The sequence below is a fragment of the Nicotiana tabacum genome, chromosome 18, assembly GCF_000715075.1.
Source record: "Nicotiana tabacum cultivar K326 chromosome 18, ASM71507v2, whole genome shotgun sequence".
Lineage (NCBI taxonomy): Eukaryota > Viridiplantae > Streptophyta > Magnoliopsida > Solanales > Solanaceae > Nicotiana > Nicotiana tabacum.
Genome location: NC_134097.1, coordinates 111,737,062 through 111,809,150, shown reverse-complemented (window position 1 = coordinate 111,809,150; position 72,089 = coordinate 111,737,062). Strand labels below are relative to the sequence as shown.

The window sequence follows — 72,089 nt, the reverse complement described above, 5'->3', positions numbered from 1 at the left end:
ACCAAATGTACACAGAAGTCCAAAAATATCATACGAACTCACTCGCGCGATCAAAACACCAAAATAACACCTAGAACTATGAATCAGACACCCAAACAATTGAAATCTCCAAAGAAACTTAAAAACTTTCATTTTAACAATTGGACGTCCGAATCATGTTAAATCAACTCCATTTTGCACCAAATTTTACAGACAAATCATGAATACAGTAGCAACAAAGTCAAACTTCGGTCAAACTTGAAATTCTTTAAACCTTTAAACTTCTTATTTTTAACAAATTGCGATAAATCAAGCTAGAGACTTTCGAATTTTATTCTGAGCTTATGCCCAAGTCCCAGATCATGATACGGACCCACCGAGACCAAAAAAACATAGATCCGGGTCTGTTTGCTCGAAACATTGACCGAAGTCAACTCAAATGAGTTTTAAAACACGATTTCATATTTTGATCAATTTTTTACATAAAAACCTTCCGACAAAAGACACGAACTGTGCACGTAAATCGAGAAAGGCTAAACGGAGCTAATCGAGGTTTCGAAACACAGAATTTAGGATTTAAACTATAAATGACTAATCGGGTCATCACAAATATTTAAAAAGTATACCTTTTTTATTTATAGATAATAGAATTATTCTTAATTGGAAGTGTTAATAATTGGTCTCATTTATTTGGAACACATAAAAAATTATTGCATCAACATAAACTAGGGTAAAATCTTATTGGCACCTAATTTTTTATATTAAATTAAATAATTTAACTTTAACAGTTAATTATTATAATAAAAAAAGTATCACAAATCATGATAAGTAAGAAATATATATTCGATAGACGCCAATTTGTACTTATTGATAATAACAACAACAACAATATATTCATCATAATTTCATAGATGGGATATGGAGAGAGTATTGTGTGTGTTGATACCTAATTTTTCTCTCATATATTTTAAAATGTATTGCATTTACAAACATGCACAAATATTTTTATAATTTTTCTATAATTTTTAAAGGTTTTAAATTAATTTATTTCTATATTTTTAATTATATAAATATTCAATAATTACTCCTCATGTTACTTTACAATGATTTAGTCATCTAAATTCATTATGTTATGCTCATGTGAGTGTTCAAATATTTTTAATTGTATTTTACAATTACATTTGCATTTTTAATACTATAATTGCATATTTTGCAAAATAGCCCCTACATATGCATAACTATATCTATACAGAAAATAACTTTTTATATTTTTATTATATTAAGTAATTATTTTAAATCATCTTCATGCATAAAAATAATTTTTATCATTTAATTAGCTAATTTTATTAAATTATTTTATTAATTAATTGGGTATTTAACAAATAGCCCCTTAATTATATTCAAATTCGGACCCCCCCCCCCGGCCCAACTTAAATTAACCTAAGCCCAAATCACCCCAGCCCAAAAGCTAAAGACCTCTACTCGACCCAAAACCCTTCTATTCTTGGCCGTTGATCTCTGAGATCAACGCTCCCCATTCTCCCTTTCCCTTTTTAACCCAAATGCCCCTAACCCTAGCCATTATCCAAAGATAGCCGCCCTTGAATCCCCTTATTCTCCGGTTCTCTCTGAAACCAACCCTAACCCTAGCGTCGTCACCTAAATCTACCCTAAACCCTTCAATTATTACCTATTCAATGGGGTTCCTTGGTGATTTGAGGCCCCTATCGACCTCTTACCTCATCTGGTTTGCTCGATTTTGTGGTTTCATGAAGGGATATCGAAGAGACCCAACCCAGATTTTGTTCGAAACCATTTAAGAATTCACCTATGGCCATCTCCGTTTGTGAGTACTATTATCTTGTGTTTATGGCTCGAATCTCTGGTTCCAAACCAGATTTTCTTTTATCTCTATCACTTTCTCAAAACTCTCATCTCTTACACTTTGAATCTATTCAAATCCTTGTAGATTTGAAACGTTTTCAAGTTTATACGGTAGTTCTCTTTAAAATTTTCTGTTCTCTTTATCATCGATTGATTTTAATGTTCCTCTAAATCAGGGTTTTGATTCTGAAGATCTGAAGTGGTTTAGAGTTCCTATAGCATTTTTCTTCAAAGGTTTTCTATTTTTCTTACTATTAATCGATCCTAATGTTCCTAATAGCTAGGGTTTTCAACTCGTCTTTTTCTGCGAAACGTTTTCTAAAACTCCTATGTGTTTGATTAACCTTTTTTTTCAATAATTTCTTTCATAACAGTGTTCCAATCTTAGTTCATTTGATCGTTTCATTACTTGATTCAATATCTGCCCATTATTTTTTAATAATTGAATGATTAACCAAACCATCTAAGGTTTGAAAGTGTTTCGTTTTACTGAGATGATTATTTATTGTAATTTTGTTTGCTTTCCTTATTTTGGAACTCATAATTGACGCTACTTGCCTTAAATATTCATATTAAGCTTAATTTGTGGGGTGACTACCTTACCAACCTTAAATCAGTCTCTATTTACTTGTGTTACCTTATTTGTATGATTAATTGCCTTGTTGCTTGCTGGATTTTCAGTGTTCTGACTCTAATTGGCTATTAGACTTACCATTTGCCTTATTTAGACCTCAATTCCGAGTCATTTTGGATACAGTCCCACGATTTTTTGCTTATTGATTGGCCCTGTCATGCCTAATTGATCGACTGATTATTTTCTTGCCTTATTTGCAAGCCTTTGAACTGCTTTACCTTATTGACTGTACTCTACTGAATGCTATATAAGCTTCATACCTTTTTCTTTAACACACACACACACACGAACATAGTTCAAAAACACACAGACACACACAAAAACTTTGCTCTCAAAGCCTCTCTGCTACTCGTGTTCATTGCATTGCTAGCCGGCTGAAAGCCAAGGCTAGAACACTGAGTTCTCTACATCTCTCATCTTCAGTTTACCATCTATAACTGGTATGCCTCCACTTTACTATCATTCAAACCCCTGTATGATTTAACTTGTGTACTTCTTATTCTCAGCATGTCTACTTTCATGTTATTAAATCAGTATGTTCTTTGTTATCAGCCTGCTTATTTTTATCTAGACCTATTTGCTTCATGCTAATACTCTTAATCATCATGCCTACTTACATAAGATTAGACTAAGAGGGTTTCTATTTTCAGCATGTCAGCATGTCTGCTTCTATTAACTAGACCTATGTGTTTTCCTGCTTTCAACATGTCTACATGTCTGCCTCTATGCCCTTAGACCTATGTTTACTTAACCTGTTCTAAGTGCTCATCCTTAACAAACTTCTGATTAAGTCATGGTCTCTATGCCCTCAACTCTACTTATTTTTCTGTGTGATTGTCTGATCCTAGCATGCTGTCCTATGGTTAATACATGCCTGTATGTTAACCTAGTAATAGCTAAGGTATCAAGACCATGAGAAACCTTGTTAAACTAATTGATTCTATTTGTTGTTAATTGATGAAGTTCAGGGCTAAGCTCCTTCTGTTAAATCTGGGCATTATGGGCCTTTGCTTTGTGATTATGTTTTTGCTGAGACCCCTTTGTTTCAGAATGCTTCTAACTTTTTGTTTACTCCAGAACTGTTTTCACTCCTCAACTGTTTTACTTCTGGATTGTTTTACTTCTGAACTGTTTTCTTAAAACTATTTCTAAACTTTCAAGCACTACCTTCCACTCATACTCTTAGAATATCTAGGACCTTGCCCCTCCAGTGTGAGCACTACTTAGAAGTCCATGAGACTCCTCTGAACTCTGACACACTGGGGCTGGCCCTTCCACACTACACAAAGACTATTTCTCTTTAAAGAGAGTCTGACTGTGAGCATTACCCGGGGTCCCTGAGGCCCTTGGGAACTTTGACACACCAGAATACTCTCTTGGATACTATGAGTTGTTGGGGTACTGCATATTTGGTTGAAGGCCTGGTTTTCCAGGTTTACTGTTTGGGCCTGTTCAAGCTCCCTATAGTTTTAGCAGTTTCACTTATGTAATTGATTATTTATGTTTGGTTTGTAATAATAATATTCTTGTAAAATAGATATTGGGGATATTAGTAAAATTGGGAGGGGTTCTTATATATATATATATTGTTGGGAAAGGGTAGATACCATGCCTATAGGGTTTAAAATCAGTCATGCATTCTAGATACCATGCCTATAGGTTGCTACAATGTTTGTTTGCTTATTTACATTTAGATGCCATGCCTATAGGGTTTAAAATTAGTCCTGTATTATAGATACCATGCCTATAGATTACTGCGATATTTGTTTGCTTATGTACTTTCAGATACTACGCAAAGAATTTAAAATCAGCTCTGCATTCTAGATACCATGCCTACGGGTTACTGCGATGTTCATTTATTTAGACACCATGCTTGTAAGTTTAAAATCAGTCTCTGCATGCCAATAAGGCTTAAATCAGTTTCTGCATGCAAATAAGGTTTAAATATGTTTCTGCATTTAGATACCATGTCTATAAGTTTTAAATCAGTTTCAACACCTAGACAACATGCCTATAAGGTTTAAATCAGTTTCCCGCACTTAGATACCATGTCTATAAATTTAAAATCGGTTTCTACACCTAGACAACATGCCTACAGGACCTAATGAACCAAACTGCCTGCTTAAAATCGTTTACTAGTTTATTGCAGCTCTGATTAACGATTAGACATCATGTTCATAGAACATCTTCGATCCATGCCTAGGCAAGCCTGTAGAGATATTAAAATCTAGAAATTATAAACTATGCTTTGTTTGTGAACTGCCCAGATTCAGCTAGTCCTAAAATTAGTAGGCAACTAATTAAGTACCTTGCTGCCTTATTTTAATAAAACACTGTGTATGTTCTGATTTGTGCTCACCTAGATATCCTGTTATAGGAATTTTTTTAAAAGTGTCCGAGATACTGCTGTTTGAGACGTGCAATTGCCTACTTATTTGTGGAGGTAAATGTTAGCCTTTAACTGTTCCTTTATCTGTTGTGTCCTATTTATTTTGCTTGTCGCTTAGATTTTCTCCTTTTAAGTGCTATAGGAGAGTCTATACCCACCTTAATTAGAAGTCCTAAAAACCTCTAGGACCATAAGTAAAGGGACGGGTAGTGCACGCATAGGATACATACTTGATGTTTCTAGAACGCTTTAAGTAATAACAAAGGGGAGGGTAATTGGATAGTAAAGGATATGATGATCTGTGCCCTAATGCTATGTGTAGCACCCCAACTTGGCGACAATTACCAAGCGTTGCACAGAAGTGATCCTATAGGCTAAAAAACCTAGGACCTCCTTACCCTTTTTTTTAAACAAAATGTCTGTTTGTCTAAATTATTTTGTTTGCTTAAGACTAATTCACATAATTTGAGTTTAGCCGGGACCCAGCATTGTGGACCTCGAGGGGTGCCTAACACCTTCCCCTCAAGGTTTTTTTGAGTCCTTACCCAATCTCTGGTATTGCAAACCGGTTTTATGAGTTACTTGCTTTAGGTGCCCTAACGCACCTTAAACCCGTTTGGTGGCGACTCTTCAAAATTCAAATACCCAATTCCCAATAGGACACAAGTTGTTCCCAATGAATGTCGAAACCCGGACTCCACGAGAAAAAAAGGGGTGCGACAGTATGGCGACTCTGCTGGGGATATATTAGGCTATTAAATGTAACGAACTTGTTTTTGTTAATTAGTCCTAAACATGCTTTATTCTGTTAATACATGTGCACCCCTTCTCCCTTATTTGGATTTAATCACCCATTTTTCAAGCACTTATGATTTCCTTTATTTTCTGAAACTGACTTGTCTCCTTGTTTTCTTTTTTTAACTGTCTTTTAGTCATTTAAATACTGCATTTATCATTTTTAACGTGCAAATACGTGACAACATGCTATCTATTGCTGCATAAATCATGCTCAACATCATATTCCACTCGTGCGCAATCAATCCTATAGCAACGCTTGATGAGTGTTTGCGCTTTTCCTATATATCGGCCTTTAAATTTGGTAAGGCATATTTGCAATAAAACTAGTTGATCAGCGGTGCAATCAACGGTTCTGTGCCTTTCCCCCTCAAGTTGTCCTCTTGAGGGTACCAGTCTAGACCTCTATAGAAACCTTACTCTGATTAATTGTACATGCATCATGGTCAAAATTAGTCGGGTTAATATGTTGTCTACATTATAACCCTTTAAGACAAGTCTCGTCCAAAGTCCATCAGGTTTTTCATAATCCCAACGGATGCAACCACAATTGTGTGCATTAATTTTGGAGAAATAAGTGCCAATATACTAATCATTATTGTATAAATAGACGAACCTGGAGGGGGAAAGGGCCTAAACATATTTTGTTTTGCAGAAATAAGGCACGAAGTCCCCAGGTTCGGAATGGTCGGTAACATACCATCACTATTGCTAGATTGGTGGAGGTATCTTCCATCAAGTGATCAAAATCATGTGAAAAGGGTCTTAGGAAATTTGTCTTCTTTGTTGGACCTACAGCCAAACAAAATATTGATCGAGGCTGCCACCATATTCTGGGACAAAGAAAGGGATGTGTTCTGCTTTGGTAACATAGAAATGACCCCTCTCTTGGAAGAAATATGGGGATTCACTGGGCTGCCTTGGGATAACCCTGGTTTATTAGTACCTGAAAATCTCACCATTAGGGGGTTTTTGAAGATGATGGGGTTAAAGAAGAATGATGACTTGGAGTGCCTCAAAACTCCTACATACCCTTCGACTTCCTCTATGAACGATACGGTCACAACAGGTTTTACCGTATTTTCGATGATGAATTTTCCATCAGCTCCTTGGGTTGGATTCACCGCAAGGTCTTTGTGTTCATCATGTGTTTGTTGGGTATGCTAGTGTTCCCGATCCAAGGGGACAGAATCCACACCAGACTGGCCATGGTGGCCAAAACTTTGATGGACGGGATCGAGGGGCATACATATACCATTGTCCCTATGATCATTGCAGATATGTACCGGGCCTCGCTGTCAGAAGGGGTTCAGATACTTCGAGGGTTGCAATTTGCTTCTGCAAGTTTAGCTGTTAGAACATCTCCAAAAGGGTCAATACCATCAGGAATTTCTGCGAAGGCCTTGGAATGATCATATAGCCTTCCATCATCCTAAGAAAATGACCTATATCCCATACATGGTTGCTCAACTAGAGGATGTTGTAGGATGGGTGCAGTTTTTCAACAATTTAACCGAGGAACATGTTCAATGGATGTTCGAGTGGTTCCTTACCGACAAGTTCATCATCAGATCCAGGGGTGTTTCACACTTGGTATTGATTGGGTTAAGGGGCATATACCTTTATGCTCCCCTCAGGGTTATGAGACAGGCAGACAGGAGGCAGTTCATACCACGAGTTGCTAAAATGAGTCTCTACAGGGCAGATTTTCAGGATGACGATGTCCCATACAAATGTGAAGCTCAGCACATGTGGCATTTGAAAATTATCGTGGAAAAGGATACCATCGAGCCAGATCGATATCATGCTGGTCATGTGTACTTTTACCCGTCGTGGTTAGAGGATAACATAGCAGGAAAATTTGAGCCAAGGTTTGGTCCAGGAAATAGGGTTATAAATGAAGTTGTTGAAGCACATGTGAAATATAACAAACTGCGCAAAAGAATTCGCGAGCCTAAAGCCGAGCATATTGAGCAACATAAGGAAGATATGGAAATGATCAATGAGTGGAAAGAGAGGGTTGTTAAATACAGGGAAAGGCTGGAATATCTGGAGTATAGTCTGATGGAATGGGAAGAAAGAATGAGGCAGAGAGTCATCGATTGCCAGAACACTGAGGGAAACGAAGGAGGACATTGGCAATGGCATTCTTACTACTCAACCTGTGCGAACTGGGGGAACAGATCGACAAGAGCATCCAGCCTATAGAGGGTCCTTCTGGGACCAAATGGATTAGGTTTACTTGCTTTTCAAATGTAATAAGTCCAGGTGCCATTAGTGACATTATCTTATTTATTGTCGTTTTGGATCGTCTATCTTTACTTAATGAAATGAGGCAATTATTGGCACTGAATTTCTCCAAATCTATTTGTCACTAAGCCTACGTCAGGCACAACGAGGCTCCCAAATTAGGACGTGAATTTACATTCCTATAATATGTGTTTAAATACTGCAAATTTTTCGGAACCCTCACTAACTTGTTTACCTTTTATTTTTCTTTATTTTTATTATTATTCCCATCCCCTAGGGTTGGTTCGCACATACTGGAATCATCAGCATATCACACCAGATCCAGAGGCCCTCCACCTCCTCCTCCTCCTCCAAGTAATACGAAAAGCATAGGAAAAGCTAAGATGGATGATTTGAGTAGTATTCGAAAAGAAAATTCTAAGAATGCAAAAACTTTAGACGGTCGGAGTACTCCGACACAAAATGACTTGGTTTTGCAATTGGAACAAAAGATACTGGAGTTACAAGGAGAAATTGAGCAGGTCCGCAACTTAGTAAACCTCTCCCTCACTCTGAACACCCCAGATGTTCACCAACAAAATACCAATAACCCAGCATCTTCCCAAAATACACCAAACTAGCATCCACAAAATCCTCCTGCACCCCATCAATATGCAACTCCATCTCAAAACCCCAATCCTTTACCGATACCAACCCCTCCACAACACCATCATCAACCAACCTAGTACCAACAAACCACTGCCTATCACACTCCTCAAAACACACCACAACCCATTCCTGATCCTCAAAACTCAACTAACGACCACGACTACACCTAAATCCCTAGCACTTACCGTGCCTCACTCCACTCAACCAATCTCCTATACACTAGAATTCGCTGAGAAGGATCTGCTCATCAAGAACGTGGTCGAGGATCTCAAGAAATTGACAAGTCGAGTTTAGGGTGTTGAAGGAGGTAAAGGGATAAAAGGTCTAAATTATGAGGATCTATGCATACAACCAGACGTGGAACTGCCAGAGGGTTACAAACCTCCCAAGTTCGAAATGTTTGACAGAATAGGTGATCCCAAGGTTCATTTGAGAACTTACTGTGACAAGCTCGTGGGGGTCGGAAAAGATGAAAGGATCCGAATGAAGCTCTTCATGAGAAGCCTTACTGGAGATGCTCTATTCTGGTACATAAGCTAGAACCCTAAGAAGCAGGCCAACTGGGTGAGCATGGCATCAGAATTTATGGACCGTTTTTGGTTCAATACGGAGAATGCACCAGATGTCTTCTATATCCAGAACCTAAAGAAGAAGCCAACCGAGACTTTCTGCGAGTATGCTACTAGGTGGAGGTTGGAAGCAGCCAAGGTCAGACCAGTACTAGAAGAAGAATAAATGAACGAGTTCTTTGTCAGGGCACAGAACCCATAGTATTATAAAAGGCTAATGGTAATCACAAGTTCTCCGATATCATCAAACTCGGGGAAAGAATTGTAGAGGGTATCAAAAGCGGGATGGTGACAAATTTCGAAGCATTGCAGGCCACGAACAAAACATTACAATCAGAAGGCATATCAAAGAAGAAAGAAGTGGGGGCAGTAATGGTGGCCCAAGGCCCAAAATCTCCGCTCACATACCAAACACCTCCACCCATATACCAAACATCTCCACCCACATACCAAGCACCTCCGCCCACATATCAACCCTCATCTCCCAGATACTCTCAACCCGCTACCGCCTATCACACTTATAACACCCAGCCAGCCTAATATCATTCACCTCCAACTCATCCAAATTACCAGAAACCCCGACCTAACTTTGATCGCAAACTACACAGACAATACACCACTATTGCTGAACCCATCGACCAGTTGTACAAAAGGTTGAAGGCCACTGGTTATGTCACTCTATTCCTATTGTGGCAATGGAGGACTCATCTCAATGGGTCAACCCAAACAAAACATGTGCTTATCATTCCAGTATGAAGGGGAACATTATTGACGAGTGCTGAACATTGAAGGATAAAATCTAGACATTGATTGATAACAAGGTCATACAGGTGAAGAAAACTGCGCCCAAAGTCCGCAACAATCCTTTCCCAGATTATACGGGTGATAAGGTACATATGATAGAGATGAATGAAGAATGGGATCCTGAAGGGTCAATCGGGCTTATTCGAGAATGCGATGACTTTAAACCCACAGTCACACTCACTCCTATTGTGGTGCAAACGCAATCGTCAGTGGAGGTTAAAGTAACCACATCGGTTCCATTTGAGGTAGAGGTAGCTCCACCTGCAGCCACACCTATTCCATTTGAGGTATAAGTGGCCACACCTTTCATAGTGATAGTATCAACCACACCTCCTTTCAATTCCAATGCTATTCCTTGGGATTACGTTACTGAAGCCATGCAAAAAGGAAAGGCAAAAATGAAAGAATCTGATGATGTACAAGGAATGACCAGAATAGGAAGGATCTATACACCCAAACATTTGGGAGGATCGAGCAAGGAGGCTGCTACCAAGCAACCTGTCATGGAAACAAGACCGGATGATCTTTAGAGGAAAGTACAGGCGAGGGAATACTCTGTCGTCGATCATTTGAATAAGACCCCCGCCCAGATCTCCATCCTGTCACTATTGCAAAATTTCGAAGTCGCATAACAATGCTTCGATGAAAGTGTTAAATGAAGCTTATGTGCCCAAAAATATCACCTGCGGTGAAAGGGCCAACATGGTTAGGCAAGTGCTGGAGAGTCATAAGATCACCTTCCACGAGGATGAATTACCGCCTTAAGGGTTAAGTCACAATCGGGCAGTGCATATCACAGTACAATTTGAAGACAAATTCATTGCCAGGGTCTTAATAGATGGGGGTTCAAGCCTCAACATTTGTCCGTTGACTACTCTGAAAAGATTGGGCAATGATTTCCACGAGATACATGCGGGATGTATGAACATAAAAGGCTTTGATGGCTCTCAAAGGGCCACGATCGGGGAGATTAACCTTTGTCTGCAGATGGGGCCAACTTGGTTTGATGCTGAATTCCAAGTGCTTAACATATCAGCTACATACAATCTTCTATTGGGTCGACCTTGGATACACGCCGCCGGGGCCGTGGCTTCCACACTACACCAGGCTGTAAAGTTCGAATGGAATCATCAGGAGGTGATCTTTCACGGAGACAGGAGTAACCCCATTTACACCAGTCAAACTATCCCGGTTATCGAGAACAGAAGAAGGCTAGAAGGGAAAATTTATCACCACATTGAACATGTCAATGCAGTTGAGAAAGACAAATGGTGGAGTAACAAAATAGAAAGCATACTAGCATGGTTTGGGTATAAACTTGACAAAGGGCTTGGGAAGAAACTCCAGGGCATTACCAAGCCGATACAGTTGAAATGTCACGACACAACTTTCGGGCTAGGATACCCATACACCTGGCAGAAGTACAATGATTGGTCACCACCATGGTGTGGTTCTTATTACCCTCTCGAGCAACCAATGCCATATTTGGGTCAGACTTTTCACTAGGCTGATACAATACGGGGAACTGCAGAGGAAAAAGCTTTAGCTAGGGTGAGTAATTTGTTCTTAGAGGACGAGGATATGGATTGTAGTGCAATAATTGAGGAGGAGGAGGAATAAGGCCTCACTATTCAGATTGTGGAGAAAGGAGCTATTCTCAGGAATTGGACTGCCACACTATCCCGAGCCCGTCAAGTCCCTAGGTAGCTTGGCATTTAGTCTAAATTTATTTCTATAGCCATGCTAGGCATTTCAGATGTTTTTAGTAATTTTGTTTTAAAGACGCGTTTTGTTTCAAAATAATTACTCAATTCATCGAGCCGTAATTGTTTTGGATATTTTCAAAATTTAATCAATGAATTGCTATTTATTATTCATCATTATCTTTCACATTTTTTCTTTTTACAGTGTTATTATTACTTTTCTTGATGAACCGATGACTGTGATATGTAATAAGACAACAACATAAGGATAGTGACTTAGAAAAAGAGGACGAAATACCTGAGAAAGCTGTCAGAGAAGTTGAGAACTTTGAGAATAAACCTAAGTCCAATCTGGAAGGGACTGAAGCAATGAATTTGGGAGACGCCGAAACCGTCAAGGAGACTCGCGAAAGCATTCATTTATCACTGCCAGAGAAGGAAGAGTACATTTGTTTCCTAAAAGAATATAAGGATATCTTTGCATGGTCGTATGATGACATGACCGGTCTGAGCACATCCATAGGAGCTCACAAATTACCTACCAATCCAATGTGTCCGCTAGTGAAGTAGAAACTCAGAAAATTCAAACTAGACATGAGCCTGAAAATTAAGAAAGAGGTCACTAAGAAAATCAAAGCCAAAGTCCAAAGGGTATTTGATTACCCAACCTGGTTAGCCAACATTGTACCGGTTCAGAAGAAATACGGGAAGGTCAGGGTTTGTGTCGACTATCGGGATTTAAACAGAGCAAGTCCTAAGGATGACTTTCCACTACCAAATATTCACATCCTGATCTACATTGCACCAAACATGAACTCCAATCCTTTGTATATTGCTTCGTGGGTCATCACCAGATCTGGATGGATGAAGAAGACGCAAAGAAAACAACTTTCATCATATCGTAGGGGGTATACTGCTACAAAATGATGTCATTTGGTCTAAAGAATGCTGAGGCTACTTACATGAGAGCCATGACAACCATCTTCCATGATATGATACACAAAGAAATAGAGGTGTATGTTGACGACGTCATCATCAAATCCAAGAGGGTCGCATATCACATAGCAGACCTAAGAAAGTTCTTTGACAAGTTAAGGAGGTACATCCAAAATTGAACCCCGCAAAATGTGCATTCGGGGTTCCCACAGGGAGTTGTTGGGATTCATTGTCAGCCGTCGGGGAATCGAGTTGGACCCATCCAAAGTTAAGGCTATTCAAGAGTTACCACCACCAAAGAGCAAGAAGGACGTGATGAGCTTCCTAGGACGTCTCAACTATATCAGTCGCTTCATAGTACAGTCAACAATTATATGTGAACCTATCTTCAAAATATTGAGGGAAGATGCTAAAACGAGTTGGACCGAAGATTGTCAAAAGGCTTTTGAAAAAATTAAGGAATACCTATCCACACCACCAATCCTAGTCCTGCCAGAACCTGGGAGACCTTTACTACTCTATCTATCTGTATTAGATGGAGCTTTCAAATGTGTTTTGGGACAACATAACGAGACAGGAAGAAAGGAGCAAGTCATATACTACTTGAGTAAGAAATTCATACCTTATGAAGCACGATATTCTCTGCTGGAATGCACTTCCTGTGCTTTAACCTAGACAGTTCAGAAGTTGAGGCATTACTTCTGTGCCTTAACCACATACCTCATATCCAGGTTGGACCCTCTGAAGTATATCTTTAAGAAGTCCATTCCAACAGGGAAGTTAGCCAAGTGGTAGATATTGTTAAGTGTGTTCGATATCATCTATGTTACTCAGAAGGCGGTCAAAATACAAGCATTGACAGACCATCTTGATGAAAATCCTGTGGTAGGAGAATACAAACACTTGAAAATGTATTTTCCTGATGAATAAGTATCATTTGTAGGAGAGGACATTGCTGAGGCTTACGACAGTTGGAGAATGTTCTTCGACGGAGCGGCAAACTTCAAAGAAGTGGACATCGGAGCAGTTTTGGTATAAAAAATAGGTCAACACTACCCTGTATCCACGGAGCTTAGGTTTCCATGCACCAACAACATGGCATAATACGAAGCTTGCATCATAGGGCTTAATCTGGCCATCGATATGAATATACAAGAGCTACTGGTAATCGGTGATTCGGATTTTTTGGTACATCATGTTCAAGGAGAATGGGCTATGAAGAACACCAAGATACTGCCATACTTATATCATGTGCAGTAGTTAATAAAGAGACAAAGATAGAATTCAAACATGTGCCCAGAATTCAAAATGAGTTCGCAGACGGACTGGCCACTTTATCATCATTGATACAACACCCAGACAATAATTTCATTGATCCCATCACGGTGAAAATCTATAACCAGCTAGCTTATTGTGCTCATGTTGAAGAAGAAACGAATGGAAAACCTTGGTTCCACGATATCAAAGAATATTTGGCGAGAGGAGAATATCTAGAGCAGGCAAACCATACTCAGAAATGCATGCTGCGGAGGTTGTCCAATCACTTCTTCCAAAGCGGAGGGACCCTGTATAGAAGAACTCCTGATCTGGGGTTGTTAAGCTGTGTTGACGCAAAAGAAGCTTCCAGATTGCTCGAGGAGATATATGCCGGGACTTGTGGACCACATATGAATGATTTTGTCCTAGCCAAGAAAATACTCAGAGCCAGATACTTTTGGATGACCATAGAAACGGATTACATCTGGTACGTACAGAAATGCCACAAGTGCCAGGTGCATGCAGAAATGATAAAGTTACCACCAAACGAGCTCAATGAAACAAGTTCCCCTTGGCCTTTTGCTGCCTGGGTAATGAATGTCATCGGTCCAATCAATTCCACTGCTTCAAACGAGCACCAGTGCATTTTGGTGGCCACCGACTATTTCACAAAATGGGTAGAGGCCGCATCTTATAAAGCTGTAACCAAGAAAGTTATCATAGACTTTGTCAAGGATCATATTGTTTGCCAATTTGGAGTTCCCGAGTCCATTATCACTGATAATGCTGTCAATCTCAACAGTGACCTGATGAAAACCATGTGTGAAACCTTCAAAATCAAGCACAAGAACTCTACAAAATACAAGCCTCAAATGAATGAAGCTGTGGAAGCTGCCAATAAAAACATCAAGAAGATACTAAGGAAGATGGTAGAAAATAACAACAATGGAACGAGAAGTTACCTTTTTCCCTATTGGGGTACCGCACTACGGTCCACACATCAACTAGGGCAACCCCCTATTTACTGGTTTATGGTACCGAAGCTATCATTCCAGCCGAGATAGAAATTCCTTCTTTAAGGATCATACATGAAGCTGATCTCAGTGTTGCAGAATGAATAAGAAGCCGCTATGAGCAACTGGCCCTTATAGATGGAAAAAGAATGAACTTAGTATGTCACGGTCAGCTTTATCAGAACAGAATGTCCAGAGCTTTCAACAAAAGGGTCAAACCAAGGCAATAAGCACCGGGACAGTTGGTGCTGAAGAAGATCTTCCTGCATCAAGATGATGCCAAAAGGGCTATTTTCTCCCAACTGGCAAGGTCCTTACATGGTTCACCGAGTGCTAACAGAAGGAGCACTCATACTTGCAGAAATGGACGAAGAAGTTTGGCCAAAACCAATCAATTCAGATGTAGTCAAGAGATACTATGTTTAGACTATTTACACTCCTTCATATGATGTAATTGAATTACACTTGACCTGATTCCCGTTTAAGAGGGGATACGTAGGCAGCCCTCTGGATTCGGTCATATCTTAATAAAATTTTCATTTTCCATCAGAACCAAAAACTGGGGCAGAATTTTAAGGAGGACCCTCAAAATTCCGGAGCAGGTCCAGTAGATGGCATCATATGCTGGACAGTTAGAAATCGGTTAAGAAACTGGGGCAAAATTTTGAGAAGGATTCTCAAAATTCCGGAGAAGTTTCAGCAAATTTCTTCGCACGCAAACGGCCGAAGGATCATTTACCAAACTGGGACAAAATTTTGAGGAGGACCCTCAAAATTCTAATATGAGAAAGATGCAATGTCTCTGAAATGTGTTACCGTCACTAGTTCATCTAAAATTACTTGATATTTCACTATGTTTTCTAAAAAATAACTTCATTTTTATCAATAAATACATATTTTCGAAAAACTCTATTTTCATAACAGCTAGGTGTTACCCTGGACAACTCAAACAAGGCCTCCAGAATGGAGCGGAGAAAAGCTAGCAAATGAAGGCACGAACCAACCTCCCCTTACAAAACTCATGATTTTTTTTGGATGCAGGCATGGTGAACATAAAGTGAGTATTCGCAAATATACACATATCAAAATCACTATCAATCAGGCCACCAGACGCAAATATATCTCCAACTAAGAAATATTCTACTCCTATTTGCTACTTGTTCACTACATAAGGCTAAGCACTACTTTCTCTTTGTATGAGACTAAACCCTGTCTTAAACCTTGCATGAGTCTAAGCCCTGCCTCCGCATTTGCATAAGGCTAAGCACTGCCTTCTCTTTGCATGAGACTAAGCCCTATCTCAAATCTTGCATGAGGCTAAACCATGCCTCCGCATTTGCATAAGGCTAAGCATTGCCTTCTCGTTGCATGAGACTAAGCTCTGTCTCAATTCTTGCACGAGGCTAAGCCCTACCTCCACATTTACATAAGGCTAAGCATTGCGTTCTCTTTGCATGAGACTAAGCTCTGTCTCAGACCTTGCATGAGGCTAAGCCATGCCTCCATATTTGCATAAGGCTAAGCATTGCCTTCTCTTTGCACGAGACTAAGTCTTGTCTCAAATCTTGCATGAGGCTAAGTCCTGCCTCCATATTTGCATGAGACTATGCTCTGTCTCAGATTTTGCATGAGGCTAAGCCCTGCCTCCATATTTGCATAAGGCTAAGAATTGTCTTCTCTTTGCATGAGACTAAGCTCTGTCTTAAATCTTGAATGAGGCTAATCTCTGCCTCCATTTTTATATAAATCTAAACATTGCCTTCTCCTTGCATGAGACTAAGCTCTATCTCCAGTCTCGCATGAGGCTAAGCCCTACCTCCATATTTGCATAAGGCTAAGCACTGTCTTCTTGGGACTAAGCATTGTCCTTCCCTACCTAAATGTTGCTCTATTCTTAGCCTGACACTATCTTCGTCCCTTGGGCTAAGCTCTGCCCCCAAAACTCTGCGCAAGACTAAGCTCTGTCTTGTTGTCACTTTCGGTATCATATCTCTACACTTCATGGGAAGACATATAGCCAACCATTCCAAAGGCATCATAGTCCGAAGGCATCATCCTCACAGCCCGAAGACACCATGCCATGGCCTGAGGATCCCTCAAATTTGCACATCATTTTTCAAAGGCGTCATGGTTTAGAGGCATCATCCTCATATCCCGAGAATATCATTTCATGGCCTGCGAATCTCCTATCTCATAATTCATGGCCCAGGACGTCATATGCACCGTCCAACGACAACCTTTTATGGTCTAAAGGGAATTTGCATCACGTTTAAATTCACGCAATAATCTATATACTTGCATGCACCGTATTTTAAAGTTTTGCACGTAATCCAGGAGGTAACCGCCCTTCAAACAGGAGCAACCTTAGCTCCGGTTTCCACTCATACCATCTTCACCTTGTCATTATAACTGATTCCCCATCAATTACCCACCTTATTCTGTGACCATTTGGATATCTACACTATATTACATCCGTTACACTCCAAACTCACAATCATAACTCCATCCAACATTACCCTTCACAAAGGAACCTTTTCCATCGGCTTCACTCACCGTTGGGTCCAGAACTACACATGGCCTGATTCCTGTAAAAGCAAGGATATGTAGGCAACTCAGTGACCAGGGTTCGGCCTTTATTTTTTTCAAAACATCTCGTTCGGTCAAAATCGATCATCATTTCTTTACCCAAAAACTCTTTCATCCTTTCCGGGTAAAGAAGGGCAGCTGTTGATACCTAATTTTTCCCTCATATATTTTAAAATGTGCATACACACTTTTAAAATATTGTACATGTATTTACAAACATGCACAAGTGCTTTTACAATTTCTCTATAATTTTTAAAGGCCCTAAATTAATTTATTTCTACATTTTTAATTATATAAATATTCAATAATTACCCCTCATATTACTTTGCAATGATTTAGACATCTAAATTCATCATTTTATGCTCATATGAGTGTTCAAATATTTTTAATTTCATTTTTACAATTACATTTGCAGTTTTAAAACTATAATTGCATATTTTGCAAAAATAGCCCCTATATATGCATAACTACATTATCTATACAGAAAATGGCTTTTTTATATTTTTATAATGTTAAGTAATTATTTTAAATCATCTTCATGCATAAAAATTATTTTTATCATTTAATTAGCTGTTTTTATAAATTATTTTATTAATTAATTGGGTATTTAATAAATAGCCCCTTAATTATATTAAATTTCACACCCCCCCCAGCCCAGCTTAAATTAACCTAAGCCCAAATTACCCCAGCCCAAAACCTAAAGACCTCTACCCGACCCAAACCCCTCTAATCTTGGCCGTTGATCTCTAAGTTCAACGGCCCCCATTCCCCCTTTCCTTTTTAACACAATCGACCCCCTAACCCTAGCCATTTCTGTGAAGATAGCCACCCTTGAATCTCTTCTTCTCCAGTTCTCTATGAAACCAACCCTAACCCTAGCGTTGTCACCTAAATCTACCCCAAACCCTTTGATTATTACCCGTTCCATGGGGTTCCCTGGTGATTTGAGGCCCCTACTAGCCTCTTACCTCTTCTGGTTTGTTCGATTTTGTGATTTCATGAAGGGATCTCAAAGAGATCCAACCCAAATTTTGTTCAAACTGTTTAAGAATCCACCTATGGCCATCTCCATTTGTGAGTATTATTATCTTGTGTTTATGGCTCGAATCTCTGGTTCCAAACCAGATTTTCTTTTATCTCTGTCACTTTCTCAAAACTCTCATCTTTTACACTTTGAATCATTTCATATCCTTGTAGATTTGAAACGTTTTCGAGTTTATACGGTAGTTCTCTTTAAAAATTTCTGTTCTGTTTATCATCGATTGATTTTAATGTTCCTCCAAATAAGGGTTTTGATTCTTTATTATTTGCTGTAGATCTGAAGTGGTTTCAAGTTCCTATAGCATTTTTCTTCAAAGGTTTTCTGCTTTCATTACTATTAATCGATCCTAATGTTCCTAATAACTAGGGTTTTCACCTCGTGTATTTCTGCGAAACATTTTAAAACTCCTATGTGTTTGATTAAACTGTTTTTCAATGATTTCTTTCATAACAATGCTCCACTCTTAGTTTATTTGATTGCTTCATTACTTGCTTCAATATCTCCCATTATTTTTTTTAATAATTGAATGATTAACCAAACCTTCTAGGGTTTGAAAGGGTTCTGTTTTACTGAGATGATTATTTACTGTAATTTTGTTTGCTTTCCTTATTTTGGGACCCCTAATTGACGCTACTTTCCTTAATTGTTCCTATTAAGCTTAATTTGTGGGGTGACTACCTTACCAACCTTAAATCAGTCTCTATTTACTTGTGTTACCTTTTTTTGTATGATTAATTGCCTTATTGCTTGTTGGATTTTCAGTGTTCTAACTCTAATTGTCTATCAGACTTACCATTTGCCTTATTTAGACCTCAATTTCGAGTTATTTTGGATGCAATCCCATGATTTTTTGCTTATTGATTGGCCCTATCATGCCTAATTGATCGACTGATTATTTTTTTGCCTTATTTGCAAGCCTTTGAACTGCTTTACCTTATTGACTGTACTCTATTGAATGCTATATAAGCTTCACCCCTTTTCTTTAACACACACACACAAACATAGTTCAAAAACACATAGCCACACACCAAAACTTTGCTCTCAAAGCCTCTCTGCTACTCGTGTTCATTGCATTGCCTAGCCGACTGAAAACCAAGGCTAGACCACTAAGTTCTGTATATCTCTCATCTTTTGTTTACCATCTGTAACTGGTGTACCTCCACTTTACTATCATTCAAACCCCTGTATGATTTAACTTGTGTACTTCTTGTTCTCAACATGTCTACTTTTATGTTATTAAATCAGTATGTTCTTTGTTATCAACCTGCCTATTTTTAACTAGTCCTACGTGCTTCATGCTAATACTCTTAATCAGCATGCCTACTTACACAAGATTAGACCAAGAGAGTTTCTATTTTTAGCAAGTCAGCATGCCTGCTTCTATTAACTAGACCTTTGTGTTTTCCTGCTTTCAACATGTCTACATGTCTTCCTATATGCCACTAGACCTATGTTTACTTACCCTGTTCTAAGTTCTCATCCTTAACAAACTTCTGATTAAGTCATAGTCTCTATGTCCTCAACTCTGCTTGCTTTTCTGTGTGATTGTTTGATCCTAACATGATGTCCTATGATTAATACATTCCTATATGTTAACCTAGTAATAGCTAAGGGATCAAGACCATGAGAAACCTTGTTAAACTAATTGATCCTATATGTTGTTAATCGATGAAGTTCAGGGCTAAGCTCCTTCTGTTAAATCTAGACAATATGGGCCTTTGCTTTGTGACTATGTTTTTGCTTAGACCCCTTTGTTTCAAAATGCTTCTAACTTTTTTTACTCCAGAACTGTTTTACTTAAGAACTATTTTCTTAAAACTATTTCTAAACTTTCAAGCACTACCTTCCACTCCTACTCTTAGAATATCTAGGATCTTGCCCCTCCAGTGTGAGCACTACTTAGGAGTCCATGAGACTCTTCTGAACTCTGACACACTGGGGCTGGCCCTTCCATACTGCACAAAGACTGTTTCTCTTTAAAGAGAGTCTGGGTGTGAGCATTACCCGGGGTCCCTGAGGCCCTTGGGAACTTTGATGCACCAGAATAATCTCTTGGATACTATGAGTTGTTGGGGTACTACATATTTGGTTGAAGGCCTGGTTTTCCAGGTTTACTGTTTTGAGCCTGTTCAGGCTCCCTATAGTTTTAGCAGTTTCACTTCTGTAATTCATTATTTATGTTTGGTTTATAATAATAATATTCTTGTAAACCAGATATTGGGGATATTAGTAAAACTGGGAGGGGTTCTTATATATATATATATATTTGGGAAAGGGTAGATACCATGCTTATAGGGTTTAAAATCAGTCATGCATTCTAGATACCATGCCTATAGGTTGCTGCGATGTTTGTTTGCTTATGTACATTTAGATGCCATGCCTATAGGGTTTAAAATAAGTTTTGCATTCTAGATATCATGCCTATAGGTTGTTGCGATGTTTGTTTGCTTATGTACATTCAGATACTATGCCTATGAATTTAAAATCAGCTCTGCATACTAGATACCATGCCTATGGGTTACTGCGATGTTCGTTTATTTAGACACCATGCCTGTAAGTTTAAAATTAGTCTCTGCATGCCAACAAGGCTTAAATCAGTTTCTTCATGCAAATAAGGTTTAAATCTATTTCTTCATTAGATACCATCTCTATAAGGTTTAAATTAGTTATCACATTTAGATGACATGTCTATAAGTTTTATATCAGTTTCTACACCTAAACAACATTCATATAAGGTTTAAATCAGTTTCCCACATTACGACACCATGTCTATAAGTTTAAAATCAGTTTCTACACCTAGACAACATGCCTATAGGACCTAATAAACCAAACTGCCAGCTTAAAATCGTTTAATGGTTTATTGTGGCTTTGATTAATAATTAGACATCATGTTCATAGGACATCTCCGATCCACGACTAGGCAAGCCTATGGGGAGATTAAAATCTAGAAATTATAAACTATGCTTTATTTGTGAACTGCCCAGTGCTAGTCCTAAAATCAGTAGGCAACTAATTAAGTACTTTGCTGCCTCGTTTAATAAAACACTGCATATGTTCTGCTTTGTGCTCACCTAGATATCCTGCTATAGGACTCTTTTTAAAAGTGTCTGAGATACTGCTGTTTGAGACGTGCAATTGCCTGCTTATTTGTGGAGGTAAATGTGAGCCTTTAATTGTTCCTTTATCTTTCATGTCCTATTTGTTTTGCTTGTCGCTTAGATTTTCTCCTTTTAAGTGCTATAGGAGAGTCTAGACCCACCTTAATTAAAAGTCCTAAACACCTCCAGGACCATAAGTAAAGGGACGGGGAGTGCACGCATATGATACATACTTGATGTTGCTAGAATGCTTTAGGTAAAAACTAAGGGGAGGGAAATTGGGTAGTAAAGGATATGATGACATTTGCGCTAATGTTATGTGTAGCACCCCAACTTTACGATGATTACCAAACATTGCACAGAAGTGATCATATAGGCTAAAAAACCTAGGACCTCCTTACCCCTTGTTTTTTTAAACAAAATGTCTGTTTGTCAAAATTACTTTGTTTGCTTAAAACTAATTAACCTAATTTGAGTTCGGCCGAGACCCACCGTTGTGGACCTCGAGGGGTGCCTAACACCTTACCCTCAAGGTTATTTGAAGCCCTTACCCAATCTCTGGTAATGCAAACCGATTTTATGAGTTACTTGCTTTAGGTGCCCTAACGCACCTTAAATCCATTAGGTAGCGACTCTTAAAAATTCAAATACCCAATTCCCAAAAGAAAACGAGTTGACCCCAATGAATGTCAAAACTCGGACTCTGCAAGGAAAAAGGGGGCACGACAGTGTGTATGCATATCTAATCCCTACCTTGCGCACATAGAGAAGTTGTTTTTGATAGGCCCTCTGTTAGGATATATGTAGGTCGGGTTGGTTTAGATTTTTTAATTACCAAATCAAACTAATAGTTTTGGGTTTGTAAATCTATTACCCAAATCAAACAACAAAGTCGAGTTTTTCAATCTCTATTTTTTTGGGGTTTTTGGTTTATTTCAGGTTTTTTCTGGTAAATTATTCATAGCACAAAATTAGTAACTTGTGCTCCAAGTATTTATTGTAATGACCCGCAGTCATTTTGAGAGTAATAGCCTCGATCCCCTATTAAGTGCTTCACCGGTATCTATTTTTGCTATTGTGACTTGCTGGGGGGGTTCATTTTGGTTTTTGAAGTGTTTTAGGACACTTAGTCCCTAAATGGAGGCTTAACTTATGATCTAGACCGAGGTCAGAACTGTGTGAAGATGACTCCGGAATGGAGTTCCATCAATTCCGTCAGCTCCTTTGAGTGATTTTGGGCTTAGGAACATGTTCAGATTGTGTTCTGAAGGTCCGTAGCTTATTTAAGATTGAAACAGCGAAAGTCAATTTTTTGGAGTTTTGGACTGGTAGTGGAATTTTTGATATCGGGGACAAATTCCTATTTTAGAAGTTGAAGTAGGTCCGTAATGTTGATTAAGACTTGTGTGAAAAATTTGAGATCATTCGGACGTGGTTTGATAAATTCCGAGATCAGTTGTAGAAATTTGAAATTTCAATTTCTTTAAGTTTGAATTGGAGGATGATCCATGAATTTAGCATTGTTTGATATGATTTGAGGGCTCGACTAAGTTTGTATGGTATTTTAGGATTAGATGGTATGTTTAGTTGAGGTCCCAGGGGCCTCGGGTGAGTTTCGGGTGCTTAACGGATCATTTTTGGACTTTGGGAGTTGACAGATTTTTTGATGTTTTGTTACAGACCATTCCTTCATCGCGTTTGCGAGAGGAGACTCGCTTTCGCGAAGAGGGACTTTGTGACAGGTGAGATATTGTACTTCACGTTCGCGAAGAAGGTCCCCCCATCACAAAGCACTGGGAAGGTTAGCCTACGCATTTGCGATATAGATCCCGCATTCACGTAGAAAGAATGGCCAGCTGGGTACCCAGGCCCTTATGCCTACACGTTCGCAATGTTGGTCCCGCGTTCGTGTAGGTTTGGGCTTTGAAGTCTTTGCGTTCATGACAGGGTCATCGCGTTCGCGATGAAAAAATTTTGGGCCAAGGCAAGTTGTGCTTCGTAAACGCGAGGGCCTTTTCCGCGTTAGCGAAGAAGGCATCACTAGGTAGTACTTAAACATCTCAAAAACGAGGGTTTGCCATTTTTATCAAAACTTGAGTTTGGGAGATCGGATTTGGATGAGATTTTGAGGGATTTTCATAGATATCAATTGGTAATGATTCTTAACTTTATTTTGGTTATATCCCACTAATCTATCATTAATTTTATCATTTAATTTCGGATTTGGGATGAAAAATTGGGAAAAAAGGAAAGAAGTTCTCCAACTAAGATTTCGAGGTTTGATTGAGATTTTGATATAGGATTTGGATAATTTTGGTATGAGTGAACTCGTGAGTGAATGTGTGTTCATATTTTGTGACTTTTACCTGATTCCGATACGTGGGCCCGAGGAGGCTTTTTAGGCGATTTTCCAAATTCTTGCATTAGCGTTGATTTCATTAGCTAGATTATTTCCTTGTAGTTATATTTATGTTATGTACATAATTGGTTTTGGCTAGATTTGAGCTATTTAGAGTTGGATATTCGTGGAAAAAGCATTGTTACGAATTGATTGAGCTTGGTTCGAGGTAAATAGTTTGCCTAACCTTGTGTGGGAGAACTCCCCTTAGGATTTGGTACTATTTTTGATATGTGAGCACCGTGTACGTGAGGTGACGAGTGCGTACATAGGCTATTTATTGTAAAAATCCATTTTCACTAAGTTATAACCCGTTTCTCCTTGTTTTAACTACACTAGCATATGTAACTATCCTGATTAGTTTAGATTAGCATGCCTACATGTTTTAACTGTCTATCTAAACTCTGTGCAACATGTTTAGTGAAATTACCTGCTCTTCTTGACTTGAACTTAGTCGAAACTGTAGGTTTTCTTGCCGTATCTATTATTTCTGTTGGTTGAGCTGTATATTTACTTTGGGACTACAGAACGGTATTCCGGGAGATTCCCCTGTTCTACATATTTACTCTGGGACTACGGAACGATATTCCAGGAGATCTCCCTATTCTGCATAGTTACTTTGGGACAATGAAACACTATTCCAGCAAATCCCTCTGCACATTTACGTTTGGGACTACGAGACGTTATCTCAGGAGATCCCATATTGTTATCTCTATGTTCTGAACTATTGTCTTTCTATGATTATATTTCCGTTAGATTTTTGTATATATTTTGACTGTGATATTTCATTTTGTCTTATTTTATTATATTTATACCAATAGGGCCCTGACATGATCCCGTCACTATTAGACCGAGGTTAGGCTTGGCACTAACTGGGTACCACTGTGGTGTACTCATGCCCTTTCCTGGATATGCTTTCCGTGTGCAGATCTAGGTACCACTTTCCAACCAAGTTATCAGTGAAGCGAGCCAGTTATAGAGACTTCAAGGTATATCTGCTGCATTCGCAAACCTAGGAGTCCATATCTACTCTTCCCCCGTGTCAAGCAGTTCTTGTGTTTCTTTTTTTGGATAGATTCTAGAGTGTAGAAATATTGTTTTCTTTATGTAGCTTGTGACTTGCGATATTTCGGGTTTTGGGAGAGTTTATGTACACTTCGATAGTGGTTATTGTGTATGCCTAGCGGCATCTTAATTTCTTGTAAAACATTTACCTATTAGTTGTTAGCTTTATGTTTTTTTTCATTTTTCTGCAAATGTTGGGCTTACCTAGTCATAGAGACTAGGTGCCGTCAAGACGGTCCACGGAGGGAGAACTTGGGTTGTGACAAGTTGGTATCAGAGCTCTAGGTTCATAGGATTCATGAGTCACAAGCCGGTTTATTAGAGTCTCGCGGATCATTGCGGAGATTTTTGTACTTATCTTCAAGAGGATATGGAACTATTAGGAAAAATTCCACTTCATTTGATTCCTTGTCGTGTGATATTATTGACTTCGAGATTCTAAACTTTTGTCTTTATTCTCTCACAGATGGTAAGGACATATGCAGCCAGAGATGACCAGGCACCCGCGCCCCTTACTAGAGCTGCCTGAGGTTGGGGTAGAGGCTGAGGACGCCCATGTGGTGCAGCCAGAACACCCGGGCGAGCTTTTACAAAGGAGCCATCAGTAGCTCCAGTCGGAGCGTAGATACCTGAGGTGTCTACTACTACTACACCAGCCATTCAAGAGATCCTTGCACAGTTCATGAGTATGTTTAGCACTCTAGCATAGGCAGGGTTGAATCCCATTACTCCAGCCACATCTCAGGCCGAGGGAGGAGCATATACTCCCGCAGCCCGCACCCTAGAGTAGCGGGTTCAGGTTGATCAGATTCTAGAGGTTATACCGGTACCACCTGTAGCCCCAGCTTAGACCGAGGGTATGGTAGCAGTTTTAGAGGAGGAGCAGTGTAGGATCTATAGGTACAAGAAGTATGACCCTCCTACATTCAGTCGTCTAGCGTCAGAGGATGCTAAGGGATTTTTGGAGGAGTGCCATCGTATCCTCTGCACTATGGGCATAGCATAATCGAGTGGGGTTTCTTTCACTGCCTTTCAGCATCGAGGAGCAGCTTATCAGTGGTGGCGTACTTATGAGTTGGACAGTCCAGTTAAGGTAGCTTCCCTTACATGGACTTAGTTCTTGGACATGTTTTTGAGAGAGTATGTCCCTCAGAGCCTATGAGACTCATGGCGTGTGGAGTTTGAGCAGTTGCTCTAGGGTTTTATGATTGATTTACACTATGCAGTCCGTTTTAATGACTTGACTAGACATGCACCGGCCTTGGTTTCAACAGTTTGAGAGAGGGTCTATCGGTTATTGAGGGACTCATTCCTAGCATCAGGACTAGCATGACCCGGGAGTTAGAGATGAATATCTTGTATCAACAGGTTGTGAGTATTTCTAGGAAAGTGGAGGGCATTCTTTCTCGGGATAGGGAAGAGAGAGAGGCCAAGAGGTCTCGAGAGTCTACCTATTATTCTGGTGCCTGTGTCTCAGCTATAGTTCGTCATGGTAGGGGTTATGAGAGTCTCCCCATTCATTCAGATCTTTCAGCTGCCAGTGGTATTCCAACTTCTCCTAGACCTCATGAGCCTTATTATACACCTCCAGTATCTAGCGTGCCTCCTGGACGGGGTTCTTTTAGCGGTTTGTCCAGCAGACCTGGCCTGATCCAGCCACAGCCGCCATACCCTCCTAGAGCTTGTTTTTAGTGCGGCGACACTCTTCATATGGTGAGGGATTACCCCAGACTTAGGAGGAGTGCACCTCCACAGACTTATCACCCATAGTGTACTCCACAAGGTTTGTAGGCTATGATTATGGCACCAGCTGCTACTCTACCTACTCAGTCAGCTCAAGGTGGAGGTCGGGGAAGTAGAGATCGCCCTAGAGGGAGAGGCCAAGCCAGATACTATGCCCTTCCTGCTCGTACAAAGGCTATTGCTTTTGATTCTTTCATTACATATATTGTTCCGGTCTATCATAGAGATGCATCGGTTCTATTTGATCCAGTCTCCACTTATTCCTATCTGTCCTCTTATTTTGCCCCGCATTTGGGCATATCTCGAGATTCTTTGAGTTCCATTATTTATGTGTCTACTCTTATGGGAGATTCTCTTGTTGTGGACCGCTTGTATCGATTGTGCTTGATTACTCTTAGTGGTTTTGAGACTCGAGTCGATTTATTATTGCTCAGAATGGTAGATTTTGATGTTATCTTGGGCATGGACTTGTTGTCGACCCATTATGCTATTCTTGATTGTCATACAAAGACTGTGACACTGGCTATGCCAGGTGTGCCGCGATTATAGTGGAGGGGTACCTTAGAATACACTCCCAGTAGAGTTATTTACTTTCTCAAAGTTCAACGAATGGTTGAGTGGGGGTGTGACACGTATCTAGCCTATGTGAGAGATGTCAGTATTAATAACCCCACAGTTGAGTCTATCCCAGAAGCGAGGGATTTCCCGGATGTGTTTCCAGCTGATCTTTCGGGTATGCCTCATGACAGAGATATTGATTTTGGCATTGATTTGTTGTCGGGCACTTAGCACATATCTATTCCTCCTTAGCGTATGGCCCCTTCCTCAGTTGAAGAAGTTGAAGGAACAATTACAGGAATTTCTTGATAAGGGCTTCATTCGGCCCAGTGTGTCACCTTAGGGCGCTCTTGTCTTGTTTGTGAAGACAAAAGATGGTTCTATGCGTATGTGCCTTGATAATCGTCAGTTGAGCAAATTCACAATGAAGAAACGGTATCCTTTGCCTCGTATTGATGACTGATTTGATCAGTTACAGGGTGCTCGAGTGGTTTCTAAGATTGATTTGCATTCAAGTTACCATCATTTGAAGATTTGGTCCAAATATCCCGAAGACTGCTTTTACGACTTGGTATGGTTATTACGAGTTAGTTGTGATGTCATTTGGGCTAACCAATTCCCCAGTAACATTTATGCATTTGATGCACAGTATATTTCAGCCTTATCTTGATACTTTCATCATTGTGTTTATTGATGACGTTCGTGTGTGCTCTTAGAGTCGGGAGGATAATGAGCAACACCTGAAGACTGTGCTTCAAACCTTAAGAGAGAAGGAGTTATATGCAAAGTTCTCAAAATGTGAGTTCTGGTTAGATTCAGTGGCATTTTTGGGTCATATAGTATCGAGTGAAGGGATCAAGGTGGATCCAAAGGAGGTAGAGGCAGTGCAGAGTTGGCCAAGACCGTCCTCAGCTATAGAGATCCAGAGTTTCCTTGGTTTGGTGGGGTATTACCGTCGGTTATTGAGAATTCTCATCTATTACAACACCTATGACCAGGCTGACCCGGAATGGTACTCCATTCATGTGGACGGAGGAGTGTGAAGAGAGCTTTCAAAAGCTTAAGACAACTTTGACTACAACCCCACTATTGGTATTTCCTTGAGGTTCGGGGTCTTATACAGTTTACTGTGATGCGTCGCTAGTTGGCCTCAGCATGGTGTTGATGTAGGACCGTAGGGTGATAGCCTACACGTCCAGACAGCTGAAGGTGCATGAAAAGAACTATCCTTTCCATGACCTTGAGTTAACAACGATTGTTCATGCCTTGAAGATTTAGAGGCACTATTTGTACAGTGTCCCTTGTGAGATCTACACTGATCACCGGAGTTTGCAGCATCTGTTCAAGCAGAAGGATCTTAATTTGCATCAGAGGAGGTGGTTAGAGCTGCTTAAGGATTACAATATCACCATTTTGTACCACCCTGGAAAGGCCAATGTGGTGGACGATGTTTTGAGTCGCCGGGCAGAGAGTTTGGGGAGTTTAGCATATCTACCAGCAGTAGAGAGGCCCATGGCATTGGATGTTCAGGCCTTAGCCAGTCGATTTGTGAGATTAGATATTTATGAGCCAAGTTGAATATTAGCTTGTGTGGTCTCTCGGTCTTCTCTTTATGATCGTATCAAGGAGCATCAGTATGATGATCCCCATCTGCTTGTCCTGCAGGACACGGTCCAGTACGGTGATGCTAAGGAGGTTACTATTGGGGATGATGGTGCATTGAGGATGCATGGCAGACTATGTGTGCCTAATGTTGATGGTTTGCATGAGTTGATTCTTCAGGAGGCTTATAGCTCACGATACTCTATTCATCCGAGTACCGCAAAGATGTATCAGGACTTGAGGCAGCATTACTGGTGGAGGAGGATAAAGAAAGATATAGTGGAGTATGTTTCTCAGTACCTAAATTTCCAGTAGATGAAGTATGAGCATCAGTGACTGAGTGGATTGCTTTAGAAGTTACAGATTCCGGAGTGGAAATGGGAGCATATCACTATGGATTTCGTTATTCGACTCCCACAGACTCAGCGGAAGTTTGATGCAATTTGGGTAATTGTGGATAAGCTGACCAAGTCAGAACATTTCCTTCCTGTGATGACTACCTATTCTTCCAAGCAGCTAGCTCGAGTTTATATCCATAATATTGTCAGATTTCATGGCGTACCGGTATCTATCATCTCTGACCGGGGTATGCAGTTTACATGATGGTTTTGGAGAGCCGTACAACATGAGTTAGGTACTCGGGTAGAGTTGAGCACCACATTTTACCCTCGGATGGACGGACAGTCTGAGCGCACTATTCAGATTTATGAGGATATGCTATGTGCGTGTGTGATGGAGTTTGGAGGTTCTTCGGATCAGTTCTTTCCACTTGTGAAGTTTTCCTACAATAACAGTTATCAGTCCAACATTCAGATGGCATCGTGTTAGGCTATGTATGGTAGGCAGTGTCGGTCCCTAGTGGGTTGGTTCGAGCCGGACGAGGCCAGATTATTGGGTATGGACTTGGTTTAGGATGTCATAGAGAAGGTTAAGGTGATTCAGTATAGACTTCGCACAACCCAGTCCAAAAAGAAGAGTTATGCAAACCAGAAGGTTCGTGATGTTGCATTCATGGTTGGAGAGCGGGTCTTACTCCGGGTTTCGCCTACGAAAGGCGTTATAAGGTTCGGAAAGAGGGGCAAGCTGAGCCTAAGGTTTATTGGTCCCTTTGAGGTGTTGCGGTGAGTTGGGGAGGATGTTTATGAGCTTTCATTACTTCCCAGCTTAGCAGGAGTCCATCCGGTATTTCATGTTTCGATGCTCCGGAGGTATCACAACGATCCTTCTCACGTGTTGGATTTTAGCTCAGTCCAGTTGAACAAGGATCTATCCTATGTTGAGGAGCCAGTGGCTATTTTGGACAGGCAGGTTTGAAAGCTGAGGTCAAAGAACATCGCATTAATAAAGGTTCAGTGGTAGGGTCAGCAGGTCGATGAGGCGACTTGGGAGACCGAGCAGGATATGCGCATCCATTATCCTCATTTTTTCACCACTTCAGGTATGTCTTTATGCTTGTTCGAGGATGAATGATTGTTTTAAGAGGGGGAGAATGTAATGACCTGGCTGGTCGTTTTGAGAGTTATATCCCCGATCCTCTATTAACTACTTCCCCCGTATCTATTTCTACTATTGTGACTTGCTGGGGGGTTTCGTTTTGGTTTTTGGATACTTATTCCCTAAACAGAGGCTTAAAACTTAGGATTTGGACCATGGTCGGAATAGTTTGAAGAAGACTCGAGAATGGAGTTTTGTTGGTTCTGTTAGCTCCGTTGGGTGATTTTGGGCTTAGAGGCGTGTTCGGATTGTGTTTTGGAGGTCCGTAGCTCATTTAGGCTTGAAATGGCGAAAGTCGAATTTTTGGAGTTTTGGCCCGGTAGTGAATTTTTGATATCAAGGTCGAATTCCTATTTCAAGAGTTGGAGTAGGTCCATAATGTTGATTAAAACTTGTGTGCAAAATTTGAGGTCATTCGGACGTGGTTTGATAGGTTCCGACATCAGTTGTAGAAATTTAAAGTTTCAAGTTCTTTAAGTTTGAACAGGAGGGTGATCCGTGAATTTAGTGTTGTTTGATGTAATTTGAGGGCTCGACTAAGTTCGTATGGTGTTTTGGAATTGATTGGTATGTTTTGTTGAGGTCCCCTGGGCCTCGGGTGAATTTCGGGTGCTTAATGGATCATTTTTAGACTTTGGAAGTTGGCAAATTTTCTGGTATTTTGTTGCAGACCATTCTTCATTGCGTTTGTGAGAGGAGACTCGCGTTCGCGAAGAGACTTTGTGACAGGTGAGATTTTGTGCTTCGCGTTCACGAAGGAGTCCCGTGTTCGCGAAGCACTGGGAAGGTTAGCCTAAGCGTTCGCGATATAGATCTCGCGTTCACGTAGAAGGAATGGCCAGCTGGGTCCCTAGGCCCTTATGCCTACGCATTCGTGATGTTGGTCCCGCATTCGTGTAGGGTTGAGCTAAGTAGCCTTTGCGTTCACGATGAAGAAATTCTGAGCCAAGGCAAGTTGTGCTTCGCGAACGCGAGGGACTTTCCGCGTTCGCGAAAAAGGAATCACTATGCAATACTTAAATATATCAAAAATGAAGGTTTCGCTATTTTTATCAAAACTTGAGTTTGGAAGCTCGGATTTGGACGAGATTTGAGGGATTTTCAGATATATCAATTGGGTAATGATTCTTAAATTGATTATGGTTATATCCTACTAATCTATCATTAATTTTATCATTTAAATTCGGATTTGGGGTGAAAAATATAGGGAAAAAATGGAAAAAAGTTCTTCAACTAAGATTTTGAGTTTTGATTGGGATTTTTACATCGGATTTGAATAATTTGGTACGAGTGAACTGGTAACCGAATGGTGCTCATATTTTATGACTTTTACTCGATTCCGAGACATGGGCCCGGGGAGGCTTTTTGGGCGATTTTCCAATTTCTTGCATTAGCTTTGATTTCATTAGCTAGATTAGTTTCTTGTAGTTATATTTATGTTATGTACGTAATTGGTTCGGAATCGGATACTCGTGGAAAGAGCATTGTTATGGATTGATTGAGCTTGGTTTGAGGTAAGTGGCTTGCCTAACCTTGCGTGGGGGAACTCCCCTTAGGATTTGGTACTGCTTTGATTAATGAGTGCCGTGTACGTGAGGTGACAAGTGCGTATACGGGCTATTTGTTGTGAAACTCCGTTTTTCATTAACTCATAACCTGTTTCTCCTTATTTGAACTACACTAGCATATGTAACTATCTTGATTAGCTTAGCTTAGCATGCCTACGTGTTTTAACTGCCTATCTGAACTCTGTGTAGCATGTTTAGTGAAATTACATGATCTCCTTGACTTGAACTTAGTCGATATTGTAGGTTTTCTTGCTGTATCTGTTATTTCTATTGGTTGAGCTGCATATTTACTTTACAACTACAAAACGGTATTTCGAGAGATCCCCCTGTACTGCATATTTACTTCGCGACTACGGAACGGTATCCCGGGAGATCCCCCAGTTCTGCATATTTACTGTGGGACAACCGAACGGTATTCCGGGAGATCCCCCATGCACATTTACGTTTGGGACTACGAGACGTTATCTCGGGAGATCCTATATTTTTATCTCTGTGCTCTGATCCGTTGTCTTTCTATGATTCTATTTTCGCTAGATTTCTGTATTTATTTTGACTGTGATATTTCATTTTGTCTTATTTCATTATATTTATACCAGTAGGGCCCTAACCTAATCCCATCATTACTCGATCGAGGTTAGGCTTGGCACTTACTGATACCATTGTGGTGCATTCATGCTCTTTCCTACAGATATTTTTCGTGTTCAGATCCAGGTACCATTTTCCAGCCGTGTTATCAGCGAGACGAGCCAGTTATAGAGATTTCAAGATATATCTGTCACGTCCGCAGACCTCGGAGTCCCTATCTACTCTTCCCCGTGTCAAGCAATTCTTGTGTTTCTTGTTGTTTTTTTGGATAGATTCTGGAGTGTAGAAATATTATTTTCTTTCTGTAGCTTGTGACTTGTGATATTCCGGATTTTGGGAGAGTTTATGTACATTTCAAGAGTGGTTATTGTATGTACCGAGCGACATCTTAATTTCTTGTTAAAAATTTACCTGTTAGTTGTTAGCTTTACGTTTTCATTTTATTTTTCCGTAAATGTTAGGCTTACCTAGTCGTAGAAACTAGGTGCCGTCACGACGGCCCACGGAGAGAGAACTTGGGTCGTGACAGTTATTTAGTCCTAGTAGGATACAACTATATGATATATTTTTCAAAAAAATAACACAATAATATGAGATGAGTTATAGCATTGTACTAAAATATTCAATAATAAAGATAATAAAAGCGCATAAATATTACCAATTAATAAGTCATAATAAAAATGAACATAATTTAAAAGTACTATATAAGGCATGCTAAAAAATCAAAGTAGAAGGAACATCAAGTAATATAAAAAATCAAGCACTCCCTCCGTCTCATATTATCAGTTGTGATTACTAAAAACAGTTGTCTCAAATTATTTGTCACTTTAGAAGTTCAAGATAAAATTGATTTTTTTTTTTTACCCTTAGTAATAATTATCCTTGAAGACTACAAACACCTCAATTACAGATAACTTTGTTCAATTACCAACGAAGAAAGGTTAAATATTAAGACATGAATAAGGGTAAAGTAGTCAAAATTTCATCCTAATTAATTTTTTTAAGAAGCATGTACAAGAGATTCATGACATATAATATGAGACGGAGAAACTAATATTGAGCGTGGATAAATTTTACCATAAGCAAGTGTGGACAAAAGTACTGTGGCAGCAGCTAGGCCACCATTGTTCTTACTTCAAGATCACGATCTTTGTTGAATAGAGTAGATAGAGAAATGACTTTCTTGCTCAGAGTCTCTCTTTCCCTAATTTCTAAAACATTCCAAAGCATTAATCTCTCTCTCTCTGGAGTCTCGCCCCCCTCGTCCGCTTCAACATAAAGCCAAAGGAAAGGTCACTTAATATCCAGATGACTCCCACCTACTCACTCTTTCAATCATAACACCAAAATTCACCTCCCATTTAGCTCCATCTTTTAAAATCCATCCCAACTATTTCCCTTTCTCTATAAGCCACAATTCCCCTATTATACATCGTGTGTACAATTATATTGAGCAAATTACACTAAACACTTGCACATTTATACACATTCATTTTAGGTGACAAATGAGTTCGAACTTTAATACCTTCGTGTTCTCATTTAGTTGTCACGATTGTTTGACCAAAAATTACAGATCTTTATTCAAATAATTAAATTTATACAAATAAGGGGTTAATCTTAACTAACAATAATTTGATGTTTGTATCTTAGCAAATGAAATCCGATTCTCTTTCTCGAGTCAACGTGTATTTTTTACAAATGAATATCACATGTCCCCTATTATAATGTCTTTTTCTATTTGTAGGGAACATGCTCCTAAAAAACCCTAATAGTACAAGTGCTAGTATAACTCAGTCAAAGGTACTCGAACTCGGCCTCGACCCTTGTTGACACCTCGACTTTGGCCCTTGTTGACTCTTCGATCTCGTCCCTTGTTGACTCTTCGACCACGGACTTCGCCGCTTCTTGAGCCGTTTCGACAAACGACGACTTGGGAACTTTTCCTCTAGTACTATCTTGATTTAAATATTCTAAAGATAGATTTTGACCGATAAGCTTTTACAAGCCCTTTAAAATATATATTAATAAGAGAGTAATTTGAATAATCCGATCTTGTTAGTTATTTAATCTTTGACCACATTAATCTGTCTTCAGTAAATAAGTGAACTCTTTTTATATGCCTTTTAATTCTAAAACAAATAATGCTAAGGATGCAGCAGGCTGTTTGTCACTTACATCATGAATTACGGTGTAACTTATTGATGGAATGTATGCGAGCTCAATATCGTCCTAATTTTATCGATTATATCTCGAAGGATATGGAATATATGTAAGCTTCCCAAGTGAGTGATATACTCCAATCTCCAACAAAATTGTTTTGGTGGAATATAAAAAGGATAAACCTTGTTTCTTCTTTTGGTTATATACCGTAAGTGAGGCGTGTTTGGCTTCTTCCCATTTACCTAATTACTGCATTTACGTTTACATATATTACATGATAAAAATATCCCCATGTTTCAATTTAAGTACTTGACTGTAGTTTAAGAGGGAAAGAAAAAAAGATTTTTGAACTTGTAGTGCAAAATAATACAAAATGGGGCTCATATAATTAATTTATTTAGCTATAAATCATTGTATAAAGATAAATTGTTTTCAAATATAAAAAGGGATGATCATTTTTTTTTGCACAAAATAAAAAGAAAATATGTTCACATAAATTGAAACGGAATGAATATTATGTATCACAAGTCGATATTTGTATCATATCAATGAATACAAAATGTGTCTAAAATAAATTTTTATCACTTAACCATAGTGATATATATATTCTTGCTTTAATTTATGATTCTTAACTAAAGTATTTATCTAGTTCAATGCAAACATTGGTCCGAATAAATAGAGGCAGAGCTACAATATTAACAACGAGTTTGGATGAATTAAGTAACTTTGTGTAGATCCTATATTTATATTTAAAAAAAATTATATATATATACCGAATAACCAAGTCGAACTATGAATTTAATTACTAAGTTCAGAACTTGTAAAATTTCAAATCCAGAACCCTACTCTTAATAGATATTTTTCTCTTATACCACTGTAGCACTCTTTAACATTACTATACCAATCCGTACACCCACTTCTCTCACTCACTTCTCTTTAACCCACCCACCCCCCTCAACCCCCCCCCCCCAAATCATCCACCTTTGCCCAAATACCGACCAGACCACTCCCATCCCATCCATCCGCTCATCTCTCTGTGTGTTTCTTTTGTACCCTTTCTTCCTTTTCTTTCTTTCTCTCTAATTGAACCAAATATTATCTTTACCTCTTGAGTAGGCTTTTTCTTCCCTTTATGCTTTATATATTTTTCTGCTTAGAGCATCTTTTTGTCTTTCACCCTTCAATTCTATGACTTCACTGCATATATTCATGTTTCTTGATTAGGATATAGCTTTCTCTTCTTCTTCTTCTCGAGCTTCTTTCTTTCTCTTGGTTTACTGAAAGATTAGCTTGTTTAACACTTTGATCCATCCGAGATTCTCGGCCAAAAACCTAAAAAATTAAATAACTATAATGTCACTCGACATGACATCTTCGATTTCATCGGAACGTGTTTGTTACGTGCACTGCAACTTTTGCAACACCATTCTTGCGGTAATACTACTTCTATAATTCATCTAACTTCTTTCAATTTGATTTTGTTCCCTTAATTACAAAGCTTTTAAAATCTTGAAGTTGTTTTTACCATGCATGTTAAATACGAGATCAAAGACGACAAGGAGCACTTCATTTTAAGCTCATATGGGATGATTATGGGCATAGATTTAAAAAAAAAAAAAAACATGTTTTTGAAAGAGGATATGTCTTTTTTGGGTTTTGAAGTGAAGTAAATCTTGCTAAAACTCAACTTAAATGAAATGAAGTCTCTTCTTTTGAATTACAGGGCTAATTAAAGATGTATATGGTTGAAGAGAATTTTACTCGAGTATGTTGTAATTCTTGCTCAATATTTTATGTTAATTTTTACTAGATTTCACTTGGGAGAGAAAAAATAAAAGTAGTTTTGTTTGTTAGGAGTCTTCATTTGTCTGAAAAATCTTGAAAATTGAACTTCAAATGGGAATTCGGAGAAAAAAAGAAGAAGAATTGTGATCCAGTACGCTATTAAAAACCTGGATAATGAATCCAACAAGTCGGTAGGAGAAAAAAGAAAGTCGTAATTTTCATTTTAATTTGCAAATTATTGTTTTTCTTCTCCAAAAATTCACACATCTGATTTGTACTTCTGCACTGATCACAAATAATTGTACTAGTAATTTTGATGCCATTATATCTCTTCCCTGCAAATGAAAGAAAAAAAAGATGGTGGGGTTTTCTGTTCACACATTTCCACGCATTTGCCCACTGGATGAACAACTCAAGATATTTTTAAAATTTTTATTTTTTATTTTTCCTAATTCTTGGGATAGCATTTTTGTTTCTATTGTTCTCATGCTTCAAGCAATTATTGTTTTGTTACTCTTCTTCCTCCTGTCTAATAGCATTAATCCTTAAAATAAAAAACTAATAATCTTTGGATGCATAAATAGAATTGTAGTTTTTTATTTGAAAGAGTTTAAATAAGAATAGATGATATAGTTTGATCTTGGTTTTGCATCCTCTACTTCATGTATCATATTTAGTTTCTTTATACTTTTATTTAGAAATTTTGATGATCCTTGTAATGGACTGTGATTTCTGTTCTAGTCATGTCATTTTCCTATTTCTCTCTTTTTCTCACTTTTCTAGTGACGGAGCAATGGTCAGAAAAAAGTCAGAAGCAACAAAAGAAAAGGGATTAAAGAGAGAAAAGAGGAAGATGGAGAAAACTGATGTTTGATTTTTGCAATGTGAAAAAACTATACTAACAAACTCCATCCCATAGAGGAAGCTTGTCACTATGTGCAAATACAAAAATTGTGTCTTCCTCCTCCTACTTCATCCTTTAATGCTTCCCTTCTTCCTTCTTATTGTAAGTATAAAGGCGAATTAGAGATAAAATGATGAGTTCAAGGTTTTGGGTTCCTTGAAAATATGAGTTTAAAACATACTCCAATATTTATACTAATTTTAAGAATTTTCACACTGGTCTAAATTAATAAAAAATTGGGTTCAATCAAACCCCTCCCTTAAATAAAACTATACAATCCCTCTACCCCAAATTTGTCAACCTCTACCTAACATTTGGCCACAATGTGTCAATAACGTACACACATCCTCAAACGCAAACTAGAAAGCAGTCTATATATAGTTTTATTGCAAATGGTAAACTTATTAGTCCTTAGAGGAGGATCATCTTTTGCAGACATGATACAGTACTACTAGCTAGCAAGTTCATTGGAACTGTTAATTATAGACCATGTCAAGAATTTAATACGTAAAACATTTGTTCCATTGTGTTGTCAGGTTAGCGTTCCATGCAGCAACATATTTGCCATTGTGACAGTAAGATGTGGGCACTGCTCTAATTTGCTTTCTGTTAGTATGCAATCTTCACTTCAGCCTCTCCCCCTTCAAGATCCACAGGTAACTAAATATATTAGTGGAGTACAATATTTCATGTTCACTCTAATTTTCTTTTTAATTTAGTTTGTTTCAAAAAGAAATCTTTTGAAACAAACTAAATTAATTAACAAGAAATCTTTTGGTTATGTGTCCTTTTTGGTTTATTTCCTTTTGTAGTCAAACAAGAAAGTGAAAAATACTACTCCCATTTAGTTAACACATATTCAAATATTTAGAGAACCCAATTTACCTTTCTCCTAGTTAATTACTCTTTCTTTAGCTCATTCACATTATTTTCTTCCACTTTGATTTGTTCGTTTAAAAAAAAAATAGCACTTAGTATCCTCCATTTTCCAGTACTTCTTCCACCCTTTTGGTTCAGATAGTTTCTTGGAGGAATACATAATATCTTAATTAATAAATGGAATCATCGGAATTTACTTTTCTAAAAATATTTACGCTTTCGATGTATATAATTTACGTTTTAAAGTACTACTCTTATATAGGTCAATCTTCAACATTTCAGTTTTGGCTAATTCCACAAATATTTAGGGATGCATTATTTCATCACTTTTAGTTGGTGGGGGAGGAAAGTGTTTTATAATGATCATATGTTTTTTTTTCTTTTTTTATCTGACAGAAGCAGCAAAGACAACAGTCAAATGTTGAAAATGGCAGTAAAGCCTGCGGGTCATCATCTTCTTCCAAGTTCAACAGATTTTCTGCCATTGATTATTCTCCTCAAAATGAACCTCGAATCACTCCAATTCGCCGTGAGTACTCTCTCTTTCTCTCTCTCAATAAATCGCTACATGTTTATGTACATATTTGACTTGTTATTAAAATGTTTTAGCTTCTAAACATTGACAATATAAACGAAATTTATATTGTCAAATCACTTAAAAGATAACTATAGATATTATTCCATAATAAATACTAACACTAATAACTTAGAAAATAAGATGGATTACTTGCTGCAGGTACATACATTCATAGTATAATAAAAAATTTATATTGTCTTTGTTGAAAACATAATTAAATAAATAAAAGCAAACTCTCTCTGAAAAAGTAAGTAAACTTTTAATTGAGATTATTAGAGAAGACAACTTTGAGCTCGAGTCTCACAACCTCCTATTATAAAAATTTCAAAGAGCATAGTAAAAAATAGAAAAGTGAGACTTGAGGTAAAATAATGTATAAATTCACCCTTACAGTAGGGGACCAAAACCATTGTTTGAAAAAAGTGGTACAAGCTAAGAGCACCACCTATGCAAGATAAACGATAAGAAGTCCAATGAAGAAGGTATCTATCTCTTTAACCAAATGAGAGTGATTTGTCAGACTCCAATGAAATTTCCAGCTTCACTTATGACATCTGAAGTTTGATGTTGACATTACACTTGTATCCAACTCACCAATAGCACCAGAATCTTGAAACATAGGTTAAGTATTTCTGGAGCCCTAGCATCTCTTTTTACTAAAGGTCTTTTCTTGATTAGGTTAGTGAGGTGCTACTATACATGCGATGTCCATATTATCACATGAACAATTCTTGCACATTTTAATTTCTGTATGCATAAATACTAGGGAACTAAACGACCCCTAAACATTTATATTTTTTGAATATATATATATACATATATACACACATACCAAGTGGATGTACATGATCCAACAAAATATACAATTGTTCTCTCAGTGTGAGATTTTGATTTTGCTCTATAAATCTTCTGAATTTGATAAAATATGAGAATATGTAGGGGGCTTCAACATATATATATAGACTTCTGAGTTTAATATGAGAAAAAATTATGGTTAGGGGGCTTAAGAATTCTCAACTTTTGAGGTGTAGGTGCTACTTGATAGAGTTCAAAAGTTGTGAAAATTAGTACACTAAATAAGTACATATCTGAAATTTTACTAGCAATACGTACTACCATAGGTTTCTCAAGTTCAAGTTCAACAAAAATGTCATAGCTCACGAAAATCGGAATATAACAACATTTGCGCCCATCCCAAGCAAGTCACTATATAAAAAAAAAAAACTATAATTAGCTACGAACTTCGTTTTTATCTGTCGGTAACACAATTTCTTGATAATCTGTTGTTTATCCGTCGCTAAATAGGATTAGCGACGAATTTTGCTATTTAGATACAGAATATGTCCGTCGAAAATTTATGTTTTTTAGTAGTCCCAAACAAGTTGGATTGGCTATATGATCGTGACTTCTCATTTAAGCGATCAATTACAAAATAACCTCAATAAAGTGCACACATTTTGAGATTTCTGGTTTGCATACTGCAAACTATGTGGTCAAAATTTTCGTTATAGTAATGGCATGAATATATTACTTTCTTAATTTTGTTAGGAAATATGTCTAACTCCACCTTTTTGCCTATCTCAAACCATGCAGCACCGGAGAAAAGACAACGTGTTCCTTCTGCTTACAACCGATTCATCAAGTAAATTTGATTTTTTACATTGTTGCTGTGTTTTCGAGATAAATCTGAATCTAAAAAGGCAAAGGAAAAATAATAAACAACTCAAGATCGAGTAATTCAAGACCATATTTTACCATAAAATTCAGTAGATGTTAAGAGTTTATCGTGTTAATGCATGTAATATATGTGTTGCGTTTTAATGTGTAGGGAAGAGATCCAAAGGATAAAGGCAAGCAATCCTGATATTAGTCACCGGCAAGCTTTTAGCACAGCTGCCAAAAATGTAAGTCCTGCCTGCCCTAAAAAGAAAAAATGTAAAACAATGTTAAAATTTTTATCGAATGAGAATTGGAAATTGTATATATATTGTTTTAAACAACTTTTCCTTTGTGGATTATCTGATTAGTTTGAACGAGTTAGAGGGAATGAAAGAAGGAAGAATATAGGGTATTTTTTAAAGTTTATACAAACATACCAATAAGGGCGGAAAAAATAAAAAGTAAAACCCAAGAATACATAGACCATAACACCATGCACATATCTCTCAAAAGAAAAACTGAATTTCATCCTCAACAATGTAAAACCTACCACTAGCTCTCTCGTCTATGCCAATATCTAATCAATTTACTTAATTTCTTCCTTATTTCACTTTCTTTAATTAAGTGCTTTGTTAATGTTCGGATTGTCAGAGAATGTCTACACTTGTCCCCTTATTCGTTGTGTAAGGGTTCCAAAAGGGGTTTATAATAGTCCTCCACTATTTCACCCATTGCCTTAAAGTTTTGGATTGGATGTTCAAATTCTTTTGGGGAGAAGGGCAAGAACTCCTTAAAATCCTCTATAAGTCATTGCCAGGTCATGTTATGGTACTCATTATTGGAATCTAAGCAAATGAAAACATGAAATAAGTTTGATAAAAGTGCAAATCCTATACTCTTCTTAGATGACTATGACTAAGATTCCATTTTAGGACATGCCATAAATTGAATAAGAAAGTATGAGGACAACTTTCTTTGTTTTAGCTTTATTAATTCTGAGTTTTAGTGAGCTTATGAAATTTATTAGTTACTATAAAATGAAGAAAAATGAATGCATAAAGGTGGTCTTTGGTGATTTTAATGATTTATTTGTTTCTTCAAAAAGACAAGTAATAAAACAATATGGTGAAATGAAAATAACCTGTTACATGTGGGGTTTTTAAGCTGTCCACAAGAAAATGCATGGTAGGGACAAACAGGAATGGTCACTAAACAGAAAAGAGAAACCTGAAGCTATATCTTTTGGTATTTGCTACCTTTTGCAGTGGGCACATTTCCCTCATATCCACTTTGGACTCAAGCTGGAGAGCAACAAGCAAGCCAAATTGGACCATGCAGTTGCAGGAGAGAGTCCTCATAAATCTCTTGGTCTTTACTAAGATCAAAACTTGATACCAAAACTTAAACATATATATATTTCTAAATATTGTTTTCAAGTTGTAAAAGTCTCTCCAAATGGCGCATACAGTTTACTTTCCTGTGGTATCTTTGATTTTGTTCCTTTTTCGGTGTGTTCCCTTTTCAGGGCCGTAGGGTTCTTTGTTTGTGGCTAAATATTATGTATCCTAACTAGCTACATTCAATGTTTACTCCAATAACATACGCTTGCTCTTGTGACTTTCTATAAGTATCAATTTGGGTGTGGACGCCATTGTCAATTTGGTTATGACTCATTTGATGCACAAACGGATGAAATTTCTGAGTAAACAGATAGCCTAATCAAGTAAGTGGGGCTAATACTTCAAATAAGTAACCTGAAGTCAAGTTAGCTCTAAATATATTTTGCGTGACATATCATGACCAAACATGTTTACGCCTGTTTGCAGTATTCATAGTCATACGTGCAAGTACTCAATTTCTTTGAAAACAATTTGATGAAGTCAAGACACTTATCGAGCCAACATTTATAGAGTGGTAGAGTAATATATGTACCAACCAAACATGTTTACTCCAAAAATATATGGCACTCTTTAATTTTTAGTCTTATCCAAAAAAATTGATATTATTTTATATTTAAGAATTCTTTAACTTCAAACTCTCATTTATTCTTATATTATCACCATAAAAATTTCGATTTATAACGTCCACAAACAATGGCAGATCTACATGGAGAGGTGTGGGTGCTCAAGTACCCATGGTCTTCACCCAGATTTAGTATATTTACCTATGCAATTAACAAAATAATTTAGATTAGTACTGACTAGGCATCCCATATATATAGCTAAATTCTTTTACCGTCTTCTTTTTGGACTCTTTTCAATAAGTACTCATGACTTTGAAATCTTAAATCCGCTACGGACCACAAGTTCTAATAGTATTTTTGGTAAAAGTCATTTTTTAAACTTCATGCCTAGTGAAATAAATACCGCCATTAAAATAAAACAGATGAAAAATTGAAGTATGGAGAAGAGCATAGCAGCTAATTAAGACACCACTAGTTGTTGGAACAGAAAAAGTCAGGTGTCATGCGAAAGCTAGTAACACAAACCTTGAATGACAAAAAATCAGACAACAAAAGAGAAATATACCAAAAGAGACACAAACATATAACATGGTTCGGTCAATTGAGCTACATCCACGACGGAGATGAGCAATCCATTGTAGTAAAAGAGATTACAAAATATCGAGAGAACAAGCTCACAAAGAGGCAAACACAAGTAGCACACTAACACTTGTCACGTAAAGTTCTCTTCCTAAATACGACTTTCAAACCCTATATGGCTACATTGTGGATGCTACTGAATGAGAAGGACAAATCTTTAATTTATAGAACTCCAAACATTTTCCTACAAAAAAAGAGACTAGCCAGATATGGGAGATTTATAATTTCCTTTTACAAGAAGGAAAACTTAATTAAGGTAAACATGTTGTCCTTTACTTCAACAAATAAAAAAACCAAATATGGTAAGAAAATTATGACAAACATCTAACACTAGTCATGTGTTCCCACAGGTTGATGTAGCTAACAAACTATGGGTTCAATTAAACTCATTAATTAAAATACAGAGCTCGGATATATATGGAAAATATCATCAAATTTCAATAAATATTACATTTTGAAATGACACAGAGATGGCTGTGTATGCATGAAAGTGAGCACACAGAGAGAGAGCATGTGATGTGATAGTAACAGTTCAAGTCATGTTCATTTGTCATTGCGAGAGAGAAGAAGACAGAAAATAAACAAATCAAAAAACTGAGACCTCTATTTCACCGAATTTAATGCCACTGCCAAATATATAAAAACCCAACATAAACAAAACTATAGCAGCTTTAAACGAAAGTTTTTCTTGATTTGTTTGTTGCCAGCATTTATCACGCACGCTACTGCTATATAGTATTTCCCAACATTCTCCTCAAATTTACTGCTGAAGCATATTCCTTCCCTCCCTTTCTCTTCAATTTCCTTTTTATGAATCTAAACATAGAATTTTATATTATTTAAAAAAAGCGGAATTATGATGGAGAGTCAGTATTATCTACGGGAGGAGATTCCAAACTTATTTATAATATTATTTTAACATTATAAGTTTTAAAATTTTATTTTTTATTTATTAAATTTTATGTTCGAACAAATACCTTCACATAAAAAAACCATAAGGAACTACAATCTACAAGATCTTAATAAATCACTTGACCAGTGGGGGGGAAAAAAAGACCTCTTCTTTTCTCTATGGTTTAGGGAGGAATTACGATATGGCTCCAAATAGGTAATGTTTAATGAAGAAATTAAAACTAGACCAAAGTCCAGCAATGAAGTAATATGAAAAAGAAGCTAAGCTGCAATATTTCGATGTGCCATATGCATGCCTTAATGTAGTCATCAAATAACCCTTGATACAGCACTAAATATTAATTAGTATATGTTATTTATTAATGGCTGAACGGAATTTATTACCAGTATATATAGTAGTGAGTATATTTTTTCTTTTGTGGGGGCTTTTCAACAAATGAAATGACTACGTAACTAGAAATTGTCTATTGACTTCTGTCGGGTGGACACATTCATCATCCTGCAACTACCTTTATTTGTTCTTTAGATTCTTTATCAAAGGTCACATACTAGTAATAAAAAATTTAAGGAAAAAATGCATATTCTCGTTTTAGTAGTATTTATTTATTTATTCTTCTCGTTTCAAATTAAATTAAACTTTCTTTCTTTAGAGCCCTTTAAAGTTAATATTCTTATTGCTAAAAAACATCAAGGATATTACTTGCGTTTAGGTTTGTCCTAGGAAAATTAACGAATTCATAATAGTGCAATAAGATTTCTGAATATGTTTAAAATTTTCTAAATATTTTCCTTACTAACATATATTATATTTGGAGGGTCAAAAAGATTTTGCTTTAACTTTGAAAGATTTTAATAATTATCTTTGTTGTTTATAGTAATTTTTATGAATTTTTAAATATATAAATTTTATTTGAAAAACTTAAAAAGTTCATGTCTGAATTCATAACAAAAAATAAGTAATTGGATTATCATAATCAGAATTCTAGTACATAGATTGGAACATCAGATATAAATAGTATTGAATTCATTGTTAGGGAGCAGTTTAACCCAATGCAAGATTTTCCGTTACGAATTCAAATCTAGCCGGATTTTGTACAGGTACCGAAAACCGAATAAAAAAATAAAAACTCATATATTCCTCTTTCTAAATTAATAATCAACATCTTAGCTTTTGATTCAGTTTGACTATTAAGGGATACTTTGCTGTTTCTTTTTAGTCTTTATTTTTTCGGGGAGAGGGGGATTGAATCAAGTTGATGCCTGTCTAGTGTTTTGTGTAGGTGAGGAGCATTAAGCTTGCAGAATCTGATATGTCAAATCATGTAGTTGGTTTTTTGGAAGTTAGTGGATGGAACTGTTACGCCAACCTTATATATTTGGCTCTCAATGATATGTGCCCATCTGGCTAACACTTGGCTTTGCTTATATTTACTGGCTGCACATTTTTTTATGGTCAGGCATTGAGAGTAGTCAGCACTCAGCACTAGTCTGTCTTGTCAAAACACAGAACCCAAACAGTTGGCTCTCCGAAAGCTGCAGCAATAAGGCTGTGTGTACCCCTTACACAGACACGAGCCGAAAGGTGTAGGCCACCTCTCTTATGACTACGAGCCACTCTTGATGCCGTCCGTAACCAAAATTTTGTGTTTTTGGACAAAAATAATATTAATAAGTGTAAAAAAAAGAAGAAGTTACCATTCTATATATAACGCGGTTTCAGATCACATTATATATGTATACCGCATGTATTAACTGCATTATATATATAATGTATGAAATCACCACATTATATATGAAACCATTGGGTGGCCCAATGATTGAAGGGTAGTTATAAAGATGGTTTTGCCTTTGAGGTACAAGGTTTGAATCCCTACACCAACATTTTTGTATTTTTCTATTTCTTTTTTATTTTGTCATTATTTGGTTTAAGTGTTTAGATAAAAATACTTTAATAGAGAAGCCTTTTATTAATTCTTTAAAAAATCAACCAATATTTTTAATAGTTGTTATTTTCTGTTATACGTAAAACAAAATTATTTTTTTCCTTTTATATTCAAATTAGAATTATAAGTTTTATTTTATAGTTAAAATTTCCATAAGAGAATTATATATATATATATATATATATATATAGCTTAATCTATTGGTTGAATTATTTTATTTTTTGATATCTTTCTTTCTAAATTAGTTAGCAAATATAATTATTCAATAGATAAGAAAAGAATACAATCTAAAAAATAGAAAAATATCTGGACATCTATATTATATTAAAAGGAGAACAGTGAAACATGTGGTTAAGTCAAGTGACAAGCTAAAAATAATTAGGTATTTACAATTTAAATATTATCATATAAGGGGTAATATTATATGCCAAGCAATATTCTTGATTTTTATCAGATTGATATATAAAAATTCTTAACTAAAAAATAAATTTTATATTTTGAATCTAGAGTTAATCATACTTATTTGTAATTACCATTTAGTAGGCCTTTAAACATTAGCAATACCGTAATTATAGGGCAAGATAAAATTAGACTATTTGATTAGTCAAGTCAAGTGGTAAGATAAAAAATTTATTTGATTATTCAAAATATTTTAGACTATTCAAAATAAAAAATTACAAATCTTTTTAGCTTGCCACTTGACTAACCACATGCTTCACTATTCTCCTTTTAATATAATATAGATGTCCAGATATTTTTCTATTTTTTGGATTGTATTCTTTTCTTATCTATTGAATAATATATATTTGCTAACTAATTTAGAAAAAAAGATATCAAAAAATAAAATGATTCAACCAATAGATTAAGCTATATATATATATTCTCTTATGGAAATTTTAACTATAAAATAAAACTTATAATTCTAATTTGAATGTTATTTTCTTATGGAAATTTTAACTATAAAATAAAACTTATAATTCTAATTTGAAAATAAAAGGAAAAAATAATTTTGTTTTACGTATAACAAAAATAACAACTATTAAAAGTATTGGTTGATTTTTTAAAGAAATAATAAAAAGCTTCTCTAGTAAAGTATTTATATCTAAACACTTAAACCAAATAATGAATAATGAAAAAATAAAAAAGAAATAGGAAAATACAAGAATGTTGGTGTAGGGATTCGAACCTTGTATCTCAAGGACAAAACCATCTTCATAACTATCCTTCAACCGTTAGGCCACCCAGTGGTTTCATGTATATTGCGGTGATTTCATGCCTTATATATATAACGAAGTTAATACATGCGCTATACATATATAGCGCGGTTCTAAACCGCGCTATACTTTAACGGCTAAAACACCATTAAAGTATAACGCGGTTTTAAACCGCGCTATATATAGAATGGTAATTTTTTTTTACACTTATTAGTGTTACTTTTGTCAAAAAAGATAACATTTTTGGTTTCAGACTCACCTCTTGATGAGTCCGGAACCCAAATATTGTGTAATTAGACTCAAGTGATTAAACTATGGCCATAATAAAAAAAGGAGAGACAAAAATAGGTATAACGCATCTATTAAATGCGCTATGTCCATTTCTTTATAACCTCCTCTTTCTTTGTTGTTGAAATCTACATGGGACAGGAAAAGCAATAAAGGGAATTTAATGTACTAAAAGGTTATCGAGTGTTGGGTGGTGCAATGGTTAAAAGGTATATGTGAAGTTTGTTTTGGCTTGAGGTGCAAGGTTCGATTCCTTCCACCAACAATATTTTGTTTTTTTTATTATTTCTTTTTCATTTCTCATTTTGTGGTTTAAGTATTTAGATATAAATACTTTAATATTTATAATTACTTTTCAATATAATTAAAATAATTTAATATTTATTAAAAAATTATGATTTTTGAATTCACTTTTTTTTAGTAATCCACTAGACAGTGCCTAAGGCTAGTTTTTATATATATAATGAAATAAAAAATAAAGTTTCATGAAATGCTAAAACATGAAAAAAATAAACTTTTTAAACTACATAAATCCTATTATCAAAGTCGTGATGCTCAACAATGATATCACATAAGTTCTTTTTTTTTCCTCCAAAATAAAGACTTCATATTACTGCATCAACGAACAACAAAGTTCAAATGTACTCTTTGCATCCTGGACAATCTAAGTTGGGAAAAACTTCTCCCAGGAGATGTCCTTCAACAAAGAAATAGAAAATTTAGCTAAACTATGAACTACTTTGTTTAATTTCCTTGGAATATAAAGAAACTCGACGTGATTAAACATGCTTGATAGTTTCCAAATGTCTTCACACAATACTTCTATCTCCCATGAAGTAGCCACCTGTTTTGGATCATATCAACAACATTCTTAGCATTAGATAAATCTTCACACTTTTCCATCCAAGAATAATAGCACATTCAAGTGCCTTTCTTATGGCAATCGCTTCAGCATTCATGGTTTTCCCAACATACTGAATTGGGGATCCATGGGCATAAAGCAGTTTCCAAGGCTATTCAAAGCCCAACACCAGTACTCGCATGTCTATCATCACACCGTAATCCTGCGTCTGTAAATAATAAAACATCATCTTGAAAATTTGTTAGTATAGGCACAAACTCATTTCCAGTTGAATGTCGTGCAACGAGGCAACTAGTTAATAGATCTTTATATTCTTCATACTCAAAAAGAGCTTTAGAAACAATATCAGTTGGCTCTAACATTTCCTGATTAAAGCACCAGGCATTCCTACCTTTCCAAATTTGCCACATAATATTAACACTCAAATATAATAATTCTGTAGATTTAGGAAAATGCTTAGCATTTAAGAACAAGTTGTACCACCACACAAAAAAATCAGTTATGTTTTCAATATCAAGCCAATTCATAGGATTTTGTTTCCATGCAAGCTGAGATCGGGGACATCTAAAGAGCATATGTTCTATATCTTCACTTTCAAGACCACAAATCTTACAAGTTTTATCCAGGTTCTATGATCTTTTAGTTAAGGCACAATTTACGGGCAAAGAGTTAATCACACACTTCCTTAGAAAATATTTAAGTTTATTTTTAATTTCTAAGTTTCACAAAGTATCCTAGAAGCTTTTAGGAAAAGAATGACAACTCGCCTGGGCTTCCGAATTCCTAATAGTCTTACCCGCCAAACCCTTTGTTAAATACTAACCTGACTTAACTTCATAGTTTCCAGATTTTGAGTGATGCCACATTAATCTATCATTAATACCTATGATGGATATTGGAATAGATAAAATTGCATCTACATCTTCAGGTTCAAAGGTCATACTTATCCTGTGAAGTTTCCAGGTATGCATATCTTCGTCAATTAAGCCGGCAACCTTAAGATCTAAATTGTTTTGCATTTGAATACTTTTTGGAGTAAAACCATTATTTCTTGGAATCTAAGGATCAGTCCAAACATTTATATTTTTTCCATCAGAAATCCTCCACCTTAGTCCATTAACTAATAGATCTCTTCCCCACAAAATACTTATCCAGATCCATGATCCAATAGATGATGTAGAATCGTCAAGGAAAGTTGAGTGTGGAAAGTATTTGCTTTTAAGTACTCTTGCTAACAACGAATTCAGGTATGATAATATACGCCAAGCTTGTTTAGCTAACAAAGCCATGTTGAAAGCCTTTAAATCCCTAAATCCTAAGCCCCATCTTGATTTAGAATCATATAATTTTTCCCATTTCTCAAAATACATCTTCCTTTTATCCTCGGTTTGTCCCCACCAAAAGTTAGAAAAAAGAGATGCAATCTCCTTGCACAGACCATCATGGAGTTGGAAGCAAGACAAGGCAAAGGTAGGGATTGCTGCAAGTACAAATTTAAGCATTACTTCTTTCCCTGCTGTACTTAAAAATTTACCCTTCCATATTTTTGTTTTTGTCTTGACTCTAACCTTAAAAAACTCTAACATCTTTTTCTTTGAGCGTCCCACGATAATTGGTAATCCTAAATACTTACCCATCTCATTTCTTTGTTGTTGTCCAAATAAGGAAAATATCTCTACTTTCTCCTCCTCCGTTACATTTCTACTAAAACAAATAGCTGATTTATCTAAAACAACCACTTGCCCCGAAACTTTGCTCATACTTTCTTAGAATCTCAGCTACATGGACTGCATTGTGAGCGTTAGCTGAATAGAATATAAAAGAGTCATCTTTGAAAAATAAGTGAGTTAAGCTCGGCCCATGTCTATTTAACTTTAGACCTTGAATTTCATTTTGAGTTTCAGAAATCTTCAATAAAGTAGAGAAACCTTCTGCACATATTAAAAATAGATAAGGTGATAGCGGATCTCGTTGTCGTATTACTCTAGTCGGCCTAACTGATCCAACTACCTCCCCATTTATATTAAAACTACAGGTAGGGGTAGAAATACATTGCATAATCCATTCTACAAATTTGGCATGAAAACCTATTTGCAAAAGCAATTTTTGGATATATATCCATTCAACTCTGTCATAAGCTTTTGACATATCCAATTTTATTGCCATAAATTTCTCTCAACCTCTGTGTTTATTTTTTAGAAGATGCATAAACTCATGTGCTAAGATAATATTATCGGTTATTTGTCTATGTCCAACGAAAGCTGCTTGAGTCGGAGATATAACCTTAGTTAAATAATTTTTCAATCTCGTAGCAAGAAGTTTTGCAATATTTTTATAAAGAGTAGAACATAAACTTATGGGTCTAAATTACGATACCAAAGTAGGGCTTTTAACTTTAGGTACTAGAGTGATTAAAGTATGGGTCCACGAAGGAATTAGGTATCCTGTAGTGAAGAAACTATTAATAGCTTCATAAATATCCTTTGATATAATATTCCAATATCTTTGAAAAAATAAAGGAGTCATTCCATCCACACCTGGCGCTTTAAGAGGATGCATATCGAACACCGCATTCTTGACTTCCTCTTCACTAACATCTTTTATGAGTTCTCGATTTATAGAGTCACTAATCGTTGCATTGACATGATTTAGAATACTTTCGAAATTTGTTGAGTTAGATGTAGAGAATAGTGTATCATAATAAGCCTCAACTTCTTGAACTATTTCAGTTTGATCACTCACCCAGCTCCCTTCAGATATTTGAAAACCCCTAGTTATATTTTTTCTTCTTCTTTGTATTGTTGCCATGTGAAAATATGACGTATTTTTATCTCTATCCAGCAACCATAAGACTCTAGACTTTTGTTTCCAGAAAATCTCTTCTTCTTTATAAGCTTGGCTTAATTCCTATTTTAACAACCTAAGTTTATTCCAATCAAAATTATTAGCATCACTTCTAAGGTCTGTAATCTGTTTCTTAATACTAATAATTCTCTTTCTAGCATTACCATTTCCTCCCCTTACCCAAGTCACTAAGAATCTACGACACTTCTTTATTTGAAAGTTAACTCGAGATTGCTCAAACCCAATATAGTCATCGGACCACGCTTCAGATACAATATTCTAAACCTCTTCACGATCAACCCACCTTTTATCAAAGCAAAAACGTCTTTTCCTCTTAATTTGTTCAGCATGTGAAGACAAAATTAACAAGGAATGATCAGAATCCTCAGTATCAAGATGAGTTAAATTAGCCTCTTCAACTTTATTTTCCAATTAGGGGAGACTAAGACCCTATCTAACCTTTCCTGAATAATACCCTCATTTTCCCGATAGCACCACCAGGTCCAAGGTCTTCCTTTGTATCCCAAGTCAATTGCACCTAAGTTCCAAATAAAATCTTTAAAGTCTCTAAAGGTCCAATAATCTCTAGTTCTTCCTCCTTGTTTTTCTGAATCATCAAGAATATCATTAAAATCACCAGCTAAGACCCAGAAGGTGCCCCAGCATGAAGATTTTTTAATTAGTTCTTGCATTTGAGATCGACGATTAATTTTATCCATACTTAGATATATAAAGATACACCAATATTTACAATCAGATAAGACATCATGTATCAAAGTTTCAACACAAAAAGAAGAAGTGTGATATTGACATACCTGGACGTTGTCATTCCAGAATAAGGCTAGTCCACCTGATAATCCCATTGGTTCCACAGGAATAACATGTGCCATATCCAGTTGTCTCTCAACTTTTTGCACTATTCTATCTCTATTTTTTGTTTTACTTAAGAAAATCATATTTAGGGAGTGGAGACGCATTGTCTCCTTCAAAAACGGAACTGTTAAGGACCCCCCCGAGGCCCCTACAATTCCACACTCAAGCTTTCATTGCATGGAGGGAAGCCATTTAGGGCTGGCCTCCCACTCCACCACTTGTTTATGCTTTTTAACTTCCGTTTCAGTATCAAAATTAGTTTGTTCTTTTCTTTTATCCCCCACAATATGCATATTTTCCTCTATCACAGCAACCTCAATAAGATGATTTTCATTCAAACCTACCAAATTGTTTTCCTTAACATCATCAGAACAACCCTTAAAAATAGCCTTTCGTTTCCATTATTTTCTCTTTATGTCCCCTGTATTCTTATTAGCAATAGCACTAACAGTTAAAGAGTTTTGTTTGGAATTATGAGCAGTTGAGAATTATTCACTATATGTAGTTGTAATTTAGGAGATCTCAATAAAGGATCTGAACATACATCGTCTATGTTATCTTGCAATTCCTTCATTTTTTGGTTGCTAGTATCCTGCATTTGTGAGGCAACTTGCAATACGTTTTGTTGTAGCTCTATTGCGTTATTCAACATATTTTCATCCACTGGCATCTACTTCTGCACATCTTTCTTCTCCAAGCCAATATTCAAACCTCACATTGAGGTAGTTTTAATACCATCAGATGTTCCAACCCCAGTGTTATTCCAAACTTCTGCACTCTCCTTCTCTCTAGATCTATAATTTGTTGCTTCCATGGGCTGCCTTTGGTCACCCTAAAGATCCTCTTTTCTTACGTCAGGCTGCATTTCAACCAAGATAGTATCCTTTGTCAAATTTAGCAGACTTTTATGACTTCCTGCAACTCCTTTTCCTTCAACCAGTGTAAAGTTATGATTTTTCACCCTAGTATGCCCATCGTTATTAGTATTTACACCTTGACGGCGCTGATTATCTGAAGCTAGTAAATGATTCTCCGCTCGTAACCATGTCCCAAACTGGTCACTTTTAAGATTGCCTGATCTTATATCCTTCTCTCTTTGTACACAAGTTCTATCATTGTGTCCTAACATACCACAGTAGTAGCAAACATAAGGTAGGTTTTCATATCTCATTTTAACCCACTTTGTTTCCAAGCCTAACTTGATCAATTTTCCCCTAGGTAGTGGCCTGTTAATTTTCATCGTGACTTTAATCCTCATATATCGCCCCTCTTTGCTTCCATTTTTAGGAATTACAACGGTACCTCTCAAAACATGCCCTATTTTGCGCCCAACATCCTTTGACATCCAATGTAATGGGATATTCCAAACATGAACCCACAGATTACAGATATTAAACACCTGGGAATCACTCTTCAAACCTGGTTCCCATGGATAGACATTAAGAAAGTATTTGTCATACAACCATGGTGTAGCAAAACCATACTTTATCCTTACTTTCCTTATCTTTAAAAATAAATTGAAAAAAGTTCCATCCGATTTTCTTTATCTGCAGTCCTACTAGGTGCCCCCAAACCAACGGCATGGTGTTTTTAACTCCTTGAAAATTCACCTTTTTATCATAAATTACCTTGCCAAAAAGACTTACCTGACAATCCTTCATACTTGACTGAATATCTGGATATTCAATTGCCACACCATCCTTTTCTTCCTTAGTAAGAATAAATTTATTTAGGCGTACAGTAATTTCATCAGCCATCTTTCCAATTGAAGGATTCCCGCTCCTATTGGAGTTGATTCAGCAGTATATTTAACCTATTTACACCAAAATATAGAGTTCTTCTAGAAATCAAATTAATTTAGGGTTTAGTAGAAAATAGGAAATTTGCACAAATTTATACCCATAGAGGATGAAATCGTTAATTATTAGGTTTCCTATTGGCAAAGTTTTAGAAAGTGGGGTTTGAGAGGTGGAGATTAAGTGGTTAGCAGCAAGGATTGAGACCTCACAAGGATGAAATAGCTCTCATGGTAGAGAGAGAAAGCCCTCAGCCAAGACGAGGGAACAGAATATCACATAAGTTCTAATGTAGGTTTTATAAGTAGAAACTAGCCCTTGAAGCCCGTTACAATTGAAGTCCAACTGATACATCCGCTCTTTGTAAATATTGCCATACACTGCCCAGTTCCTCCTTCTGCACACATAGCCAAATCGCTTGTATAAATAGCGTCCTCGCTTTTGCTCAATAGCCACTGTCCAAACTATGATGCTATGGAACACCTTTCCTTTGTTTTGTATCCTTGTATGTTGTGTGATTGCATCCCAATTCGATACTATGTCATTCCAGTAGTTCACATCTGCATAAAAATGTAAGCCACGCAAAATCTTGAAAAAGTGCACTGTCCAAAGAAGTACGAGTACACTGTTTTTGGTTTCATTTTTGCGTGACTTTCATTGCTTATCTCTTGAAGCCTTTGCATGAAGTTGGTCCTGAGTCTTCCTATTAACGTGCCACATGATAATTTTATCCCAATTTGTATCCAAGTTGTCCGATATGAGCTGCCAAATGCGCCATAATGAGTGCGTTGACCATCGTTGCTCAGCTACACTGTGCCACACCCTTCGCGTCGCCAGGTCTCTAGCGAGAAGGAGTGGGCGTAATACCTCGCGTCGCCAGGGTGTTGATCTCGCTCCTGGTCCAGCTGGGCGAGGTCTATAGCGAGGAAGAGCAGGCCACAGACTGTGCGCCACCAGGTCCATAGCGAGAAGGAGCTGGCGAAATCCCTGGCGTCGCATGGGTGTTGATCTCGGTACTGGTCGAGCTGGGCGAGGTCTAAAGCGTGCTAGAAAGCTCGCTAGGCCTGCTGATGTAGCTCGTCCAATTATCCAGTACTTTGAGTGACTTAGCCTTAGTCTTTCCAGTTGGCTTTCCTGCCCATGCTTGTGCTTTCCATCACTCCTCCTTCAAAGGAATGAGCACAAAGTGCTAATACCACCCTTAGAAGTCGTAGTGAATGGCAAGGCATGGGTACACTAACATTTCCTACAAAAAAGAAAACAATGTTAGTATAAATGGATCACCATGTTCACTATCTCTAATGTCCAAAATATGTCGTGGACAACCCTTTTTGATCACTGCTACACGGTGCATCTCAGCATGTTCCTTTGCAATCTCTTCATGGACCTTATGCTGGAGTATTGTATTATTGTAATACCATAGGGATTGACTCCACACTGCATCCATTTGGTCCATATCTTCCTCACAAAACGTGTACTTCAACTGGTGTATGTCATAAATCTGGGCATTATCATGTCTTATGTTTCCAGTTGTAGCATGAATCCTTGCAGCACTAGTTTGCAGCTTGATTGATAGAGTCTTAGGGAGGTTTAAAATCATATCAATCCTTCTCCATTGGAAGGTAATCTTCGATCTATTCCCTAGACTCTTGTTTGATCTCCATGCTTGTGCCTATCCTTGCTTGTGCCTATCCTTGCTTCCCCTCCAATGGAATGAGTACCAAGTACTAATACCACCTAAACAGAAAATAACCTGTTACATGTGGGGTTTTTAAGCTGTCCACAAGAAAATGCATGGTAGGGACAAAACAGGGATGGTCACTAAACAGAAAAGAGAAATCTGAAGCTATATCTTTTGGTATTTGCTAAATTTTGCAGTGGGCACATTTCCCTCATATCCACTTTGGACTCAAGCTGGAGAGCAACAAGCAAGCCAAATTGGACCATGCAGTTGCAGGAGAAGGTCCTCATAAATCTCTTGGTCTTTGCTATGATCAAAACCTGATACCAAAACTTGAACATATATATATATTTCTAAATATTTTGTAAAAGTCTCTCCAAATGACATATACAGTTTGGCTCTGAAGTCTCCTGTGGTATCTTTGATTTTGTTTGCCTTTTTCAGTGTGTTCCCTTTTTTCAGGGCCGTGGGGTTCTTTGTTTGTGGCTAAATATCATGTATTCTAACTAGCTACATCCAATGTTTACTCCAATAACATACACTTGCTCTTGTGACTTTTTATAAGTATCTATTTGGGTGTGGATGCCCTTGCCAAATGTTTTTGTTTTTGTTACTTCTACATTGCAAGTATGAATCAGCCGATTTGTAGAACATATTAAACATATTATGCACAAACGGATGAAATTTCTAAGTAAATTTATCGCCTAATCAAGTAAGTGGGGCTAATACTTCCAATAAGTAACCTGAAGTCAAGTTAACTCTAAATATATTTTTCGTGATATATCAGATATTACAGATATGGACCTACCAAACATGTTTACTCCAAGAATGTATGGTATTCTTTAATTTTTTTGCCTGATCTAAAAAAAATGATATTATTTTATATTTAATTTTTTTAACTGCAAACTTCTCATTTATCCTTTTATCACCACAAAAATTTCAAATTATAACGACAAGCAATGCCTAATCTACGTGGAGAGTTGTGGGTGCTCAAGCCCCCAAGGTCTTTACCCAAATTTAGTATATTTACATAGGCAATTAGCAATAAATGTAAATAAGTACTAACTGAGTACCCATAGTTAAATTCCTTTACGCGCTTTCGAAATTCTTTCCAACGAACACCCATGACCTTGATATCTTGGATCCATCACTGACCAGAGGTTGACGTAGCTAACAAATCATGGGTTTAATTAAACTCATTAATTTAACTACCGACCCTATACCCAAATAGTATAGGAAAAATATCATCAAATTTCAATAAATATTACATTCCCATAAGTGTAGAAGTAGAATGGTTTCAATTGTAAAAAGATAAATATAAAAAAAAATATTAAACCAGTGAAGGATGTGATGCAGTGGATGAAATACTCTTTCCTTAACGAGAGATCTCGGGTTCGAGCACTGAATATAGAAAAATTATTTATAGTGAGCGCTCCTTCCCGAATGGTGTCTTACGCGGCACAAATCAGAATATAATTGAACTCCAATGCGGGTACTGAATATCGAGTGAGAAACGCAAAAAAAAAAAAAAAAAAAAATTGAATTCCCCTCTGCTTACTCTCCTTTTTGAAGGTCATCTGCACTTAACCTATCTTTATCCTAAATTAATAAACTGTACAACCATATTTGAAATGACATAGAGATGACTATGCATGCATGAAAGTGAGCACACACACAGAGAGATAGATAGAGCATGTGATGTGATAGTAACAGTTCAACTGTTCAAGTCATGTTCATTTGTCATTGTCAGATAGAAGACGACAAAAAATTAACAAATCAAAAAATTGAGACCTCTATTACACCGAATTTAATGCCACTGCCAAAAATATGAAAACCCTTCTCATGAAACATAAACAAAACTATAGCAGCTTTAAACGAATGATTTTCTTGATTTGTTTGTTGCCAGCATTTATCACGCACGCTACTGCTCTATAGTATTTCCCAACATTCTCCTCAAATTTACTGCTGAAGCATATTCCTTCCCTCCCTTCCTCTTCAATTTCCTTTTTCTTAATCTATAAAATAGAATTCTATAGTATGTAAAAAAAAAAAAAAACAGAATTATGATGGCGAATCAGTATTTTTTTACGGGAGGCAAGATTATTATTTTAAAATCATAAATTTTAAAAGTTTAACTTTAATTTATTAAATTTTATGTTGGATCAAATACCTTTACATATAATTAGAGAGGATCCGTACAATCTGCGAGATCTCACTAAATCATTTGACCAGTGGAAAAAAAGATCTTTTTTTCCTCTATGGTTCCAAATAGTTTTGTCTCATGTAGAATTTAAACCTAGACCAAAGTCCAGTCTTGAAGTAGTCATGAAAAAGAAGCTGCAACATTTCGAGGTGACATATGCATGGCCCTAATCTAGTCATCAAATAACCCTTGATACATCACTAGCATATTATTCTCCGTTTCAATTTATGTAAATCTATTTGACAGAATACAGAGTTTAAAAAAGGAGAGAACACTTTTAAACTTGTGATGTAAAATAAAATACATATATTTTGTGTGACTATAAATCATTGTATAACGGTAAATTGTTTCCAAATAAGGAAAATGATCATTCTTTTTGGCACGAACCAAAAAGAAAATAGGTTCACATAAATTGAAACAGAGAAAAAATTAATTAGTATATTGTTTACCTCGAAAATACGAGTAACAATTAAATTTGATTTGGGGGTTTAAAGATACGTGATTTAGTTCAATACCAATTAATAATTAATAAATATGGAGTATAGATGAAGAAAATAAGCAAGACCAAACTAGTAGATAAGTTAGTAGGTAGTATCGTCCTCGAGCCCAGTGACCTCAAGGTATGTTAAAACAACGAGGCAAGAACAATGAAGCAAGAATAATAAAGCTAAAGGACAATTCTGATGAGCAATGAATGAAAAAGTAAGATAGTATATTCTTTGCCAAATGATTAGATGATTACAAATGATTGGGGTCACCTTTATATAATAGGGAAACCCTAAATAAGGTACATTTCTATTTACAATAAGGAATCCAATTGGTACAGTTGTCTAACCGCATAGTACGGATTTGTACTAGGTCGTACAAATAAATTCCGGAATTTACACCACGATCTTGGGGACGTGGTGAGAATCTTGTCCTATTGTTGGCCCAAGTAAATGTGAAGTTTTGAAGACTGACAAAAGAACTCAGACATGGACCAGGTCTATCTTGTGAAGCACAGTCGTGATCAACCCAAACATGTGAGATGCACGTGAAGGAGATAATTCTAACTTATCAGAAGTAATATCTCCTAATCATGATTGAAAAGGTTGCATATTGGATAAGGAGAAAGACTCCTTACACAAAGAGAATACAGTTTAGGAAAATGATAGAGTATGAGATCAACTAGAACTCTTCTACCATAGAAGAGTAGCATCTGCATCTTAGTCAATGTCTAATTACTAACCCCTTAAATATTAGTGTTGTTCTCTTTTACAGGTAATGCACATAAACTGTCACGACCCGGATTTTTCGACCCTCGGGGGTCGTGATGACGCCTACTAATGAGAGCTAGGCAAGCCAAACCTTTAACTACTTACCTTATTATCCAATTATTTCTGGTTAACAATTATAAAGCAATAAAGTGATAACAGCGAAAATTCAAATTAAACGGAAGACAACAATAAAATATATGAAAAGTGTATCTATTACAAATACTTAAGCCTTAACCACCCAAAACCTGGTGCACAGACTGTCTAAGATTACTACATACAAAGTCTAAAGAAATAGCAGTACACTGTTTCTGAATAAAAGGAAAATGAAACAGGAAATAGGGATAGAGGAGAAGCCAGGGCCTGCGGACACCTGCAGGTCTACCTTGGATCTCCGCGTGGACTGAAGGTAGCCTCCACACTACGGTCCAAAAGCTGCTCCGGGATCTGCACATAGTGCAGAGTGTAGTATTAGCACAACCGACCCCATATGCTGGTAAGTATCTCGCCTAACCTCGGTGAAGTAGTGACGAGACTAGGACCAAACTACCAAATAACCGGTGTAGTTCAAATACATATACAGCGAAAGAAATACAGAAATAACCAGTCAGTATGAGAGGGGGAGCATGTTGTGGGGGAGATACCAATTCCGAATAGAAAGACATCAAGTAATGAAAGAAACAACATAACTCAGATATCAGCAAAGAATCAGAAATCAACAAATGCATGGCATCACCCTTCGTGCTTTTACTCTCGTCCTCACCAAAGCAATCATATAATAAAATGTGCACGACATCATCCTTCATGCTTTTACTCTCTTTCCTCACCATATAATCAATAAAATAGGCACAGAATGATACATCGTGCGGCACAACATCACCCTTCGTGCTTTACACTCTTTCATCACAATAATACACGACATCACACTTCGTGCTTTAACTCTCTTCCTTACCCAAAAAACAATCACAAACAATAGGGCAAAGGAATAAATAAAATTGCAATAAAACCCCGGCAAGGGAGCAACAATTCAACAAATAAATTTCGGCAAGGGAACATCATCAATAACCTCAACATCCCGGCAAGGAAAATAACGAATAAATCAACAATAGCCCGACAAGGGCGACAACATAATGATCTTTTATCTTTATCACTTTTACTTCACAATTCACCTCACAACTCGAGACAATGCTCTAGAGGTTCAATTGTTTCTTATACTTTCACAATTCGTTATACAACATGAGCCAACGCTCCTCAATGTTCATAGGTCACAATTCCTTCCACAAACTTTACACAATAAGTAGAAACCATTACCAAGGCATGAAAGATACAATGAAGTCATGATAATCACAATATAAGACTCACGGGCATGCTAGACACCAACGTATAGATACTCGTCACCATGCCTATATGTCGCACTCGACAATTACCACATAGAAAATAGGACTCGACTCCTAATCCCTCAAGCTAAGGTTAGACCAAAGACATACCTCGATGCCATGAACATAATTCATGATTCAATTATAGCTTTACCCCTTGATTCCACCACGAATTTGCTCGTATCTAGTCACAAGTTACTTAATTACATCAATAAACGCAAAATGAATCAATTTGAATGCATAAAAATGAGTTTTCCAAAGTTTTTCCTAAAAAGTCAAAAATCACCCTTGGGCCCGCATGGTCAAAACCCGAGGTTCGAACCAAAACATGATTACCCATTCCCCCACGAACCTAAATACATGATTTGTTTTGAAATCGGACCTCAAATCGAGGTCCAAATCCCCAAACCATATGTAGACCCTGGATCAAATAATACTAAAACATCTCTATCACAAACCAGAATAGTACCTGTGATAATCGCATCTGAAGCCTCAGCCTCGGGCTTGGTTGGAAGAGCATAACATCGAGGCTGGGCCCCACCACCCTGGACTACCTCTCTAGGACGGCCTGGCAGCTAGCTGGCCTCCACCTCTAGTGGTCTAAGCTCCACCTCTAGCACCTCTACCTCTACCTCTAGCATATTTACCTCCACCTTTAGCTGGCTGGGCGGGCTATAGAACAATTGGTGCCTGAACCATGGCACGGGAACCCTGAGGCCGAGAGCTACTCGGTACTCGAGGGCAAAACCTAGCAATGTGACCCACATCACCACAAGTGTAATAAGCCCTCGGCTGCTGAGATTGCTGGCCCTGACGACCCGAATGACCACCCCGAAAACTCTAAAGCGGCGATGCACTAATAGGAGTAGGTGGTGCACTATAGGACTACTGATCAGAATACTGCATCTGAGGACCACGGCCACCTGAAGTACCGTGAGAAACCTGAAGTGCAGACTGGAAAGGCCTAGGAGGATGGCCTCTACCATATGAATCCCTACCTCCAGACGAGGTACCGCTGAATCGGCCTGAATGACAGGGCCTCTTGTCTGACCCATGACCACCTCCATGCGATAGAACCATCTCCACTCTCCTAGCCATATTGGCCGCCTCCTGAAAAGTAATCTCACTTCCAGCCTCCCTAGCCATCTGAATATGAATCGGCTGAATAATACCGTTAATAAACATCCTCACCCTCTCTCTCTCTCGGTAGGAAGTATGACAAGATCATGACGAGCTAAGTCGATGAATCTGGTCTCATATTGGGTAACAGTTATAGAACCCTGCTGGAGATGCTCAAACTGCCTCCGATAGGCCTCTCTCTGAGTAATGGGGAGAAACTTATCCAGAAATAACTGTATAAACTACTCCCAAGTCAAGGCTGGCGATCCAGCTGGTCTAGCCAAACAATAATCTCTCCACCAAGTCTTGGCGGATCCATACAAGCGAAAAGGGACAAAATCAACTCCATTGATCTCAACTATACCCATGACCTAAGAACCTCGTGATAGCTGTCTAGATAATACTTAGGATCCTCAGTAGATGCATCGCTGAAAGTAGTAGTGAAGAGCTTGGTGAACCTATCCAACCTCCACAAAGCATCGACGGGCATAGCTGCTCCATCGCCAATCTGAGCTATCACACCCGGCTGAACTGCTCCAATTGGCTGATCCACTGGAGTTTGAATCTGGGGAACTACCTGCTCTAGAGTGCGACTAGCAGTAGTCTAGGCTCCTCCTCCAGCCTAAGAGATGGCTGGTGCTACAGGAAGCAAGCCTGCTCGGGTGACACTCTCCATGAAGCCCACTAAATGGACCAGAGCATCCTGAAGAACTGGGGTAGCAATAAACCCCTTTGGGACCTGAGCGGGGCCCACCAGAACTGCTGAGGCCGGAACCTAATCATCAATGTCAACATGAGGCTCCGCCACTGGTGCTGCTGCTCGGGGCTGAGCTCTACCCCTACCTCAGCCTCTAGCACAGCCTCGGCTTTGCCCCTCTGCCCCTCGTGGGAGCTGCTGCTGGGGGCTCGGGCTGCTGGTTAGTGGATGAGGAAGCGCGTGTTCTCGCCATCTGCGAAAGAACAGAGTAGATATTCAATTAGCAATGAGAAACCAAACCGCACGATAGGAAAGAATAAATGTGAGGCTTTCCTAACCCTGTAGCCTCTGGGGGATAAATACGGACGTCTCCGTACCGATCCCTCAGACTCTACTAAGCTTGTCTGTGAACTGTAAGACCCGTGTAACCTAGAGCTCTGATACCAACTTGTCACGACCCGGATTTTCCCACCCTCGAGGGTCGTGATGGCGCCTACTAATGAGAGCCAAGCAAGCCAAACCTTTAACTACTTACCTTATTATCCAATTATTTCTGGTTAACAATTATAAAGCGATAACGTGATAACAACGGAAATTCAAATTAAGCGGAAGACAATAATAAAATATATGAAAACTGTATCTATTACAAATACTTAAGCCTTAACCATCCAAAATCTGGTGTCACGGTGTCACAAACTGTCTAAGATTGCTACATACAAAGTGTGAAGAAATAGCAGTACACTATTTTTGAATAAAAGGAAAATGAAACAGGAAATAGGGATAGAAGAGAGGCCAGGACCTGCGGACGCCTGCAGGTCTACTTTGGATCTCCGCGTGGATTGAAGGTAGCCTCCACACTACGGTTCAAAAGCTGCTCCGGGATCTGCACATAGTGCAGAGTGTAGTATCAGCACAACCGACCCCATGTGCTGGTAAGTATCTCGCTAAAATCGGCGAAGTAGTGACGAGACTAGGACCAGACTACCAAATAACCGGTGTAGTTCAAATACATATACAGTGGAAAGAAATACAGAAATAACCAGTCAATATGGGAGGGGAGCATGCTGTGGGGAGATAACAATTCCGAATAGAAAAACATCAAGTAATGAAAGAAGCAATATAACTCGGATATCAGCAAAGAATCAGAAATCAACAAATGCACGACATTACCCTTCGTGTTTTTACTCTTATCCTCACCAAAGCAATCATATAGTAAAATGTCCACGGCATCACCCTTCGTGCTTTTACTCTCTTTCCTCACCATATAATCAATAAAATAGGCACAGAATGATACATCGTGCGGCACAATATCACCCTTCGTGCTTTAGACTCTTTCCTCACAAAATAAATAATGCACGATATCACCCTTCGTGCTTTAACTCTCTTCCTCACCCAAACAACAATCACAAATAAAAGGGCAAGGGAATAAATGAAATTGCAATAAAGACCCCGGCAAGGGAGCAACAATTCAGCAAATAAATCCCGGTAAGGGAACATCATCAATAACCTCAATATCCCGGCAAGGGAGATAACGAATAAATCAACAAAGCTCGGCAAGGGCGACAACATAATGATTTCTTATCTTTCTCACTTTTACTTCACAATTCACCTCACAACTCGAGCCAATGATCTAGAGGTAAAATTGTCACTTATACTTTCACAATTCGTTATACAACTTGAGCCAACGCTCCTCAATGTTCGTAGGTCACAATTCCTTTCACAAACATATCACAACAAGTAAAAACCATTACCAAGGCTTGAAAGATACAATGAAGTCATGATAATTACAATATAAGACTCACGGGCATGCTAGACACCAATGTATAGATACTCGTCACCATGCCTATACGTCGTACTCGACAATTACCACATAGCAAATAGGACTCGACTCCTAATCCCTCAAGCTAAGGTTAGACTAAACACTTACCTCGATGCCACGAACATAATTCAAGTTTCAATTATAGCTTTACCCCTTGATTCCACCATGCATTCGCTCGTATCTAGTCACAAGTTACTTAAATACATGAATAAACACTAAATGAATCAATTTGAGTGCATAAAAATGAGTTTTCCAAAGTTTTGCCCAAAAAGTCAAAAATCGTCCCCGAGCCCACATGGTCAAATTCCGAGGTTCGAACCAAAACCCGATTACCCATTCCACCACGAACCTAAATATATAATTTGTTTTGAAATCGGACTTCAAATCGAGGTCCAAATCCCCATTTTTTGAAAAACCTAGGTTCTACCTAAAACACCCAATTTCCTCCATGAAAATCATTGATTTTGAATTGAAATCATGTGGAAAGATGTTAATGATTGAAGAAAACAAGTTAGAAATCACTTATCAATGTTTTGGGCAAGAAATGTTATTTGAAAAATCGCCTCTTATGTTTTTGGGTTTTGAAAAAAAAAAAACTAAAAATCCCGTCTAAATATACTAGTCACAGATGCCCTGTGCGGACCACACAAAATCAACTACGGCCGCACAGCCAACAGTGAACCTGTGCGGACCGCACAAAATCAACTACGGCCGCACAGTCATCAGTGAACCTGTGCGGACCGTACAAGATCCACTGCGGCCGCATAGCCACCAGTGCGGACAACACAAAACCAGTGAGGACCGCACTAGCAGGTTTAGAGAGCTGCATTTCTCCGAACCTCCAATAGCCATGTTTTAAGCCTAAGACACCCCGGAACCAACCCGAAACTCACCCTAGCCCTCGGGACTTCAAACCAAATGTGCATATGAACTCAAAAACATCATATGGACCTACTCATGTGATCACATCACCAAAATAACATGTAAAATCATGAATTAAACCTCAAACCTCAACATTTTCATCAAGAACTCTCAAAGTTCATAACTTTTCAACCAGAATCCAATTCACGTCAAATAAACTCCATTTTTTTACCAAACTTCACAGTTATCTTTCAAATACTATAACAAGTTTGTACCGGGCTCCAGAACCAAAATACGGGCTTGATAACAATGGTTTCAAATATTAATTCTTTTCTTTATTTCTTAGATAATTCAGTGAAACAATTTCCTTCAAAAATTGATTTCTAAGGCTTGAGACCTCGGAATTCATTTCCGGGCATACGCCCAAGTCCTACAGTTTATTGCAGACCTCCCGGGATTGTTGGAACGCAGATCAGGGTCCGTTTGCTCAAAATGTTGACCAAAGTCAACCATAATCAAATTTTAACTCCGGAATTTCTATTTCTCATATTTTCACATATAAGGCTTTCCGGATATAGGTCCGGACCACGCACGTAAATCAAGGTAGGGTATAAAGGAGGTTTTTAGGCCTCGAAACACTGAATTCACTTGCAACATAAGTGATGACCTTTTGGGTCATCACATTCTCCACCTCTAAAATAGCCGTTCGTCCTCGAACGGACATAAGAAGGAAGTACCTGAGTCGGGAAAAAAATGGGGATAACGGCTCTGCATATCGAAGTCGGACTCCTAGGTCGATGCCTCAAGAGGCTGACCTCTTCACTGAACACGAACAGAAGGAAGACTCTTCGATCTCAACTGACGAACCTGCCGGTCTAGAATAGCTATCGGCTCCTCCTCATAAGACAAGTCCTTGTCCAACTGGACAGTGCTGAAATCTAACACGTGGGATGGATCGCCGTGATATTTCCGAAGCATGGACACATGAAACACTGGATGCACGACTGATAAGTTCGGCGGCAATGCAAGTCTATAAGCCACCTCTCCCACTCGATCAAGAATCTCAAACGAGCCAATGAACCTAGGTCTAAGCTTGTCCTTCTTCCCGAATCGCATCACGCCCTTCATAGGCGACACCCGAAGCAATACCCGCTCACCAACCATGAATGCCAAATCACGAACCTTACGGTCGGCATAACTCTTTTGCCTGGACTGAGCTATATGAAGCCTATCCTGAATAATCCTAACCTTACCCAAATCCTCCTGAACCAAATCCGTACCCAACAACCTAGTCTCTCCCGGCTCAAACCATCCAACCGAAGACCGATACCGCATATCATATAAAGCCTCATAAGGAGCCATATGGATTCTCGACTGCTAGCTGTTGTTGTAGGCAAACTCTGCTAAAGGCAATAACTGATCCCACGAGCCTCCAAAGTCAATGACACAAGCTTGGATCATATCCTCCAAAATCTAAATAGTTCGCTCGGACTGCCCGTCCGTCTGAGGATTAAACGTTGTGCTCAACTCAACCCGCATGCCCAACTCTCGCTGAACTGCTCTCCAGAAATGGGAGGTAAACTGCGTACCTCGATCTAAAATGATAGACTCGGGCACACCATGCAGGCGAACAATCTCCTGGATATAGATCTCAGCTAACCTCTTGGAAGAATAAGAGACTGCCACAAGAATGAAATGCGCTGACTTGGTCAGCCTATCAACAATAACCCACACTGTATCGAACTTCCTCTAAGTCCGTGGGAGTCCAACAACGAAGTTCATAGTGATCCGCTCCCACTTCCACTCAGGAATCTCAATTTTCTGGAACTAACTGCCAGGCCTCTGATGCTTATACTTAACCTACTGACAATTCAAACACCGAGCCATAAATGCTACAAGATCCTTCTTCATTCTCCACCACCAATAATGTTGCCGCAAATCCTGATACATCTTTGTGGCGCCCGGATGAATAGAGTACCGAGAGCTGTGGGCCTCCTCTAAAATCAACTCCCGAAGCGCATCCACATTTGGCACACAAACTCGACCCTGCAATCTCAAAACCCTATCATCACCTAAGGTAACCTGCTTGGCATATCTGTGCTGCACCCGTGTCTCTAAGGATGCACAAATGAGGATCATCATACTGTTGATAACGGATACGCTTCAATAAAGAAGAACGAGCGACCGTGCAAGCCAACACACTACTGCACTCAGAAACATCCAACCTCATGAACTGATTGGCCAAAGCCTGAACATCCAGAGCAAGCGGTCTCTCACCGACAGGAATATAAGTAAGACTGCCCATACTGGCTGACTTCCTACTCAAAGCATCGGCCACCACATTGGCCTTTTCGTATGATAAAAGATAGTGATATCATAATCTTTCAACAACTCCAACCACCTCATCTATCTCAAATTTAACTCCTTTTGCTTGAACAAATACTGAAGACTTTTGTGATCTGTGAACACCTCACATGCCACGCCATACAGATAATGCCTCCAAATCTTCAACGCGTGAATAATGGCTGTCAACTCTAAATCATGAACCAGATAGTTCTTCTCATGAATCTTCAACTACCACAAAGCATAAGCAATGACCTTGCCATCCTGCATCAACACTGTACCGAGTCCAATATGAGATGCATCACAATAAACTGTATAAGGCCTTGAACCTGTGGGAAAAATCAACACCGGTGCCGTAGTTAGAGCTGTCTTGAGCTTCTGAAAGCTTGCCTCACACTAGTCCGACCATCTGAACTGGGCACCCTGCTGGGTCAACCTGGTCATCGGGGCTGCGATAGATGAAAACCCCTCTACGAACCGACGATAGTAGCCTGCCAATCCTAAGAAACTCCAAATCTCTGTAGCTGATGCTGGTCTAGGCCAGTTCTTGACTGCCTCAATCTTCTTCGGATCAACCTGAATACCCTCTGCTAATACAATGTGACCCAGAAATGCAACCGAACTCAACCAGAACTCACACTTTGAGAACTTAGTATATAACTAACTATCTCTCAGAGTCTGAAGAACCACCCTAAGATGCTGCTCGTGCTCCTCCTGGTTGCGGGAATATATCAAGATGTCATCAATGAAGACTATCATGAACGAGTCCAAATAAGGCCTGAACACTCGGTTCATCAAGTCCATAAAAGCTGCTGGGGCATTCGTCAACCCGAATGACATAACCAAGAACTTATAATGCCCGTACCGAGTGCGAAAAGCTATTTTAGGGACGTCGGATGCCCTAATCCTCAACTGATGGTAGCCAGATCTCAAGTCAATCTTCAGAAATACCTTGGCACCCTGAAGCTGATCAAACAAATCATCAATCCTCGGCAACAAATACTTATTCTTGATTGTAACCTTGTTCAACTGCTGGTAATCAATAAAAATTCTCATTGACCAATCTTTTTTTTTTTTAAAAAAAGGCGCACCCCAAGGCAAAACACTGGGTGTAATGAAACCCTTCTCAAGCAAGTCTTGCAACTGCTCCTTCAACTCTTTCAACTCTGGCGGGGCCATATGATATGGCGGGATAGAGATGGGCTGATTGCCCGGAGCCAGATTAATGCAAAAGTCAATATCCCTGTCAGGTGGCATACCCGGCAGGTCTGAAGAGAAAACCTCAGAAAACTCAAGAACAAGGGCACAGAATTAATAGAAGGAACCTCAGCGCTAGAATCACGAACATATGCTAAATAGGCAAAACACCCCTTCTCGACCATACGCCGAGCCTTCACATAAGAGATAACACTATGAGTAGAATGACTAGGAGTCCCTCTCCACTCTAAACGAGGTAAACCTGGTAAGGCTAAGGTCATAGTCTTGGCATGATAGTTCAAGATAGCATGGTAAGGAGATAACCAGTCCATCCCCAATATAACATCAAAATCGACCATGTCCAGAAGCAACAAATCTACTCGAGTCTCAAGACCCCCAATTACAACTACACAAGAGTGATGGACTAGATCTACCATAATAGAATCACCCACCGGTTTAGACACATAAACAGGAACACTCAATAAATCACTAGGCATGACCAGATACAGTGCAAAATAAGATGACACATACGAGTATGTAGACCCTGGATCAAATAACACTGAAGCATCTCTATCACAAACCAGAATAATACCTGTGATAATCACATCTGAAGCCTCAGCCTCAGGCCTAGCTGGAAGAGCATAACATCGGGGCTGGGCCCCACCACCCTGGACTACCTCTCTGGGATGGCCTGCAGCTGGCTGGCCTCCACCTCTAGCGGTCTGAGCTCCACCTCAGCACCTTTACCTCCACCTCTAGCACCTTTACCTCCACCTCTAGCTGGCTGGGCGGGCAGTAAAACACCTGGTGCCTGAACCATGGCACGAGAACCCTGATGTTGAGAGCTACTCAGTGCTCGAGGGCAAAACCTAGCAATGCGACCCACATCACCACAAATGTAACAAGCGCTCGGCTGCTGAGTCTGCTGGCCCTGACGACCTGAATGACCACCCCAAAAACTCTGAAGCGGCGGTGCACTGATAGGAGAAAGTGGTGCATTATAGGACTGCTGATCAAAATATTGTATTTGAGGACCACGACCACCTGAAGTACCGTGAGAAACCTGAAGTGCGGACTGGAAAGGCCTAGGAGGATGTCCTCTACCATATGAATCCCTACCTCTAGACGAGGTACCACTGAATCGGCCTGAATGACAAGGCCTCTTATCTGACCCATTACCACCTCCCTACGACAGAACCATCTCCACTCTCCTAGCCACATTGGCCGCCTCCTGAAAAGTAATCTCACTCCCAACCTCCCTATCCATATGAAGACAAATATCCTGAATAAGACCGTCAATAAACCTCTTCACCCGCTCTCTCTCGGTAGGAAGTATGAAAAGAGCATGACGATCCAAGTGGATGAATCTGGTCTCATACTGGGTAACAGTCATAGAACCCTGCTAGAGACACTCAAACTGCCTCGGATAGTCCTCTCTCTGAGTAATGGGGAGAAACTTCTCCAGAAATAGCTGTACAAACTGCTCCCAAGTCAAGGTTGGCGATCCGGCTGGTCTAGCCAAGCAATAATCCCTCCACCAAGTCTTGGCAGATTCTGACAAGTGAAAAGTAGCAAAATCGACTCCATTGGTCTCAACTATCCCCATGTTCCTAAGAACCTCGTGACAACTGTCTAGATAATCCTGGGGATCCTCAGTAGATGCACCGCAGAAAGTAGTAGTGAAGAGTTTGGTGAACCTATCCAACCTCCATAAAGCATCGGCAGACATAGCTGCTCCATCGCCGGTCTGAGCTATCACACCCGGCTGAACTACTCCAACTGGCTGAACTGCTGGAGTCTGAATTTGGGGAACTACCTGCTCCAGAGTGCGAGTAGCAGGAGTCTGGGCTCCTCCTCCAACCTGAGAGACGGCTGGTGCTACAGAAAGCAAACTTGCTCAGGTAATACTCTCCATGAGGCCCACTAATTGGACCAGAGCATCCTGAAGAACTGGGGTAGCAATAAACCCCTATGGGACCTGAGCGGGGCCCACGAGAACTACTGGGGCCGGAACCTCATCATCAAAGTCAACCTGAGGCTCCACCACTGGTGCTGCTACTCAGGGCTGAGCTCTGCCCCTACCTCGACCTCTAGCACGGCCTCGGCCTCGCCCTCTGCCCCTCGTAGGAGCTATTGCTGGGGGCTCGAGCTGCTGGTCAATGAATGAGGACGTGCGTGTTCTCGCCATCTGTGAAAGAACATAATAGAAATTCAATTATCATTGAGAAACCAAACTGCACAATAGGAAAGAACAAATGTGAGGTTTTCCTAACTCTTTAGCCTCTGGGGAATAAATACAGACGTCTTCGTACCAATCCCTCAGAATCTACTAATCTTGTCTGTGAACTGTGAGACCCATGTAACCTAGAGCTCTGATGCCAACTTGTCACGACCCAGATTTTCCCACCCTCGGGGGTCGTGATGGCGCCTACTAATGAGAGCTAGGCAAGCCAAACCTTTAACTACTTACCTCATTATCCAATTATTTCTGGTTAACAATTATAAAGCAATAACGTGATAACAACAGAAATTCAAATTAAGCGAAAGACAACAATAAAATATATGAAAACTATATCTATTACAAAAACTCAAGCCTTAACCACCCAAAACCTGGTGTCACGATGTCACAGACTATCTAAGATTAATACTTACAAAGTCTGGAGAAATAGCAGTACACTGTTTCTGAATAAAAGGAAAATGAAACATGAAATAAGGATAGAGGAGACGCCAGGGCATGCGGACGCCTGCAGGTCTACCTTGGATCTTCGCGTGGACTGAAGATAGCCTCCACACTACGGTCCAAAAGCTGCTCCGGGATCTGCACATAGTGCAGAGTGTAGTATCAGCACAACCGATCCCATGTGCTGGTAAGTGTCTAGCCTAACCTCGGCAAAGTAGTAACGAGGCTAGGACCAGACTACCAAATAACCTGTGCAGTTCAAATACATATACAACGGAAAGAAATACAGAAATAACCAGTCAATATGGGAGGGGAGCATGCTGTGGGGGAGATAACAATTCCTAATAGAAATACATCAAGTAATGAAAGAAACAATATAACTCGGATATCAGCAAAGAATCAGAAATCAACAAATGCACGACATCACCCTTCATGCTTTTACTCTCGTCCTCACCAAAGCAATCATATAATAAAATGTGCACGGCATCACCCTTCATGCTTTTATTCTCTTTCCTCACCAAATAATCAATAAAATAGGCACGGAATGATACATCGTGCAGCACGACATCACCCTTCGTGCTTTCACTCTTTCCTCACAATAATACATGGCATCACCCTTCGTGCTTTACACTCTTTCCTCACAAAACAAATAATATATGGCATCCCCTTTCGTGCTTTAACTCTCTTCCTCACCCAAACAACAATCACAAATAATAGGGCAAGGGAATAAATGAAATTGCAATAAAGATCCCAGCAAGGGAGCAACAATTCATCAAATAAATCCCGACAAGGGAACATCATCAATAACGTCAACATCCCGGCAAGGGAGATAATAAATAAATCAACAATAGCCCGGCAAGGGTGACAACATAATGATCTCTTATCTTTCTCACTTTTACTTCACAATTCACCTCATAACTCGAGCCAATGCTCTTGAGGTTCAATTGTCATTTATACTTTCA

The 72,089-nt window shown here is 38.3% G+C and overlaps 1 protein-coding gene across 1 annotated transcript; it reads left to right on the top strand.

The window, feature by feature from the left end:
- Positions 1-35,776: 35,776 nt before the first annotated feature.
- Positions 35,777-42,181, top strand: LOC107821376 (axial regulator YABBY 5). Its single transcript, XM_016647813.2, has 6 exons — positions 35,777-36,194; positions 37,986-38,105; positions 38,725-38,857; positions 40,499-40,547; positions 40,734-40,809; positions 41,830-42,181. Exons 1-6 carry the CDS (start codon positions 36,114-36,116, stop codon positions 41,941-41,943), a joined length of 573 nt encoding a protein of 190 aa, XP_016503299.1. The 5' UTR covers positions 35,777-36,113; the 3' UTR covers positions 41,944-42,181.
- Positions 42,182-72,089: the final 29,908 nt, after the last annotated feature.

Bases quoted from the DNA above. Each gene is read 5' to 3' on its own strand.
- LOC107821376 (XM_016647813.2), top strand. From the start codon at position 36,114: ATGTCACTCGACATGACATCTTCGATTTCATCGGAACGTGTTTGTTAC. The intron at 36,195-37,985 runs GTAATACTACTT...TTGTGTTGTCAG, and splicing joins TTTGCAACACCATTCTTGCG to GTTAGCGTTCCATGCAGCAA. The intron at 38,858-40,498 runs GTGAGTACTCTC...CAAACCATGCAG, and splicing joins TCGAATCACTCCAATTCGCC to CACCGGAGAAAAGACAACGT.